The 72,089-nt window shown below is 36.9% G+C and overlaps 2 protein-coding genes and 2 long non-coding RNA genes across 4 annotated transcripts in view; 2 read left to right on the forward strand and 2 right to left on the reverse strand.

The window, feature by feature from the left end:
- Positions 1–18,620: 18,620 nt before the first annotated feature.
- Positions 18,621–21,920, forward strand: LOC124170122. Its single transcript, XM_046548810.1, has 2 exons — positions 18,621–20,072; positions 20,987–21,920. The coding sequence occupies exons 1-2, from the start codon at positions 18,750–18,752 to the stop codon at positions 20,990–20,992; spliced, it is 1,329 nt and encodes a 442-aa protein (XP_046404766.1). The 5' UTR covers positions 18,621–18,749; the 3' UTR covers positions 20,993–21,920.
- Positions 21,921–39,034: 17,114 nt separating this feature from the next.
- On the reverse strand, positions 39,035–44,374 carry LOC124170175 (gastrula zinc finger protein XlCGF57.1-like). The gene is made up of 2 exons (XM_046548874.1): positions 44,294–44,374; positions 39,035–40,967 (listed from the first exon to the last, which is right to left on the reverse strand). The coding sequence occupies exon 2, from the start codon at positions 40,945–40,947 to the stop codon at positions 39,325–39,327; it is 1,623 nt and encodes a 540-aa protein (XP_046404830.1). The 5' UTR covers positions 40,948–40,967; positions 44,294–44,374; the 3' UTR covers positions 39,035–39,324.
- A 2,581-nt stretch (positions 44,375–46,955) lies between these two features.
- LOC124170282 lies at positions 46,956–56,810 on the reverse strand. The gene is made up of 3 exons (XR_006867413.1): positions 56,724–56,810; positions 55,672–55,788; positions 46,956–46,994 (listed from the first exon to the last, which is right to left on the reverse strand). It is a non-coding gene; the product is annotated as an uncharacterized LOC124170282 (long non-coding RNA).
- Positions 56,811–67,922: 11,112 nt separating this feature from the next.
- The window catches only part of LOC124170311, a 5,026-nt gene continuing 859 nt past the window's right edge, over positions 67,923–72,089 (forward strand). The window contains exon 1 of the long non-coding RNA XR_006867429.1: positions 67,923–68,662. This is a non-coding gene — a long non-coding RNA (uncharacterized LOC124170311). The remainder of the gene's footprint in view (positions 68,663–72,089) is intronic.

The following is a 72,089-nucleotide window of genomic DNA, read 5'->3' on the forward strand; positions in this document are numbered from 1 at the left end:
CACGCTTCCGTCTAAAAAGGCGCAAAAAAATCGGCGAGTTCGACAATTGGAATGTAGAAGCATTTCTTTACTTTCTTCCTGAGAATGTTTTTTTCAGGCTGTGACCTTGACTGCGGTTATTAAAAACGCTACCAAAGATCGTTAGCGATCTGTACGATGATGACATTTTGTTTTTTGCCTCGTATATCAAAAGGTGCTTGGCTCAATGGAATAGACCCGAATGTGTAAGGTAGACTGAGGTACGTTTACACATGGGGGTAGATTTACGCGGTGCACTTTACCTAACCGAGTTAAAACTATAGCGCGCCATAAGCCATAACATATTAATGCTCTTCCTTAGGGCCTATTCACGAGATTGTTACGTCAATCAAGCATCGGTCTAGCGTTATGTAAGCTTGTCCCAAGAACGGGCAAGTTAAGTCTCCCAACGTATATAGAATAAATAAAAATCTCTTTCTAACAAGCCATTGTAATACTTATTCTTGCAGTTTTCTTGAGTGCACATTTTTTACTAATATTTTTATAATAATTCAAAAATTATTAGAATCAGTACAACCGTTCTTGATTTATAAATGGCGTTTTGAAACCGTTCATTGATTATCAGGTGGTACGAAGTTCACCGAGGGTGAGATAGTTTAGTATATATCTTATTCCTTAATTATTTTTTTTCAACACATTATTAAAACTGTTCCGCATTTTTTCAAATAACCGTGTTTCACCGCACTTTGTCGTCATCTACTGATAATGTCTAGTGAAAAAAAAGAAAAAAAAGGCTGCATAATGCTATAAACTATAATTGTAAGTGCTATAAAATTAAAATGAAAGTTCTATTTACACGTATCTCTAGTTATTAGAGATGCTTCTGGTTTATTTTGAGGTTGGGTCAATTTTTAAATATCTTTTCCGACTTTTCAACGCATATTTATCATCTTCATTGACTTCCCACGTCATAAGTATAAGCACCCGAGTTTGACGCAATATTGTGAAGTAATGGTTCGTCTAATTAAAAAAGTAATACTCATCTAATGTGGAGGACACTTGTATTTCAACAATTAAAGGCATAACTGCATAGATTGTTACGGAGTCACGACCCCTGTGATATCCCGTACCCCTAAATCTCACTAGAAAAAGTTGCAGAACCAAGAAAGGAAAAGAAATGGAAAAAATGTCTACTAGAATACCTAAAATAAAGAAGAAATGTACTCTACCGTTTCCATGCGGTTTTTCGCGGAAATGGGTGAAAAGTGTTATTTATGAGTGTTGTAAACGTTGAGATTAAACTTTAAGTTGATTATGAGTGAAATATACGGAATTTTATGGGCTGAGAGGAAGATCACTAATTTATTGCTATAATAATCAATGAAATAATTAATGAGATCTGTTTCTTCAGTAAAAAATAATACAGATAATGGAAGAATGAGTCGGAGTTCTTAAATCTCATTGTTCAATATGATGTTAATTTATTCTCTTCCTTTTGTTTTGGAAGTCTCCTCCACTACCACGACCGGTACCTCTTACACGATCACCACCTCATACCCTCACCAACACTGCAGATTTTTTGACACTTTGGGGGGTTATTATGAAAAAAATCAACCAGTGCTTCGTGTATAGAGTTGAAAGATGAACAAGTTTTCTAATAACTCTTAAAACCCTAACATGGAAAATGAGGGTACTTGAGTACCCTGAATCGAAACCCTTAAGGATCGTAGAGATTTTTATTTTTATATTTTAAGGACATTTAAATCTTATCACTTACACCGTTTACACTTTGCATTTATCACTTCAAATAAGAAAGATATTAACAGATTTATATTTTCCCCAAGACGAAGGAAATTTTCTGTCCCCTCTTAACTTAAAACCGATTTTTTGACACTTTGGGGGGTAATTATGAAAAAATCAACCGGTGCTTCGTGTATAGAGTTGAAAGATGAACAAGTTTTCTAATAACTTCTAAAACCCTAAAATGGAAAATAAGGGTACTTGAGTACCCTGAATCGAAACCCTTAAGGGTCGCAGAAATTTTGATTTTTATATTTTAAGGACATTTAAATCTTATCACTTACACCGTTTACACTTTGCATTTATCACTTCAAATAAGAAAGATATTAACAGATTTATATTTTCCCCAAGACGAAGGAAATTTTTTAAGTCCTCTCTTAACTTAAAACCGATTTTTTGACACTTTGGGGGGTAATTTTGAAAAAATCAACCGGTGCTTCGTGTATAGAGTTGAAAGATAAACAACTTTTTTAATAACTTCTAAAACCCTAAAATGGAAAATAAGGGTACTTGAGTACCCTGAATCGAAACCCTTAAGGGTCGCAGAAATTTTGATTTTTATATTTTAGGGACATTTAAATCTTATCACTTACACCGTTTACACTTTGCATTTATCACTTCAAATAAGAAAGATATTAACAGATTTATATTCCCCAAGAAGAGAGAAATTTTCCAAGTCCCCTCTTAACTTAAAACCGATTTTTTGACACTTTGTGGGGTAATTATGAAAAAATCAACCGGTGCTTCGTGTATAGAGTTGAAAGATGAACAACTTTTCTAATAACTTATAAAACCCTAATACGGAAAATAAGGGTACTTGATTACCCTGAATGAGAACCCGTAAGGGTCGCAGAAATTTTGATTTTTATATTTTAAGGACATTTAAATCTTATCACTTACACCGTTTACACTTTGCATTTATCACTTCAAATAAGAAAGATATTATCAGATATATATTTTCCCCAAGACGAAGGAAATTTTCTGTCCTCTCTTAACTTGAAACCGATTTTTGGACACTTTGGGGGGTAACTATGAAAAAATCAGCCGGTGCTTCGTGTATAGAGTTGAAAGATGAACAAGTTTTCTAATAACTTTTAAAACCCTAATACGGAAAATAAGGGTACTTGATTACCCTGAATGAGAACCCTTAAGGGTCATTTGATTGCTGCATCTTATGTGTATTGGAAAAAAAAAGAAACTTTGCATTTGAACTATCCCCAAATTCCTTCAAACAACTGAGTTAATAAAGACTCTCTTACAAAGCTACCTGCTGCTAACCTATATTCTCCTAATACCATCACTCGTAAATTGGCCCACCAAATCTAAACTACTTGCTTTGTCAAAATTTTTTCAAAGGTATTGTTTCTATACTAACCCCCCCGAATTTTTTAGGTGAAAATGACAGTACTAGGACCAGAATTTTCCCGTACCCTAAATACCCTTAATACCCTGAAAAGGGTTTTTACGAGAAAAATATTACGGATGAATGCTAGTTGTGTGAAAGTCACTCGTAAGGATTTTTGGGGCTCTCTGATCAGTATTATCGGATTTAATGACCTTTCATTTCTATGGACTTATTATAAATATTACCAAAATAATATGGAATCAGGCTGGCACTCACCAATTCACTGTCTGAGTTGGTCCTCCTGATTTCTGACGACTTCTTATATCGACGATAGCTATGCTGGTCCTGAGGAAGGTTCTCGAATTTTTTACCGTCTTATTTAAGTGAAGATTGCTATGCTGGCTCTAAGAGCGGTCCTCCTAATTTTACTGACTTCTTTAGGTGAAGACTGCTTGAAGGAAGAGAATGAGTCTGCTCCGATCGAGTCGCGTCTTTATATCCTCAGAGTGGTACAAGCATAACTGACTTGAACTGGATTGAACATGACTGGCTTATTTTGCGTCAGTGCATGAAGTACGAAATATAATGTGTAGTAAAGCATATATATAGCCTTTAACTTTTCTTCAATCATGAATGTTGAGGGACAGGCTAATTAAATCCTGCATCGGTGACTTTTAAATTGTTCTTGATAATGTTTGCGCCCTGAAAACCTAACAATGGAAGGCATTTTCAACCTGAGATAGAAGTACTTTTAATTTTAAAGGTCTTACGTGACTCTCCTCGATTGCAATGGATATTTAAAAAATATTTCTTTAGGCTGCAATACATCAATTTCGAAGTTTCATGCTTACAACTTATATATTGAATTTACTTTGAAAGTGGCATTTGCACGATACATTATTTCCCGCGAAATTATTAACGGCAGCTACTGTTGACCGTTCCGAAATCACTGTCTTGCTTACAGTGGCAGTACTGTTTTCCGTTCCGTTTTGCAGCAGCAGTAGCAGTACTGCCTATCCTTACTCTGAGGTACTGCCAGTGAATTTCGGAACGCGCCCAATAACGTAGGCTACGACTATACAATCAACCTCTGTATAGAACAGATGTTTTCTACTTGCCATTTTATCCGCCAGTAGCACACCTATAGAGCAGGCCAAACATCCGTGTTTTAAGAGTATTTTTTTTCCATTTCAAAAAATAAAGGACCATTTCATTTAAAATTCATCACATTTTAGATTAATTGTAGTGTAAAAATGTTTGGTTAAAGGTTATTCAACCACCTGGCCGGAAACAAAATTTAAGCCCAACTTCGGCGTCCGTTAGGTCAGATTACATCTACAGTCTTTAAATATGAGAAATAGTTAAAAATTCTGAAATGTAGAATTAAAAAAGGTTAAAAATATTTTTACTTTTCAAATAATGTAATAAACTAGCATATATATCACTTATTGTTGGAAATATTTCATTTTTCGATTTTAGGCCTTCTGCATACGCAGTCCTCTAGCGGTGCAATATGCAAATGAAGTCCGATATGTAAGCTAATCCTTGCTATCATGGTCAGTTAATAGCAAGGCGTCAATGAGCATGGAGTTTGTGGAAAATATTTGATGTCATTTCCGTTGAAATGCGATTATTTTTGAGGTCCTTGTCAATGTGAGCTTTATAAGCCCTTCTCCTGGATTATTCTCAAGTTTTTGCGTTATCGTAAGTCATAGAAATGATCGTAATGTATTAGAAATTTGTAAATCACTGAGTGCTGTGTGGATGGTTTGTTTGAGGAGTGAACTGGTTTTACAGATAAAATGAGTTATTGCTGTGAAAACATGAGTATTACCACTGGGAATTTGTCTGAGTCTTAAGAAAGGAATTCTGAGGGTACTCCGTGCAGACGTTGCATGAAGAAAAATTATTATTGTTACAACATATTCTTTTCAATTGCAGGAAGCCAGATAGCTGTAAAGGATGCCTTAGGCGATTTTGTTGACTTACAAGTAAGTGAGGGTTTACATTTTATTGATCTCCTCAGTTATTGTTTTATTCCGTTGTATAAGCATGTTTTCCACAGCAAGTCTGAAATCTCTTGCGCATATGTTTTCATTCATTTCGTAGGTTGCTGTTGGAGATGCAGGTCATCTGTGCTTGAAAAAGCTCATCGAATTCAATGATTTCATAAATATTTGTCATAAATCGGACGGAGAACTTTGAAAATTTTCGTGTAGAAATTACCTCAGGGTGAGTGCATCTTATTTTATTTCATTGGAAGCCTCGTATAACTTTCAAAATATGTGAAAGCATTCACGTAACTAGATATTAACTTGTTCGTGTTACCTTACCGTGTAGCCCGGCCTTAATAGTTCCAAGTTCATGTGGGCTAGGATAAAAGTTTTGCCAAATGTTTTTAGTTGTGGTTTCAACAGATTGTAGGAATAACTTGAAAATGTAATTAATCGTGTATTTGATGACTCACTTGCCATGACGGGCATAGTATTTGTTTATGCGGTACATTAACACGTGCGGGTTAATGTCTAAATGTACGAACGCCAAAATACACCGTGTAACCACATAAATTGTGTGATTAATGCATGAATAGAAAATAGAACCTGTTCTGATTATGGTCAACGCATGTGTACACATTCCATTCTGGTCTGCTAAAGTCGTTCATGCATTCAATCAATAACTTGTATATGTTTGTGTGTGGTGTAAACAGGTGTTAAAAATATGAGGTGATGATTTTGATTCTCATGATATATTTTTCTCTTTTTTATGGAAACGCTTATTATTTGTACATATAAGTTTTTTTTTGTGATCAGACTCATGGATTAAAGAATGGTCTGTACTTTATTTTATTGATCAGTTTTGTTTAATTAATTTTGAGTACATGGAAAATTGTTTGTTTTTAAATTGGTTACACTCAAAGTTTAGGTTATTTCTAGAATCATATTTGCGCCCATTTTTGAAGTTTATTTACTTGTGAGATGTGGTTTTTTTCCCTATCAATTTTGTTTATTTAATTTCGAGTACATGAAAAAAATAATTGCTGGTGTACAGATGGCAATGAACTACTTGAACGGGAAAGTCTTCTTTTCTAATATATTTTGCGATATTTTGGAGTTTTATTTTAATGACTGTCTTCGTGGGCAGTTCTGAGTATTGGTGATGAATGACATTGTTGAAGAAGCAATTTGTGATAGTTCATGTAGCAATCACTCAGTCCCAGAGATACTTCATGGCTTCCACTTGGTCACATTTCATCAATGGTCTTTAAATGTGAAAAAGAGTCAAAAATTTCATTAATGTGGAATGAAAAAAGTTCACGTTAAATATCCATGTTTAAAATAATGCAATGCACCTCAATAATGTATCACTCATCATTGGAAATACCTCATTTTTCGATTGTAAGCCTGTTGCATACGTAAACCTCTAGTGGTGCAATGCGCAAATGAAGTCTGGTATCTAAACTAAACAATTATCTATTATTACAAAAATGCCCTTTGATATCAGAATGCGAGTAAGCAGACTCGCTCTGTGGCAATAACAAAACAGTAACGAAGATATCAAACATCTACGACGATACTGATTCAGAACGTGAAGGGTGTGTGAAAGCATGTGAATTGTTCAAAAGTTTTTATGGTGTTTGTATTGAGCAATGGTTGACTCCGACTTCGTAAAGACGCATCCTGGGAACATTCTGAAGGTAGATTAGTTCATGGCAATTTATTTCTTCTCCAGTAATGAAGATTTCTTTGTGCAGAGTTGTGAAGCCTCAAAATTGAAATGTAACATAAATTAAATCAATAATCCCATTCGCTAATAATCTAAAGCTTGGTTTGTGTCTCATTTAACTACTGTCATTTACTCATTGATTTTAATGTGTACTTGGCGCAATATTGGACTATGTGATGTTAACGTTTTGGAGAAATACAACGGATCATATTTTACGCTGATTTACTTAGCATTCTTAAGGTCTGGAAGAGAGACATACCGTGTTTCAGCAGGTTGTTAGGATCAAGTGTTAATGAATTTGAACATTTGCACTGTTGAGGCTAAGGTGACACCAGAACATTAAGTGAGAACAATAAGCTTATACTGTGGAAATTGCAGTGGATGAGGAGGATAAGAAAGTAATAATCGCTATTTGTCAAGATGGTGCTGCATCTTCCAGTTTGCATACACTCTTTAAACCTGTCAATTATTCAGGATAAATATTTCACATGACTGATGATGGAATTGACGTATAAAAAATTAATTGTATTGAGAGATACATAGGTTTTTCTAAAACTTGGACAAATAGTCTACTGGCACCACTTAAACCTATTTTTTACTGGCCTCTGTTGACCCGCTCAGCCAACATGGCAATGGGTCGTTTTGAGTGCAAGATCGCAATGAATAATTTTCAAAGTGAAATTCTGCAAAAAAATATGCAGCTTAGAGAAGAACTGCTTTCACTTTAATTTACAGCACGAAGGATTTTTTTTATCGCATAATCATTCATTTTTAGTAGAATTCCCCATTCCGAGGGTACCCCTGTGCAGACCTAGTGTGAAGAAAGTGATAATTATTACAACATGTTCACTTCAAATGTGGCAGGCCAGATAACTGTAGAGTATGCCTTGTATGAATTTGTCTACTTCGGAGTAAGTGAGGGGTTACATTTTATTGATTTCCTTAGTTATTGTTTTATTCCATTCTATGGACATGCTTTCCATGACAAGTCTGAAATCTCTTGCATATGTTTTCATTCCTTTCGTAGGTTGCTTTTGGAGATGGCCTACCTGCCACTGTATGCCCACTGTGCTTGAAAATCTCATCAAATACAATGATTTTAGATATATTTGTCATATTTTGGACGCAGTATGTTGTCTGCAAAATTTTGCAAAATTTTCTGTGGAAATTTCTTCAGCGTGATTGATTCTTTTTTCATTGTAAGCCCTGTGAAATCAGTCACGCAAGCAGATATTAACTTGTTCGTGTTGATTTACCATGTAGCCCGGCCTTAATAGTTTCAAGTTCATATCATCGAGAATGAAAAATTTAGCAAAATGTTTGTATTTGTGGGCTCAACAGATTATAGCAATAGAAAAAGTAACTAAATCTTGTATTTGATGAATCACTTGCCACAAAGGGCAAAGTATAATGCTTAGTGACTCCAACAAAGTATTGCGTGCCAAATTTTCGAAAAAGCAATTCAGTTAGAGATCAAAATTTAATGGAGCATTAAAGTTTTTAATGAATAATATTAAATGTTATGAAAGGACCTTTACAATGATCGACAGAGCAGTGATAAATGTTCAGCATTCAACAAAATACATGAATTGATTAATTTTTGCAAGTATAACCCGTAAATTTGATGTTTGAATTGAATGAAACAAATATCTTGAATTCTATATTCTTTGAGTTATCACAGACAGTTCCATCTGGTTTTAGTTTTAGCTCATTATAACGTTAATAACCCGGCGTTTCCCGCACGAGATTCCCGATCGAGGTTACTCGAGTGGGGTGCTCCTGACACCACGTAGAACATTGGAAAAAATGGGTTGGACAATATTTTTATTGAAAAAATTACCAGGATTTATTTTATAAGTATAGCATCAATGAACCTATAATGGGTCATACCATAAAAGATAAACAATTAAATTATGGTTGTTATCAGTGCCCAAATACAATACAATAAAGGTGAGCAAATGGAATTAGATTTTATAGTGAAGGAATCTAATAGAAGGGAAAAAATTAACTTTAAGTTTACCATTTAATCATCTGAAAGTACTTATTATGATTTAAATCAATTTTTGCTTGCAGTTTTAATGTGTATGGAGAGTGTCACGGCAGAGGTGACTCACATTTTCCCAGAAAAATGATGCTCGATTATAGTGTTGACAAGTCTGAAACAATGGCCACTGTGCCTTGGTGTTCCATCTGAGAAATTTTTGTTCACACTTCCAATACGTGCCTGATAATACTTGGATTATCCTGAGATTATACTTGGGGGTGGTGTTCCCCCCAAAATTTATAGCCTAATCCTCATCTGTCTCCTACAAAATTTACTTACTTCCTCAGAATCTTCAGTATGCACTGTGAATAATGTTATCATGGCATTAGCACGGCAGTCCTTTTTCGCCACGTGCTGACTCATATTTCCGTAACTTATGAATTTTCGTAGTCTAGGTTCTCAATGAACATAAGCACATATTGATATTTTTACACTTTATGTTCCTCGTCAGTGATCCTTAGAAATTTTCTTACAGTCCTTGGAAATATAAATCATATAGCTCATGCACATCCAATTATTGCACGAGCAACAGAACAATTTTGTTTTAATGTCTTTATTCTGCGGACGTATGATACATCTACCACTTCTTCCTTCTCTTTGCTTCATAGCACTTTCACATGTTGATAAATGAGCAAAATAAGCTGTTTACTTTTCAGCTCATTTGAGATCATTTTATTTCCGATCTCCTCCTTATTAATGACTACCAACTCCCTCAAATTTTTTTGCAGGAATTTTGATCTATGCATCTTGCTTCCTGGATTTACGTTATTGTACAGACTGTCCCAATGGTGGTGCGTCATTTTTGACCTCTAATTTTAGCAACTTCCACTCCAGCAATATTCGTGAAAATTGGCATACTTATAGGGAAAGGTCCTAAGTTTTGTTGAATTCAAGCAAAATTTTAGAATTTTGACCTTTCAATGTGGGCCCAAACCAAAATTATGAATTTGCCTTATGGGGTTTCAATGTTAAAAAAAATCGAGATAGGAAAAAGTCAGAATTTCATTTATCAGAATATCAATTCTTAGGTTTTCGGATACGAAGAAACCGAAAATAACACTTTCATTCACGAAAATTCAACTGTTGACCCAGTAAGGTCACGGTCAAGAACATAAGGGTGCCTTAGTCATTTTTGCAGTTCATTTATCAGTATTGTTGATTTTTTGACCTCCGTAGGTCATAATGGGAGTCAAAGATCATGAAGGCATGCTTTTGATATATATCAACGAAACTAATGTCCCCAACCAAAAGGGTGACCAAGTGAGTGAATAGTGCCCATTTTGTTAAGTCGTTAACCTCCTGAGGTCATATGGTGGCCCACATTCACTGAGGTTTGCACAAAAATATCCAGGGAATTAACCCGCTAGCTGGAAGGTTTTCAAGGTTGTCCCAAGACATTAGAGCGGTAAACACCATGCTAAATTAAAGGTTTAAAATGTGTTCTGATGGGTGGTACCATTCCCATTTCAATGTTACTTAATTAGTGATTAAGTAAGGGATGTTCGGTTGAGTTGAGCCAATTTCAAACTTAATTGTATGTTATAATGAAAGTAAAATTTTGGTTTATATTAATGAGAAAGTCAAAGTCATATGTGTAAATAATAATAAAAAAAAATATAAAGCACCCATTATTCAATGTGCCCTCCCTCCCGTGCCAGGCATAATTTAATTCACTTGAAAAATGATCCAGTAAAAACGTCCTCGAGCATAATTGGGGTAATAAACTCTGCACATCTCATTATTTCTCTTTTTTGTTCTACAACATTATTAAATGTTTTTTTATACCCTCACTGTTTTAAAAATCCCCGTAAAAAGAAATCGCATGGAGTGAGGTTGGGGTTTCTTGGTGGCCACTCAACTTCTGTCTCCATGGACGATTTCCAAACTTCTCTTTCAGCACATTGAGGTCTGCCTTAGACCTGTGTGCAGGAGCTCCATCCTGCTGCAACCACACTTCCTCAGCATTTCCGAAGTTTTTAAAACCCAATATCCCGAAAAGGCTTTCCTCCAGCATAGCCTGATAGGTGTCTGTCCTCACGTTCTTTTTTTGAAAAAGTATGTCCCAAAAACATGGCCAGCTGTAATGGCCACTAACACCATTACACCATTTCAGTTTAACGACCACTCACTCTATGCCTTGGGATAACTTGTCACCCAGTATCGCGCGTGGGTTGAAAAAACAGCACCATTTTAAAAAAATATTGGTTCGTCCGTAAGCATAAGCTGAAGCATTAAGGCAGTGGATGAATTTCATTTTTAATTTAGATACATCATACAAGTTGATATAATATTATCAAAAGACATTATGAGCAAAGAAAAATAACATGAAACAACTGAATGTATAAGATACTAACCTGAAATGTGATCAAAGGGTTTTCATTAAGCTTGTCAATCATCCAGTTGCTGAAATGGTTTCAATAGCCATGATCTCCTTCATGAAGCTCCTGCACCATTCTCACTTTATAAGGCTTCAAGTTCAGAATTTTTAAAGCGAGTTGTAACACAGATCTGGAAATGTCCAATGAAAGTGCACGACGGTGGATGGATCTTGATGGCTAAAGAACTGAAGCCACAACTGCGTTTCTGTGCTTTGATAAGATTGTTGGGTGCCCTTTACAATTCCTCTTCTTAAGATGTTCCACATGAAAGTAATAGCACTCATCACTAGAATTTCTATTTCTAAAACTCTATTTTAATGAAATATTCATTTTTACATTAAAGGAGAAATAATCTTATCGCAACATTAGTGCGTAAAAATAGCTTGTGGGAGCTCTGTACCATCTTACTAAGAGGCCATCATTAGTCATTTCTCGTGAGCTGATCATTTTTTACTTTTATTTCAGAGGGGGTTTTCATTTATACAGGCCTTCGCAATTTTGGCATGCAATCTGAGGGATCACTGCATTTTTTAATTTCTAATACATTCAAAATTACTATTTTAAATGTAAATAATTATCGCTATGGTCTCATTTTGGAGTAATAAGGACATAAAAGTCTTAAAAATTAACTTTTTTTATTAAATATTTACTAGAGGACCTGGTAAACCTCACATAACCTTCATTTCTCAAGCTATTTATAGAAAAATCATTTCTTCGTTCATCTTGTAAAAATCTGCCGGCTAAAGTGACCTTCTCCCAACCATGGAACGGATTATATTATCATTATGTTATGAATAATTATATAAACAAATTGGCACCTACCTTTAATTTTTTGGATAGTGCTGTTCATGGGTTATCTCTGTTGAATGTGATTATTTAATATTACTTGCTTACGTTTGGATTTCAAATAGTTCTGATGAAGAAGCATTTGCAGTTCTTGAACATTAGTTTGCTTTACTGTTGGCTCGTGTGCACAACACCTACAAGCTTTCGTATCTGGATTCCCCGTGGGGGTAGAGGCTAGCCAGTGTGTTCAGCTTAGAATCCTTTACCTTCATCTTCATCTCGTGATCCTATGTCTCAGTAATCTCACCATAAATCACAACCAATCCGGAGGAAAAAAGTAAAAAGTTATATCTATCCTTCTTATCTATTACGTTCAGTTGAGAGTATCGCAATTATTTTTGCCAGAGCGATGTCTTGCATTATTGTTAATTGGTAATCCCTATGCTTCCATTTTTTATAAGGCACTATTGATTAGTTAAGCCCATTCTCTGTGCGTTAAAAGGCCTCTTTTTAAGCCACAGGATGAGCCTACATTGTGCAAATAGCATCTGACAAATTGATGCACCATTTTTTTCTTAAATTCCTGCTATTTGAGAAGTGTTATTGTATCATTTGCGATTGAGATTTCTGTGAGTTAAAAAAGGCATGAGAGAAAAGTTTGCTTTAAAAAAGTATAAAAATTTTCCCATGTCAGTAACAAACTTAATTTATTTTACGTTTCAGGAATGCCTTCTCTGTATTGGAAATAGGAGAGCCAAGGAAGGAGCATTTACAGATTTCAACCATTTTGCCTAATCTATTGGGTAAGTAGTTTCAAATACATTTATTCCATGCTTTTCTTTGAATTATCCATTACTGCATGATTGCCTTACTTTAATTGAGCATGCCTTTCAAGTGAAACATTTTATCTTATACAATCGACCAACAGAGATTTAACATCATATACGTTAAGGATGGAGAGCAAGTATTTCATTTGTTGTATCCTAAAAAGGTTTTTCACCACAGTGTACCTCTTACTTACTCCATAGTTGCAGAACATTGTTCCAAAAATTTATTTCAAATGTTTTCCACCAATTTCTATTCCACGAGACGTAGTGCTATCGCAAAAAGATATGTACGAAATAACTTTTTAACTGCCTCAATCAGAGGTTAGCATTAGTCAGTTCTTATGATCTGAATATTTTTAGCTTTTGGATAAAGTGCTGTTAAAATCTATCATATACACTCATCTTACTATCGAGAATATCTACCATATCATTTTTAAAACAATCGGTGTTACTTTAAATATTTTAGAAAGGCCATATGTTACTGTAAAAATGGAGAAAATATTGGGCCGGTGGCCTTGCTAATAATTTATACATAAAATGTGTTTAATTATTCTGCAAATATTACGAGAGAAAAACTGTTAGAAAAATGAAATAGAGATAAAGGACGTCCTGAAATGGCATAATTCCCAATTTTACTATTTCATTTCCTCAGAGAGGCAGAAAAACAAAATTTTCCTAGCAACCAAAAGGAAACAGTACCAACTGTAATAATTAAATTTTAAAAATTGATTAGCATCAATTTCAAAGTCTGGCTGAACATAGGAAAGTCTAGCAAGTGTGACACCTGAAGTTCTATTTCATTATATGCAATTATTACAATCCTAAATAACCCAGATAATTTTCGTGAACAAAATTACGCTCAGTTTGAAAGTTAAAGATACAATCTTCAGTGAGCTACTTTTCATGGTGAGGTGATAGAGAATAATTCTGAAAGGGGATAAGACTATTTAGACATCTCCGTTACCGTTGGGAATGGTTCAAAGAATGGTACACTGCGCTCCCGACGGAAGTACTCCAGAGCACTTGTCCACAGGCGATACTTTCAATACGAGAATTTCTTTTCTGAGCGGTCAAGAGCAAAGTCAAAATGGCGAAATGAACAAGGGCAGGCTAGCTGTATTATGAGATTGAGGAGATGGTTCGTTGAATATTAATGGTTATTGTGGAATATAATTCGAATAAACTTCATTTCAAATGTCGTGGTTCCACAAAGTAAAACAAGAAACTTTGGACTGCATTTCTCACACCCACCCCCGCATACCTCTTCTTAAATAAAGTCAGTATGTTAGTGAAGTAAAAAGTGGGTACTCTACGGTTTACACACTTGCAATATATTTACTAATTATGGCTAACAACTATTATAAAACATATATCCTTTTAAATTATTTTTCTATCCCGCTTTCCTTCAGATTTTAATTTGTGGCATGAGATGATGTGTCTAACAGGGTCCCCACTCAACCGTGAAAACCTTAAAACCGTGAATAAGCCCTGAATTACGTCTACCATGAAAAAACCTGGAATAGCCATGAAACCTTAGAAATCTCTCAAACTTGATTGTAGAACTAGGATTAGCGGATCGAAAGAAAAATCTCTCTTTCGATCATGTTTCAAAGCCGAGTCACATGCAGTTACTGTCCACACATTTTTCTGCACACGTGTATTCGAAGCACAATTATTAATTGGTCCATATGCCATGACAGCATATTGACCTTAAGCCTGCGATTGGAAGACATTTACCCTGGCAAAAAATCGGGCACTTCTTCTCTCCTTCCTGCCACCCTGCTCCCTCCATTTTCCCATGCACACCCTTTAGCCAAAGTTGAATTTTGCTAGCTGTAGTAGACGTCATAAGAGATAGCGCTTTCATTTCTGCGTTTGCATTGAAGGCATCTTTTGCATTTGTTACATTTTTAGTTAATGTTTGGCCGATAATTGGTACATGATCAACATTTCTGCTTAAAATGCCTGATCTAAAAATGGTGAATTTGATGACATTTAGACTGTGAAAACCTGGAAAAACCGTGAATTTTGTGATGAAGTTTGAGTGGAAACCCTGGTCTAAATATGTTTTTACAATCCTTTCTACAACTACATATCCCTTTAAATAATTATTGTGGCTTTCTGTGATTAAAGGATGCTTCCAGAGGTATTTGAGTTTATTTCGTAGGAGATAGGAGAATGTCTATGGAGAGATAGTGCTTGTTATATATTCATTTAAATCACAGTTAAATTAATATTCTACCTGTGAACGCCAGTGTCTTCTTATATTTGGGATTAAGAGCAACGTACAGAATTAGAGTACAAAATATTCTCTTTATTTCAATAGCAATGTTATTAATATGACATTTTATGATTGATACTCAAACCAAAACAAACGCAATGAAATCCATATTGTAAATCTTGTCTTTTTTTAAAGAATCAGGGGGAAACGTGCACCTGCACTCCTCCCCAAAATCTGGATATGCACTCTCGATGTCTGAGCATAGTGCAACTAAGGAAATTTTACTCTTTAAAAGGAAACAATTGTATTTTCTGTCCATTTTTCTAGTAAAAATATTCAATGTGTAATGAGTGAAAGATAGTAAATTTTTGCTCCAGTATAACTTACACAATATGAGGCAACCTCTAACATCTGTATAGACTTCCATTTTACTGAAACAACAGGACAAGATTGTGTGTGTTAATAGGGCCACGAGGGTGAAGAATTTAAATTGTAATTTATGCCATAAAAATCAGATAAGTGAAATATCCAATGGCGTTATCCATACGATTCTTTTTTGTTTCAATTCATGTACACCAAGACACTGGTGATGAGAAATTTCCAAGGAGATTAATAGGATATCAGGGGGAGATAAGAAGTGGAGTATGTAAGGAAGATAAGCAGGGGTGGTGTGGGGTAATTGGGGCCCTCGGCTGGGGCTCAAGATCTTATCTTCTTAGCCGGGGGGGCCCTGCCTGCTAATATTGTTTTAAATTCCATGTGCAGAAATGGATTTTGAAGCCATTCTGCATTTACAAATCTATATCAACACTTTGCGTGCCATGGACGTGATATTACGTCCTTTAGATCTTTCTGAAAATTGCCATGGACGTAATATTATGTCTTTCTATTTACAGCATACTCCCGATTATCCGGCTGCGGTTAATCCGGGTTGCGGATTATCCGTGCATGATTTTTTTTCACTCGCGCTCAATTTTTCCCGCGATCTTTATTTTAAAAAAAGTACAATCGGACGAAAAATCATCGGAATTACTGAATTAATAATAGGATAGACCGGGATTATTATTTCCGTTGGAATCCCTTTCGTAAAATGGAAGCGATCGCGCGCTAGCTGCATTCACGGGAGTACCGTGTTCCTGTTTTACAAGCCTCGCAGTGCGCGACCGCGCTCCGGTTAAAAGATCGCGAACTGGCGAAGAAACCTCTCATTTAGTCCGGGAAGCACTCAATAATAACATAATAACTGCATGAATAGTAATGCATAGTTTGTTTTAGTTAAATTATGAACATTGCAAGACATTTTAGAGAAAGTTTGGGTTATCCGTGTTTTCCGATTATTCGTGCCGTCTCTCCCCACCATTATCCCGGATAATCGGGAGTGTACTGTAATTGGCTTTGTACGCGTGAAGCCGCAATATTTCGCTCATTGTACTTTCCCACCATATTGCTTAGTGATTCTGTTATTTCAAAAATCAAATCCTCGATGGAATAAGAGTTCTTTTAATGTCTTGAGGACGAAAAGTCCTTTGCAGCTACTAGCATCCTTATCTTAGGCCACTTGGTGTGAAAATTATTTTGTGGAAAGAACCATTCGTTGAGGGTGCAGTGACCCTTTTTTTCATCCAGGATTTATAACGCTTTACTTGGAACAATGCTTTTTTATGATTTCCATGCTTTAAATAGTTCGAATTGATAGTAATTAAAAATTGTTATGCATGATATGGCGGTATATCATATGTTGCAATATTTTATATTTCAAAAACAGTAAAGTTGATGTGTAGTTTTCCACGGCATTGTCTAGATGATTTCTCCATGTTTCTGGGCTTCACAGCGTGGATTAAGAAAAATCCACGCGGTGAAGCCCAGAAACATGAAGACATCTTCAAAAACAGTAGGTTTTCATTGTTAAATTATATATTTATAAATTAGCAATAAATGTTATTCAACTCATTCATTAAGAAGAGAAGTGTCATTTTTACTGAAGTATACATAAATATAAATATATTTTTGATGCTAATGTTTTGAAAAATGTACAAATTTAGTGAAAATGGCTGGATTTTTCAGTAGGGCTTTAAATTTAGCAACCGGCACTCAAAGCTTAAAAATGGCAATCTTGTAAAAAAAGTACTGTCAAAAATGAGAATTGCACAGCTTATAAAATTCCATTATGTACGTGGGCTGTTTTTCTCAACCTCCAATGGGTCATGATCAGAAGACGAAGTGATTGCTTAAAAATTATTCCACTGCCAAACATTGAGCACACATGTGGTGTCCTTTCGACATAATCGCCTCGGCGATTGAGGAATTGGTGGTGCCTGTAGACGGGATTTGCTATACCTTCTTCATAGGATGCTTCCGCCAATTGCTTACATTAATTTTGGCTTTGTCCTGAAGCTCATCGCCCTTTTGAAAATACCTCCATTCTAGCCACATCTTCACTTCAGCGTAAAGATGGAATGATGGAGATAAGAGGATCACCAATTACATATGTACTTCAGTTGGAATCTTTAAAAAGAGGCTATTTTCCATTTTCAACATATTTCAAGGTTATTCAGTCGATTCAGTAGTCCCATGGTTAAGTAAAGTAACATAATTTAAGTGATGGTGTATAAGGGGAAGATTATTGAGAACTCAGGTAATTTGCATTTCTTAGAAGAGAAAAGGAAGTGAGGAGGAAAACCTGGTGCAAGCATGCTTTCAATGAATGGCACCATGGGGAATAAGACTGCGTTTCATTTGACAAAAGTAATATTATACTTGAATTGCCGTCCAGAAAGTAACCAAGCAAATATTGATAATTTTATGATGTATTTCCACCTATGCTGGCATTCGCCATTAAGAAGTTAATCAGGAACACTTTTTTCAATTTTAATACAAGAGGAAAGGCACACTTACGATTACTTATGATCTTACTTTAGGAAGGAATACACTTTTCCACAACATTTCAATGTGTATGATGCGTTTCGGCTCACAGTGTCATCATCTGGTACAAGAATTGTACATTAAATATTGAGGAAATGTGTTACCGTCTTCATTTTAAATATTTCAAACTTCCACCAAGTAGCACCTGCATCTGACAAATTTCTTCAGTTGTTCTAATTAATTTCTTTCTCTTCTCCTTTTTTCATCAGCCTATTTTCCCATATTATCATGTCACATCATAGATTTTCGTGCATATCGTCTCTATTTTCATTCTAACCTCACTTCCCTCATTATTAGAGGTTCCGTAATAAACGATCAGTACTCCTGCTTGGTAGAAAACTGTCCTGACATTTTTGGCGTAGCTATATCTATTTTGGTCTCCAGCAGAATTACTTCCTCATAAAAACGATGGTTGTAAGTAATTGAATTTCAAAAATGCCATTCCATATCATTTCCTTTTTAATCTGCATTGCATAGTAAGCGAGATATTTTTTCTTGGGTCACGCTAGTGCTAGTTGTTATGTTCCCACACTGCTATTGACAAATTTTAAGATAATAATTTGATGTTTTCTCTTTTTCTTTGCAGTACACATTTATTCTTTTCGAACCAACGCTGAGATCGTGTGTTGCTCCTTCGTGACCATTGCCACCACGCCTGCTTTATACAGCCAACTTCTTCTGAATCCACTTCTGCTCAAATTAATTATTTCTTTTTTCTCCAATCATGGTGAGCAACATTTCTAACAGCAATGCTGAGCAATTTGTTGAGGAGAGGCTTCTTGCTGGATTGGTGACTGGCTCATTCCTCCAGCATAAAGACCTACTGGACAAGTTGGAAGATGTGAATAGCAGAATGATAAAGGAGAAAACACTCTTGCATGTTGGAGTGGGACTTGGAAAAGCTGATTGGGTGCAGGAGCTATTGGCAAGAGGAGCTGACACAGACATTACAAATGAAAGTCAACAGAATGCATTGTCTTCAGCTGAGGAGATGGTGCGGCAGTTCCCTGATGATGCAGAACGCTCAAAAGTTCTGAATTTGGTTACGTTGGTTCACAGGAGGGACCAAGTTATTTTGCGTCGTCTGGAAGCATCTTTGAGTAGAAGCACTGATCATGTGACACCCGTGGCTAGCCCAGAAGGTGATATTGCATCTCTCAAGTCCTCTGTGGACTCATTAAGGCGAGAGATGAAATCTCTTGTGCGACAGCTGAGCTCATCGTTGGAGGAACTGAAAGCGCAAGTGTGTGGATGCGATGTACTGTTGCATTGTCTGGAAGGGGCCGTTACGTCAACAGCGGAGGACGTGACATCTATCAAGTGTGGTCTGGGAAAGGAGGTGTATTTAAGTCAACCTACATCCGATCCGGCCAGAGCAAGGCAGGAGTGCGTGGACGCCATGATGCGAAAGACACGGATAGTGTATGGAAACGGAGTTGATGAAATGCGTAGATTGTATGAGAGACTGTATGATGGAGATGGATGCACTGCTTGTGTTATTAAGTTTTTAAGTGGGGATGGTCGGGTGAGGGTGATGGTGGACAATGATTCTTATAGCATTGGAAGGATGAAGGAGAAGGTTGTGGATTTTGATGGGACTCAGGGGAATGGGAGTGCATTGATATCATTTTGTGATTTTGAGAGTGAGACGGTGTATTTTGGTGCAAAGGATTCTTCTGGTGTTTGGGAGAGTGTCCAATGTGCTAGGTTAGCTTGGGCCCTCTCACAATTATCCCTAAAATTAGTTTTTGATAATGAGGGGAGGCCATATAGCAAGGGAGATGTGGAACAAGAGCGTGAGTGGATGAGGGCTATAGAGGAGTTGGAGGAGAGGAGGAAGAGGGGAGGGGGATTAGATGGGTGTATCAAATTAGCATTGGATGGGAAGACACCAAAGGCAAAGTTATGTTGGCTTGCGGCAGCTGTCCCTCGTCTTATTGCTTATAATGGATGCACACAAGGAAGAGCTATTCTGCAGCAGCAAGCCCCTCTCCTCTTCTCTCTCTATTCTAACAATGTGATTGGAAAACTTCTAGCCAGGGCAAAGGTGGGTCCTACGTCTATTTCTTAGGGTTTTTTCTTTACATCATGGTCTTCATTTAACCATTGAAATCATTATTTGAAGCTGTTTTAGTATATAAATTGGTAGTTAATACATGTAAATGTATAAAAAGTTTTGAATAGTTGAAAGATTTGTTCGTAATTTAATTTTCCATGATTTCCCAAAAGTGGGCCTCTCATTGGTTAAGCATTTAGAGGTGAAATGAAACTTCTGGTACATTGGCTCCTCAATCCTTAGCTGTTCCTCCTATGTGTTCTATAAGTAGTTTGATTTAATGAGAGTGGGGTTTTGTAATATTAAAATATTTAAATTCAATTTATTTTAGTCAAACATTCTACTTCTTGATATTCCAAGATGCAGATTTCTTTTTAAAAGATAACATGTATTAAATATCGTATATGTCATAAGTTTAAGAAAGGACGTACATTTAGGAAAAGTCACAGCTTCAAATTCAATTTCAAGCATTTTTGACATGATTATAAACTTTCAAAACTACCAACCGGGTCCATTGGACCCAGTCCATCATTCTAGGGTTAAGAAAGTGACTTCAAAACTAACTAACTCTAATGGATAAATAATGAAGTTAAAGATAAATAATATAAGAAAATTGAAGTGTGTCTATATTCAAATCCATGATATATCAATCCAGTGATAAATCTGTAAATTCCAAACAATAGGGAAAGTCTTCCAATGTTTTTCACTCATAAAATAAATGAATCTTGTAGAGCATGGGCTTCTCGGAAGATATTTAATAATTATTACCTATAATTTCTGCCATTGAATTTTTGTGAATGGAGGTAATATTTTATCTCGCTATGAATATTGACCTAATTTAGACATTGCATTTTGTTTGTGATTGCACTACTTTTCATTCCATTAATTTATATTTTCTGTTTCAGAGATGAATTTGGCGCTGAAGAGGAACATCCCGTTTGCTATCATTTATTTTCTTTAAGCCTCTCAGTTATAATTGGGTTAACTTAATTACTCATGTGTTTAGTGTAATAATTACAAATATCGTATGATTATACTCAGACATTTATGTTGATTTCCTGTTTGCTAAATGGCACTTTTTCATTGGGTAGGACATTACATTTTGAGATGCATGCTATTTTAATCTTGTGGGCACACAATTTTAGTCAGTCTTTTCCTAGTCATGCCCCTGAGATATTTGTATTTTTGATTATATATCACTTTGCATCTCATTTACGCTATAAGTAAATGGAATGAATGTACCAATTTGGCTTACCAATGTAATCCTACAGTTTATCTGAAAGTCATCGTGCCCATATATCTATTTGCAACATATGCTGCTCTTTCCTATTTGTTAGAATTATGTTATGCTGGATGTTCTCATGTTTGTGTAGCCCTTTAGTGAACATTGGTTTGTTTTGCTTCATTTCTCTGGCCTTGTTTGACCCATTCACTTGACAGACATTTTCCTGTAGTTTGCAATTATAATGATGTAGGGATAATATTGTGAAGTGCAATATATTCGTTAAAGATTATTTATTTCAGATATATGGTGCATAATTTCAATGTGATGTAGAATTTAATTTTGCAATCTTCAGTCATACTTTAACAAAGGCTTAGATGGGATTTTTTTCAATTTGCAGTTGTAAATGTATGCATATTTTTGGTATAATTTTATTATATTCTTTCGTGGTATTATACTATATTCTGTATAAGGCACACTCAGAGAAATAACATTTCATTGAATGTGATGTGATTAAACTAAATTTTTTTAAATTTTTGCTGCAAACTGTTGTGAAGTTTTATCCAATATTGCATATCATGCTCCATAGAGATCAAATAAATTTAGTATGGCTTAAAGTTCCTGTGATTTATTTTCCTTTGAAATGAGTATATCCTATATGGTGCATCAGATTCAATCACGAAAAGTTTTCTAACAAGGTGCATGAGGACCACCTGATATACACTTCCTATTTGCCATGATGCTTTTTAGTGCTGTGCTCCATAACGCACCTTATCTTTAAAATTTTTTAATCTAATCGCTAATCAAAGGTATTATTATATTTTTTAATTTTGCTATGCATATGATATGAATCCATTTTAAGAGTAAAAATTATAATTATCCAGCTCAACCCGCAGTTATTGTAACTACATTGCATTTCCTACCAATTATGCGTTCGTAAACTAGAACCTCCTTTCCCCCCAAATTCTACTGTGGTAATTTTTACTTGCAATATTACGTATGTACAGACCTTTCATGTATTTAATACACTCCCCAATAACTCGAGGCAGTGGTATAGTATTTTTTTCTGCTGAAACGTTTCACTGTGCCCAATGGAAGCACAGAACATGTATTGCTGTCTATGGTGACGGCAGAGTTATCATTCCATCAAACAATACTGACTTACAGCTTCATTGAATGCTTGTTTTCCTGTTCCTCTCGGTTTTTTGCCGATGGTTTTGCTATATTCTTTCAGACACGCCCTTGTTCTCTTTTCACACAGAGTTCCGGAGTCATAAAATCCTTTTTCTTTCAAAACAATAGACAGTGTGCATGGTGTAAAAAGAAGTCATTGAAAAACATACGATTTTTAGAGGGTTCAGGGGTAACCTTGAAAATATGCAGAATAACACTTGCTTCCAGGTCTAACTTTCAATCGAAGTCGTTTCCCATCGCCTGGTTGAATCCTAAAGCCGTCTGAAGACCACAATCACCAAAGTTTAAAGCGAAATGAAAGGCTTGTTTTTAAACAATATTTTTGAACTGTGGCGACCAAATTCAGGTATCATTTGCTCAATAATTGACAAATGATGCGATGTATTCCAAATTGTAAAAAATTCTAACTCCAGTCGTCAAATTAGAGGCCCAAACGTACAAATCTGTCATTTTCGTCCCGACAGGAATTGTTTGAAAAGTGTATTTTTTATTAATCTAAATATGTTTCTGCTCAATGATTTCCTAACGAAGTCCAAGTCCAGTCGTGAACGTATCCAGTTTACAACTGTTTCGTTTAATACGCATGACTAATTTGTATAAAAGTTCATTGTGAGGTACAGTGTCGAAAGCTTTCTTAAAATCTTGAAATAGTGCGTCAACTTTCGATTCACCAGATTTTATAACGCCGTGAAGAAAGATCACGAGCCGTGTTTTGCATGATCTACCTTATTAATCTTAAAAATAGTGTGTGTCGACAATCCACCTCCCCCCAACCCTTCCCCCATTCAGTGTTAAAACATCCCGCTATATGTATTACCTTGGTACTATAGTAAATGTGATCATGAGAATAAAATAAAAGAAATAGACTGCAAAACATAGAGATTAAAAATGTCATTCTTCCCTCGTACTACTAAGGATAGCAACGTCTCAATTATTATTAGTATTAGTGGCGTCGCTTGCTAGGATCACTCATTGCATGTATTTTTCATAGTTCTAACCTTGTTAATGCTTACTAATTCCTAGAGCAAATCCAAGTTTTTTTTATGAATAAGCATGTTTATTTTACTAGTATGAGTACTATTTCTATGAACGTGTGGTGTGCATGTGGCGGTCCTCTTGCATGCTTCATGTTGGTGATTTGTCACCCCCTGCCAAACCCCCTAGAGGTGGCTCGCAGGGTATTATGTAGATTATTGTACGACATACTGTGAACCCAGCCACCCCCCTGCGCCCTCAGAAGAACCTTTAGGTTCTTAGGATGACCGCTAATCCGACCGGCTGCCTGCCTCCTCCGACGGCACCGCAACCATTCATGCATGCACTCCCTCCCGAAACAACACCCCCCAATTCCACCGGAAAGGAAGACCTCCGCCACGTGGATGTTGTAATGTTTCTGAGAAAAATTTTGTTGACCCCAAAAAACGCTGCATTTCCCACGTCTCCTCCCTTACCAACTCCCACCACAACTTTCTCTGGTTCATTCCCCATCATCATCTTACCCCGCTCTCTCTATTCCGTCCTCATTCCTCTTCAAGTGTCTCCATCTCCTCTCTCCCCTTACTTCCCCAACTCAAATAAAACAATTGTGTAAATTAAATTCACTACGCACCATTTGTACCGCGAACATTGAAACCAAGGTCGACATAAATTCTTTTATAATCGTGAAACATTGCAAGTGTTAATTTCAATATTTAAACTAAGTTCAACAGATTCAGGCTTCAATAGTGTGGTTTCCTATTATTTTTTATTGCCTTAATCGAAAGATCACTACTCCTGGAGTACTTATTTCACGATTTTAGATTATTTTAAATGACGATATCTATTTTTCGCCAATAAATGAAAAGTGAAAATTTTCAAGCGCGCGAAAACGCGACGGCTAAGTATGAACGCTGGGAAAAGTCCGTGTGACGTCGTTCTCGTTCCCGCTGCCGCAAGTGAGGTGACCTTGGGGCGAGGCTTTGAGCGCTGATACGACACTGGATGCTAGCAGGTAGCAGAGTACCCTGCCTGCTGATAGCACTTGGCTTAAATATGGATTGTTAATACCTAATCAAACAAAGGAATCTTTCCGACCTTAGGCAATTTTAATAGGTGATTATGAAGAGATGTTTTCGTGAGCTATGTGCCTCATGCATGCATTGGTAATCTCAGACGATGTAAAACTCCTACCCACTTGTATGGAAACTAGGTCCGTGTGACGTCACGTGGAGTGGCATCGCATGGGCGCCAATCTGGCCTTTTTCAAATGAGGATAAAATTGACCATTGCCATTCGTCTAAACTGGTATTTCTAAAACTAAATAATCTGTATATTATGAATATCACTAATGGTGGGTAACGAATCGCAATCAATGCCTTTCGTTTTCTTTGATGAAGGAAACTATCCTATTGGTGGAAGTTGCGCTCCCAATGTATGGATAAGCCTTTGCTGGTGATTAATAGTTTCTATAAGCCTTTGCTGGTGATTAATAGTTTCTTCTGTTGAGATGATACGAAAATATTTAAGTATCAACTTGCATCTGCTACGGGACAATTTTTTATTAGATTTGGATGCATTAAAAAATTTTACCATAGGAGTATAACGAAGTTTGGAAATTCAAAATATTTTTCCTTCACCCGCGGCGACGTTTCTTTTGCTGTTTTTATATATCAATAATCTCTAAGCGTATTGGCACACTGGAACACTTCGGTGTTGTCATTAGCCGTGGGATATCGTTTCTGAACTACTTTCATGGCACTCATCTTCGACTTGCAAACCCTACTTAAGACCGAATGGAAGTCTGACCGCAAGATGAAGTGCCAGATGCATGAATTGAACAGAATTATCTCAACCACAGAACCAATCAATTCGCCCCACATTTTTCGAACTTCGCGCGTAATTTATTTCTTTCATTTCCAATTGGATGGGTTATTAGGTGTCTTGCTGGTTCATCTCAAAATATTTTCAACCATAACTCCAATTCTTCGCCCACTTGCGATGGAGTGATATATTTTATCATTGCGCTACTTTCAATGAAAAAAATGTCAAAAATAGTGGAAAAACTCCATGATATTTGGGTAAAATATGTATTCCCCTTTAACACTTCGGGTACCGGCTGCTAAAGTTAAAGCCCTACTGAAAAACCCAGCCGTTTTTACTATATTCGTACATTTTTTAAAACATTAGCGTCAAAAATATGTTTATATCGATATTCATTTCAATAAAAATGGACTTTGTTCTTATTTACTAATGAGTTGAATAACATTTATTGTTAATTTTTAAATATATTATTTAGCAATGAAAACCTACTGTTTTTGAAAAATAAAAAAGTTGCAACGTATGATGTACCGCCATAACATGCGTAATTATTTTTTTATGCAATCCATTTGAACTATTTAAAGCATAGAAATCTTAAAAAAGCATTGTTCCAAGGAAATCAATATAAATCCTGAATGACAAAAAAGGGTCAATGCACCCTCAACGAACGATTCGATTGGCCCAAAGAATTTTTACACAAAGTGGCCAAAGATGAGGATGCCGGTGGCTATACAGGGCTTTTCGTCCTCAAGACATAAAAAGAACTCTTTTTCTATCGAGCAGTTGAATTTAAAAAAAAAACAGCACCACAAAGCGGTAAACTGGAAAAGCACCATGAGCGAAATATTACGGCTTCACGCATACAAAGCCAATTAAATGGAAAGAAGTAATATTACGTCCATGGCAATCCTCAGAAGGATTAGCAGGACGTAATATTACGTCCATGGCACGCAAAGTGTTAAATTGCACTATTAACCTTTTAATTTCACTTGAAATTTTCCATTATTTTCATATGGAAGCATATCGACTCCACACATTTTTCTATTCTTAACTTCAATAAAAAGTTAAAAAAAACCCACGAACAATATTACTTCTAGTATTATCTTTAAAAAAGTTTTGTGAATTGCGTGCCATTACCCATTAGCAGATGCCATTAACAATTCTAGTGGTAAAAAACTCTCATGTCTGTATAATGTATTCATATATTTTGTGCATTTTTGCAAGAGAAAAAGTACAGAGAAAGTACTTTATGCTACGATTTCTTCTCTCTTTGAAACCCAACTATACCGTTTCCTTAACTTACTGCTTCCGTGATACGTACCTTGAAAGTGCGGAATTTTCGCTCGTATTATCGAGTATTATTTATTTTCCCTCAATTCAGTTTTACCATGCTAGTTTTTATATTGTTATTGTGTTGTGTCCACTTCTTGTAATTGTAAAAAAAATTTGCCGTAAATTGCCGTCATGGCTGCATGTCAAAAGTCACTCAAGTAATAAATAAAAAGAACAAGATCACAAAGTGGATGTTTTCGGGGTTACTACCGCGTAGTTTAAACTTTGCGGACGAGAGTTCTTCCGGCATTGTAGCAGGCTTCTTCAGGTCAATGAAGTGGAGATTCGTGGTATCGCCCGTCTCTTATGCACCCCGTTGGAGGCCGGTGTCTTCTCATTGGTCCCCACCTCCCGGCTCTGTCCTGTCTCTCCGGGTTTAGTCTTGAGGACTCTTCTCATTTAGGGAGCTGGTATCCATTCTCCCTATTGAGGTTGTTCGATGTCTTCATTATCTGTATAGCTTCTCTAATGATCTGAGGGAAGTGTCTCTTTTCAATGGCAATGACTTTTGCATTGTCATAGTTGGGATTGTGATTCGGCCCACTCCACGTGTGCTCAGCTATGGCCGAGAGGCGCAGTTGTTGATTCCTTGTGGCTCTTTGGTATTCTCTGAGCCGCACCTTGATGGGGTCTGAAGGTTTGTTCGATATTGAATAGAATAGAAAACAAATTTTTTGTTTAAGGCAAAAGCCTATGGAACTTGCATCCAATACATAAAGAAAAAGAACAAGCTCTGTGGTATTACAGGAGATATATGCAAGTCACCTTGTTATAACAACAGGATCATTGAAACAAAAATAATATAAAATGAAATACAATGACAGAATTTACCAAAAATATGAAGCCAATTCAATAGAATAAATATAATCAAAATTTCAATTCAATTCAAAAAAATTAATAGAATAAACATAAAAATATGCAAAAAACCTCTAAAGAAATTAATGTAGATTCTTTGGAAGGAAGAAAAGAATCAATAAATGATTGAACGGTAGAGGTGCACGCTCATTCTCCATAAAATTCATTAATCAGGTACGCAAACATTTTTATTTTGAATTGATTTATAGTTTTAGATTTATATATGAAGTCAGGAATATCATTCCACACCCTTATACATGAGTTAATGGTGGAAAATAGGTATACAGTTGTTATACATTGAGGAACTTTGAATCGTTTTCTGACTCTAATAGATCTATTTAATACATTGGTCAATATATGCTCTGCCACAGGAGCAATTGACTCGCTACACCCCACAATCGTTTCCTGCGGGGACTTAACCTTTGGCTCTGCTCTCCATATGGTTGACCTGAAGAAGCTACCATGCCAGCATAACTGTCGTCCGTAGAGATGAAACTACGCGGTAGTGACCCCGAAAACCTCCACATTGTGATCTTGTCCTTTTTATTTATTTAAGAAACTTTTCACATACAGACACGATGCCAATTTATAGCAAATTTTTTTTAACAATAACATGAATAAGACACAACACAATAACAATATAAAATCTAACAAATCCATAACCAGTAGGGAAGGAAAACATTCAATTGGCGGACGGATGAGACGAAACTTGTGAGGTGAATTTTTTTGTATGGCAGGTAAAAAGGATCGATGTAAGGATGGAGGGAATTCAGATGGGAGGAGAGGTGATATTAAGTGGAGGGCTTGGTCTAGGATTGCATTCTGGGAGTGGGAAGGTATAGTAGGGAGAGCAATCGGTTGGAATTTGCCAGCATTCTAAAATTCAACGGTGTAAGGGTGTCGCTTGCCGTCTCGTGTCAGCTCGGTTTCGCTCTTGGGATAATGGAAGAATCGCAGAGTCGCGTTCGAGTGATGGGTCCAGTATCTGAACTCATAACACGTTGCAACCTCTCGCGTGGGATCCATCCTCGTGCATGACTCTGACACCGTACTCCGATTAACAACTTGCTCTCGCCTGGGAATTGGTCTCCGCGTATTCCTCCAACACTTTATGCCGTAACACGTTGCAGTATCTTGGCGTGGGAAGGTGTATGTAATGCATTATCATGCGGCCTTTTCCGGCCAATAGGAAGACGCCGAGAGGGTCACGGGACGGACGGGACACGGGAGGAAGTCTCTTGGAGGGAATAGACACGAGGAGTCTTACGCTGTAGCTCGGAGGGGGAGTTTGAATCTGTGCTAGTGACAATTAAACGTGTGGAACCAGACTTGTCATCTCATTCTACCTTCTACGAACCTATCCCTTCCTATAAGCTTAGTGCTTACAAAAGGTAAATATTTTATTTTATGAAATCTTCTGTATTCAAACAAATGAATCACTTGCGCATTTAGCTAAATGTAATGTAAATGCCGGGAATCAACTTTAAGTTATTATCTTTTGTGGAATCATACCTCAAGCGTTAGCTGCACAAAAAATGCATTCTTCCTATTTTTCATGAATGCTCTGAATGGTCACATTAAATGCTGCAACAGTCACAATACTACGGGAGATGCAAATTTATCCCTTTGGAACATGCCTCACCCAGTGAACGTTATGACTGAAAACCATACTCTGCTCCTTTTATGCTAATTTTACAATCACTAAACTTGAAAAAGGAATATTGGTAAAAGATAAAATATTTTTATCATGAAAACGAAAGTTTTTTTAAATAGTGTTTAACCATCTGCATTAATATCGTACCTGTTTCTGCGTTCACCAAGTCCTGTCTCCGGCAAGCGTCAATCCAAATTCTCTTTCTCTCCAAATCTTTGGGAAAGCGAAATAACTTCACTCTTCCTTAGAATTTGCGATAGCTATTGCTGCAGCCAGAAACCGAGCAAAAAGACATCGCAGTTCCTTGGGTGCAATATCCTATAAACAAAAATTGTTCACCAAAAGATCCAGTAGTCCTCCCAAGATGCACGTTGGAAATGAAATCCGGTTTACATCACGCGACCGTCTGCATGCGCAATGGCTTACCTATTTTATTCGTACAATACAGATTACGTACTCATGCGGAAGTAGGGGGAAAGTTAATTTGGTGGTCAAGAAAGCCCACATCGAGAGCCTAACACCGGTCTTACTTGGTTAGCGTGGATCATTCAGTGCTCATTTCTGAGTGAAATGCCTCCATTTTCGGATAATGTTTTCTTGAAAACCGTCATGTTAAAAAACTCAAAAATCCAATGCAACATGCGGAAAAATTCCTTTCGGGGTATCTAAAATTGTCTCAATACCGCGACATTGAAACAGATTTTCTAAGGAGGAATTCATTTTTTTGCGTAAATTAAATCCTGAAATACGTAACAAAAGATGGGCATAAACCATTGTCCGGGGACGGGGAATACAATACGTCGACCGGTTTGTTTTATGTATATAAATCGATGCAAAATACTACTTGTTTCGAAAATATAAAGAAAATTTGACAAAAATTTGCAAAAAGTACCGTAAAATTCAACATTTGAGTGCGAAATGTACTTCGAAAGCATTGATTTTTTACAATAATAAATTCCTTGAATTGAATACCTTAATTTATGCAACGAAGATTCTCGGTACGTAGTGAAGATAACCTTGTCGCATTTCAAAACTGCCCCAAAAATACGATTTAAGCTACAAGGAAAATAGAATAATTATTATTTAACCTCATTCGAGTGAATATTTAACAGTTCTGCTTCTATTAATTGACTTACTATTTCTTTAACCGCTTATACATTAATATTGCGTATATTATAGAATATTCGCTTTCTTGACCAAACGAATCAGACTGAACCTGTCCATGTTGTGTTGGCGCGAAGAAGGCAGTTGAAAAGCAAATAATGACGTCTATAAATCACATGGAGTCATTAAACAAGAGTTGCAAACATATGGAAAGCAGCTACACATGAATCTTTTCAGTACACAGCAGTTACAATACGAATGATGACGTCTGAAAATCCTGCCGAATCGTTCAAAAGGAGTTCCAAACGTGTAAAAACAGTGCCTTACGAATACTCTCCGCAAAAAGGAGTTAAAAAGGTGATTACAAATGAGTTAAAAAGTCTTCATATTGTCAATTTTTGGTATAAATAAGTCGAAAGTGAGTTCTACAGCATTTCCATGAGGGATTTTGGCGTTTAAAAAGGGTTCCAAGGCAGTTGGAAAGCAGAAATGTTTCCCTGAGAAACCATGGCTGGCAATATATTGTTTTCAAGAAGACGCATTTTATTGTCATTTGCACAAATAATTGCATTGTGATTGCGGTGCACGCATTCAAACTACAACACAATATTGAATCTTTGGTCCTTCCTTTAAACAACGAATAAAAGTTTATGAAACAGTATTTGCTGCTACAAATGTAAAAGAAAATGATACGCAAACAGATAAGTAATTTTATGCGTGAAAATTCAAACCCCTTTCCCGGATTTGATGACTTCTAACATCAAGCAATATTATGTTCTTTCGAAGTACATTATCTGTAATTTTATCATCAATTTCGTATAACAAATATTTTGCGACTGATTCAGAGCTTTTATGGGTTAGCTCGGACAATGAAACTCTTTGAAGGGTTTGTAATGTAAATCTATAAACATGTGAAAGTGAGTTTTAAAACGTGAGACGTTATTTCTGAGGACTATTTCGGAAATTTTAGGACAGCGAGAAATTACTCCTTTAAAAAGAATTCAACGCGATCATTTTCCTCTGTTTTCCACATTTTTCCTCAATGAAATATAGACATTCCCTTTGTGCAGCTACACACACACACACGTACCTCCTCAACACCTGATCCTTTTTTTCTGGAAACTTACCCTTCCCTGTCCCAACCTCGTAATAGAAACGGCGCACAGTGGTCCGGATTACGACAAAGTAGAACGAAAAATCAGATTTTTGAAGGATTGTTTTGAAAATTGCACCACAAATGTTTTTTTTGGCATTCTCACTCCATTTCTGCAGTTATTTTTACAATAACAACATTATTTTAGAAAATCTTGAGGAATTATAAGTCATTATTATAATCCTCCTTAGGATACCTGGAATTAGGGTGGTGACAGAGTTTCCAATGGAGTATATGCACCTCCTTTGTTTAGGGGTGATGAGGAAGATGATGGTGTCATGGACAAGTGCTGCTCATAGAGTGCGGCTTCCATCCAGAAGATTTTGGGAGTCCAAAAGTGTGTGCCCACTATTTTTCAAGGAAGCCTAGGGCCATAAGTAAGTGAGTTTTGATTGGAAAGAAGAATTTTATTTTCGGATTTTTTTATGAAGAACCTCTTTTAATCGAATTTTTGGATAATTCAAAGTCTTTAACTGGTCCCTTGATGTTCGATTTATCCAAGTTTCAGGGCTGGGTTTGGAAACAATGACATTTTAAATCCAAAGATTATATATGTATGCGAGGTGTGGCAAGGTTAATAAAACTATTGGCTTGAAACATTAGCCGAAAATAAAACTTCGTGTGGATTCGAAACTTCTCATCATAGGCAGATCTAGGGGGAGGCATGTGCAGTTACAGCAAACCCTCCATCGTAAGAATTATCAGCTAATCCTATAAAGAGATCCTATCCTATCCTGCTGCTCCCACTACTGCACTATCATCCGAATAGTTCCACACGTAATTTTAGTGCTCACATAAGGTAGGGTTTGAAAACAATAACAGTTGAACAGCCAATGCTATTGGACAAGACAAAGTCAGTGGTCAACAGTGGAAAAAAATAATCTTTTTTGAGGGTCCATCACCTTTATTTTCTAGGACACAACATTTCATCAGCATCTTTCTGTTGTAGATTTATTTGTCGAACTAAATATTTTTTCTATATTAGAATATGGTATTAATAAAAAATGACCTTCTTTGTATGGCAACATAACACTTGGACAATGTCTGGATGCAGGGGCGGATCCAGGATTTCTTTCTGGGAGGGGGCACAAGGATACCTCGTTATACAAAACGAACGAAGTGATAATTGGACGGTATTAAAAATCTAGCATATTTTAAGGGTCTTTGGGGGAGCATGAGCCCCCGTGCCCCCCCTGGATCCACCTATGTATGGATGGATTGCACATTACACCCAGGTACTATGTTTTTCACTAAAAATATGCCAATACTCTGAATATTCTCAGGAATTTCTTCATACACTGTCTTAAAATGATAAATCCAAGTTTTCGAATTGAGTCACTATCACAATCAGGCAGGGATGGGCAAAGCAACAGATTTATTTTCAACTTTGATAAGAGAAGTTGCAATAGCTCGAGAACCGCCATTTTTTTACTCATGTTTGCTCTTGTACTTCATTCAAGTTTTCCCCCTTTTCTATAGAAGTGGAGGTCTCATTTGTGCTGGAAAGAATGCGGTCCTCTTGCATCAATCGATTCGAATTATATATCTCCATCAGCCTCCTCGTTACCGTTTCCGGGGATAGCATGCTCCATTTGCACTTCCTCGGGCTACATTCTTCATTCTCCTTCAGGAGCTCGAGAATTTTCCTCTTCCTAATCACGGGGCGATCTGGAGAGAATGTGATCTCCTGATACGTGTATTCTATTACCATTATTCTCAAAGGGTCTTGCATCATTTTTCAACTCATGTACTGTCTGTTAAAAAGCAACATACCCGAGTTTGAGGAGCTCTAGCGTCTAAACGAAGCAATCAACTTCAATGCAACAAAAAGCATACGAAAGAGAATTCATTTCTGTGTCGTAACATGTACTTTAAAAAATCTTCGGCGTCATAGTATTTCCTGTTCTTAATATTTTTTCCCCAAAAGTACCCGTTTTACGCGCGTAAAATCAAGTTTCCCTAATTTGAGCGCTTGGCATTACCGTAGTTTTCGTTCCTATAATTACAATCTTGATATAAAGAAGCCACATCTATCACTAGTAGTTAGCCGAAAACAAGCTGTATATACCACTAAAATTAACGGATGTGTTGTTTACAACGCAAACCTCTGATAACTTCCAAACCAGGGGGTCAATTCAAAATTGGTATGTACAGTTTTCTTCCGTAGAATGTTAGTAATACATATACGTAGATCATACACGTTGTATGTCAGCGGTAAAACAAAAGTAATAAACAGGCAGCGAACCGAGAGCGCAGTCCCCCACCTGTTTACTGGCTGTGGTCCAACAAGTAAGGAGCGGAGAAAGCCGCTTCCGTAACAGGGAGAGAACAGTCCAAGTAATATTAGCCTCTTGGTGCAGCTTGGCTTCCGACTTGCCCTCAGCGCCGATTCTTCTTTGAACGATAGTTTCGCCAGCGTTGCTGCAGGCGTCTTCGGGTTTGAAATGTCGGATGCAGATGTTTCGCAGTCTTATATAAGGCTTGATTATGGTAAGATGCGGCAAGCTATGGCAATTGGCTGGTTTGGGGAAGAGTTTCTTCGAGGCGTTGGAGAGCGAGTAGCTGTCCTCCCTGTTGAAGCTTGGTGTTTTGGCTATTTCGATAGCATCTTTAATCAGCCGGGGAAATTATTGCTTCTGTTTGGTGGTGAGTTATCGAAGTACACGATGTGCATTGGCCTTCCCCGTACATGCTCGGTGATGGAAGATAAACGAAATTATCTATTCTTGGCAGCTCTTTGGTGTTCTTTCATTCTACATTTCAAGGCTCGTGATGTTTGGCACATGCACGAGTCTCCGAAAGAGCACTCGACTCGGTGTATTCGCCTTTGTATCTGAATGGCACTTAACCTATCATATGGGGTCGTCTGTCTCCTTGCCACAGGATTCTTGCAGAACACGACAAAGTCACAAAAGTGTCACTATGCCGTGTTTTGCCAGAACCCTTGCACCTTTTTCCGATGTCTCGGATGCATACATCCTTGAAATGCAGAATGGAAACGCGCCAAAGGCCCACCAAAATAGACAAATTCGTTTATTCGCCATCGCGAAGCACGCCCAAGATTGACTTCGAAAACGCTAAACCCTAGGAAATTTTGGAAGACGAGTGGATCCTGAACTGGCCGCTTTCAGACGCTGATGAGCTGTGCGTCAATTTTTCCGCCACTATACCTATCTTCAAAACTTTATCGCAGGTGACTATTAAAACCTCTCGGGCACTATCCTCCCGGACATCGGAATGGGGACTACTTTTACCTCCGGAATGTTTTACCCAAGGGAATTCCATCGTGAGTGATAATTTAACGTTGGAGAGACGGCGACTCCTCGGGATAATAATGTGGTTGTTTCCCCTTGCCTTCCTCATCGCAGTACTACAGCTGTTTACGTAAACGTTCTCACGCCTGCAGTGAAATGAGTGTCGCTGTACTGACCGCCGTGGCCCCTGCCTTTACTCATATGAAGATGACCCGCTGCCTTCTCCTCCAGATGATGCGAGGCATATTTAGAAGCCCCCCATCGCCAAATCGCGGCTTTGTGTATTATTTAGTTGGCCTATCTTGCCCAGGGATAGGCTCATATCTGCTCGAATTACTGCTGCCTTTTCTCCATGACTGCTTATTCGACGTATAAACTTGCTTATGTCGCAGCTTAACTTAATGATAAAATGTTGACACAACATCTTCATCTTCGGCGGACGCAGCCGGTAGCTTTAAACCTTAAACTGCGGGAGTGTCAACATTTTTCTGCCACTGTGTGCGGGACCTGAGCGGGAAAGATATTTATTCGTGGACCCCGGGCGTGTGTCTGGCAGGTGGTGAACCCACTTAATTCGGGACTGCCCACCCTACCCCCTGACGACAGACCGTATATGTAATATGTCCTTGGTAATTACGCGGGGACGAAAGACTCACCGCCGATAGTACAAGAAGGAGAGACCAATGCATTCAAATAAGTTTCTCTGGCTAATGTACAACAGCAACATAAATAAATCCCTAGGAAATGCTAGGAATCGTTGGAATTGTTTTCATCGTGAATGCGCCGCGGAAAGTAGGGAGCTCTTTCCCTCTCGGAGAAGGGAAAATCCGGGCAGCGCTCCCCGTGATGAGGGTATCCAGTCCCCGAAAGACACCTTTGTGCTCTCTGCCACTATACCCTCTTTCCGAACTGATGGCGGCTGGGTGGGAAATAGACCATCAGAAGCGCTGCCCCTTCCACTTCTCCTCCATCCCCTTCCCTTTTACCCTCCATCTGGTCGACCGGCGTTGCCAGCCTTGGGAATAACGGTACTTTCGGGAGCAGCGGAAGGTAGGACGAACGCTGTGCGGTTCCAACGGTTAGATTTGGCAACACTGCGAGCTGGAGAGGGATCAGCACTGCACGGAGCTCGGAGAGAGACTGCGGGCTCCTCCACACTTTCTTCTGTCATTGGCTAGAAGAGTGGGTGGGTTTCGAGCAAGCTCACGGTCAGCCGCCGTCAGTTCAGAAAAAAGGGTATAGGTTTGGCCGAGTTCAAGCGACCGCGGAAAGGACGACGTTGAAATCTTAAGATATGGCTGCCAGTGGCGAGAAAATTGGTCAAATGTTGACACACGTTCTCCCCGCTATCACAATGCAGACCATTTAAAAACGTTTCCGCAGCTTAAGGTATAACTCATTAGTGCATAGCGTCCGATTCGTCGAACCTCCGTATATAATTTCTTTCTGGGCTCCAATTGACATGCGATACTATATTAAGTTGACATGGATGTCTGTCTTTACTGCGCTGGTAATATTTCAGCTGACTACTTGAATGTATCGAATTAAGAAGGATTTATGTAAGATATGGCATTCAAAGAACTTTCAGTCGTCCCACAGGGTAATTAAATAATTTTTTATTGAATATTTTCTCAATATGTTAATAACTTTTATCTTATCCGATATATCAGACGCCATGCACGGGGGTCAGTTCTCGTTGCATATCTAAAGATGACTGATCTAATATTTTAGCCACAAACTTTTATGCAAGTACAGTACATTTAATTTTAAAGTTACGTTAATTTTATTTTACAGTAGCATGTAAGCATAATGTAAGTAACTATCCATAAAAAGATTGTTGGCATTGGCAATAAATAAATATAAACACCCAATGGCATCTGTGGAGGTGACAAATTATGCAAGGTCACCCTCTAATGTAACATCATGTAATCTTTGTGAGTGGAGAAAGGGGAAACCTCTAGTTAACCTAAAATGCATATCTACATTCTGAAAAGGTATTGAAATTTGAAAGTGGACTGGACGTTTCTTTATTTTCCTGAGATAAATTGTTTAACCACATTTGTGTACAAAGTAGCATAAATTCTAATTATAATAATGTGGACCTAGCTTCTGAGAAGGAGGAACGTGTGGCATTCCTCGGCGATGTGATAATGCCAGGATGCTCTTCATCTTTTTTGCACGTAAAAGAGGATGTCTGTTTGCTACCTGCTATGCGTTTCCATACGGCTGAACGGATTGCGGCCAAAGTTTGTACATTGGTGAATCCCTTGCTCGCTCACTCCGTAGTACTACTTTTGGCTGCGTCCGACGTGTCATCTGAATCATTTTCTCATTACCAAACCCTGCAAGTGCGCTCAGCGCCACCTAGCATCCACCTTCTGACCTCTGCTTACTCTCCCACCCTCCGATAACATCCCCATTTACTCTGCCAATGTTTGTACATCTTCCACCTCCATTTCTGCCTTTTCTCGCAACTTCACCGTTCTAAGGTTAATGGCCCACGATTATCCTTGCTGTCCTATTGACGGTGCATTCCGACAAATCGTGACGAATCGCTCAGCCGCGAGTGAAAACAGAGAAATAGGAATAAAATTGCATATATTTTAACAATGAAAATAAATGACACTATGAATTCATTAAATTAACAAACTCGGCCATAAGCCTTTTATTGTGCACTAATATCACATTATTTACAAAAGGTGGACAAGAATAATTATTTTAACAAAGAATATTCAAAGAACACATGATTAATTCTAAGAAAATTCGGAACCAATTAGAAGATGACTATTAATACTGGACTTAAAGTCAGAAACATTGGCGTGAATACTGTGGACGTGTTTAATCAAAAATGTATAGTGTAGGCTGCTTCATCCTAATCTGATAGCCTGGGTGTGCCCTTTTCTGCAACTACTCTCTTTCAATATTCATAACGAAAATCCGAAAATACATTACTTGGTACGCATTTCATAGAAACACGTACATGGCCCATCATCCCTATTGACACAATACCATCATTCATTTCTCGTTGTGCAGGCAAGAGTTAACTATCAGACTCCTCAGTGCAGCTTTGTATGAGGTGTAATTGGAATATTTGTAAGATTTACATGAATTATCCTGTCCGCTAGAAAATATTGCACGCGCAAAGGTGACTTTTCTGAGGGAAAGCACACAACATGGATAGAGTATCTCACTTTTGAGCGCATGTGGAAGTTGAGATTAGAAATAACAGTGAAAGACTAAGTGCAAAATACGCAATAATAATACAATACAATTGTACGTTTACACATGTGGTGGTCAGGGCCGCTCCTTGTAGTGATGGACTTGATGCGGACTATGCTCACATGTGTAAGCATGTATGAATTGTCAAGGTAACCGCAAAACACTTTCAACAAAGGTTTCATTGATAACGTTTATCTGCTGTGTGTATACGAATGGGTTACTAGGTCGCATCATGGCGCGACAGACTTGCTGCAGACGTTGCAGAAATAAAGCAACTCGCTTTTTTGCACCAATGTACTAAGAGGCTCTTCTGTAAAAAGAATTTTCGCACATTCTGCACGACAAAGGCTTCTCTCTCGAGTGTATACGAAAATGTGTCACTAAGTGGTTCTTTTTCGAGAAAGACTTTTCACACTCGTGTCATGATTTAAGGCCTCTCTGTCGTATGCAAAAGCATGTGACTGTCGAGAGAACATCTTTTTGTGAAATTTGTAAACAAGCTGCCATGTTGTTTATTTAAATGAATTAAAATTAACAATAGTAGTGAGGAAGCAATAATGGGAGGCAATAATGGTAGTGAGGGACGCAAAAGAAAAAGGGAGTCGTGTATGGAGAGAAGGAAGAGATAGACGTGTTGTAGAAGATTGGGAGATAAATTAAAGTACTGGTGTATTGAGAGACCGGAGGAAGAAATACGGAAGAATTCGGGATAGGCAGAAAGAAGAAGAGGACGCAGACCAAAAGCAGGCGCCTACGAGAGAGAAAGAGACCGGAGAAAAAGGGATACGGCAGAACTCAAGATCCCCACTGGTGCAGTCCTTGGCAGCGGTTCAGTGAGTGGCAGTACGGGTAGTACAAATGGGATTATAATAGTCATGGCGGCTTGTTGATGTTGTTTATTATCACGAGTTTTAAATTGTAAAGTTTCTTAATAAAGTGTTATATGAAATCATTTGTTAAGTAAGAGAAGTGGAAATTAAACAAAACGTTACATTTTGGCGCCGCAACGTGTGGGGCCCGACTTCTCGAGAGGATCGAGACCACGGAACGCCTGAGGAACGAATCGCGTCGTAGAGAGCGGGAATTCAAAATGGCGGGAACGAAAAAATTTTACGAACTGAAAAAGGTGGATTTACAAAATTTGTTGAGGGATCGGGGATTGACGATTCAAGGGGCGAAATTTGAGCAGCAGGAGCGTTTAAAACCGCTTTTGATAAAAGAAGGGATAGATATAGAGACCCATGAGTTTGAGCGTGTTGTTTCGCATGTGACTCTTAGTGAAAGATTATTTTTGTAGATTCTGCGTGAAGAAGGTGCGTGCGTTTGCATGTTTCCCACCACATAGCTTCTTCTGTAAAAGGAATTATCGCGCATTCTGCACGACTAAGGCTTCCCTCTCGAGTGTATACGAAAATGTGTCACTAAGTGGTTCTTTTTCGAGAAGACTTTTCACACTCGTGTCATGATTTAAGGCCTCTCTCTGTCATATGCAAACGCATGTGAGTGTCGAGATAACGCCTCTTTGTGAAATGCTTGCAGCAAATGCTACAAGAATAAGGTTTCTCTCCCGCGTGTGCTCGAATGTGTGAGGTGAGGTGACTTTTCCTAGCGAAGGACTTGCTGCACAGGTGGCATATAAAAGCTTTCTCTCCGGTATGTGTTCGCAAGTGACTGTCGAGAGTACTCTTCTGAGTGAAACACTTGCGGCAAATGCTACAAGAATACGGTTTCTCTCCCGTATGCGTACGAATATGTCTAACTAAGTTACTCTTATCCGAGAAAGACTTTTCACACTCGCTGCATGAAAAAGGCTTCTCTCCCGTATGTGTTCGAATGTGACATTTGAGATGACATTTCTGAGTGAAAGATTTCTCGCAGATTCTGCACGAAAAAGTTTTCTCTCCCGTATGCGTACGTACATGTCTAACTAAGTGGATATTACTCGAGAAAGACTTTTCACACACTTTGCATGAATAAGGCCTCTCTCCTGTGTGTCTACGTACGTGTGCGTAGAGAACGTCTTTCCTAGGGAAGGACTCGCTGCAGACCTTAAATGTAAAAGGCTTCTCTACTGCGTGTGTTCGCGAGTGAATGTCGAGATGACCTCTACGAGCGAAAGACTTTCTGCAAGTCCTACAAGAATACGTTTTCCCTCCTGTGTGTGTAAGTTTGTGTACGGTGAGGTCCCTTTTCTGAGTGAAGGACTCAGTGCACTCGCTGCATGAATAGGGTTTATCTTCCTTTCTCGGAACCACGTGATTGCGTAGATTTCTAATGCAAGATGACTTTGAAAATAAACTCTGTGAAGTTGATTTCTCTACTAGAGTGAAACTTCTCGTCATTAGTCTTGTATTTGTCTCATCCCCTTTTCCTCCACTGGTTTCCTTGTTGAGCACATTGTCTTTTGGCATAGGCTTTAGTCTTTTCCTCTCCTGCCCTCTTAAAGCCTTTGAGATGGTAGGCTCGCAAGAACTGCTGTGTCCGCTTGATGGAAGTGCTTCCGGAGACACATCTGCGATTGATTCCGCTGCAGCATCAAAATTACAAGCAACAAAATGAATTTTCATGTGTTTCATTAGCTCCTTTTTGTTGTTGAACACATCTCTGCAGTTGAAGCATTTATACGAATCTTCGTTCGAACTATAACTGTTCCCTGGATTTTCGATCAAGTAATTAAGTACCTCGTTGTTGCCTCCCATGATAGTCTCACAACCACTTCTGTCGTTTCCACTTATTTTGATAAACCTAAGGCTCTGCGAGGTATTTGGTGCATCAAAACCACTTTTCTCCCCTACAACAGCCATTGCGGCTCCACCTCTGCTGCTTTTAAGTGATTCAATGTCTTCGTTATTACATTGTCTGTCATCAAGAATTGAGCAACTTGATACCTCATAAGTTTCAGAAGCACCACATTTTTCCAAGTCTCTATCTATCAGATTTTTATCTATCTCTTCATGGGATTTTCCAGCCTTGGAAATAACTTGTGTCGCCAAAGGTGTGGTACCAATGCATTCATCAATAGAATGAGTCCTAAGATTTCCTTCTGCAAGCAGATATGAAGTTGATGTTGTTTGCTCGGGCATTTCTTCGGCAGCCGGGACCCCTAGAAGAAATTTTCAAATAGCAACTAACACCGTCAAACATGAAATTTAAGACTACAACATTTTCTACTTAAAATTCATTTTAAGGATGGAAAAATGCACTTAAGTCAGGTGGAACAATAGCTGCCCAACTTAGACTTGAACCTAGGGACTCGATATAAATGAATGGAGGGGAAAAGAACTATTATCATAAAAATGACGAGGGCAACAAGGGTGTATTAGAACAAAAAAGACGAAATCATGGGTTAAAATGATACGTATACAAATAATTAAGCACACATACGTATCACACATGGCTTCCAATTGCAGAAAAAGAATAAAAATAGACCCCTTACAGAATTGGTCCTATAAAAAGGGAAAAATATTTTTCTCTTAAATCGAATATTTAATGATCGGTGAATATTTTCTAAATTAAAAAGGTTCCTAACAATGGCAATCACAATAAATGTTGAGGTACTACAGATGAGTATCTAGAAAAATTATTTTGAAATTTTCCTGGATTAGTTCTTATAGAGGTAATTAAACATTTAAAGATAAAAGCAATGAACAAACAGCCAAAAGAAACTCCCTTGAGTGAAATATACCCAACTGTCATGAGATAAGCAATGGTTCGGAGGGGCACCAGGGGCAGATATTCCAAGTATGGCACGCAAGCCTGAGCTCTTATTTGTGTTGGGACAATAGCATTTCCACTCTTTTTCATTATACGTAGTTTAATCATTTCCCAAGCTATCTTCTGCAGAAAACCACTCCTAATAACTAGAGAAGATATTTAATGAACCTTTAAAATGCCAAGGGCAATGAAAGCAGAAAAAATCAATAATTAGTAAATAAAATGACCAAAGGCTGCCATTTTGTATTACGTCCTGCAGTATAGTTTTTGCACAGAATTGGACGTCCACTACATCAACGTGAATTTTAGTTGTTGTAGGATGTAAGCGTATCAGATTTATTTTGGCTTTCCCTTTCAGCATCAATGGCATAATCATAAACCATTTTATAAAGAATAAGGACTAATTCATTATTTTGGGTCAGTATGACACTATCGTCAATTCTTCTGGGAACTAAAGAGAGATGAATTCCCTGCTCTGCTTTTTCAAGGGAAATTTTCTCTCAGAATTCACCTCTTATTTCTTTTTTTTGCACCAGCATATAAAGACCTTTCTCTTTCAGCAATTATTTTGGCTATGGGAAAAATAGATTTTTCCTCCCTGCTGTTCATTATATTCATTGATGAACTCTGCTCCCGCATTAGCAGTATAACACGTTTACTTGCTGACGACCCTGTCATCTATCGCGAAATTAGTGATCACTCTATGAAATTCTATCATTGGACTGAAACAACGTTCATTTGTCGAGCCAAGAGAGGGGACTTGAACTTAATCTGAGCAAATGCATAACGGTACATTTCTTGCTGAACTCGTACATCTATAACCATGTTTATGCAGTGGATTCTATAAACATAAAGGCAACATACAAAGTGAAGTACGTGGGAGAAACAATAACTTTGAACCTATTGTGGGGAACACCCATAAGAAATATTTGTGGCATAGCCCTGAAGAAATTATGATTTGTCAAGCGTATTGTGGGAAGATTTTCAGATGAGAAAGTAAAAGAAAGGTGCTATTTTGCATTCATCCGACCGCAACTTGATAATTCAACGAGCGTATGGGATCCGGCGAAGAAAGACTTAATCAGCAAACTGAAAAAAAATACCAAGGAAGGCTGTGTGGTTCGTCAAAAACTGCTATCTTTGTACAGAAAGCATTACCCAGATGTTATGTGAATTGGACTGAGCCGCTGGAGACTCGAAGGCTGCGTGCTAGGCTTAAATTTCTTGAACAGTTGAATTTGGATTTCTTTAAAAGCGACACAGAGGACAAACTATTAGAGCCCCACTGTATTTCCAGGTCTGATAGAAGCGATAAATTAAAAGAGTTGTTTTGCGGAACGGGTAGATACGGGAATTCGTTTTTCCCCCGAGCCGTAAGGGATTTTAATAAACGCTAGTCCTAATTCCCATAGAGCATATCCTTTTTATGTAAGAACAGTGGAAGTCCTAACACCCCCTACCACACGCCTTTCAGGTTATCATGCAGATTGAATGTAGAATTATTTGATTGATATCAAGAATTCGCCTGTTTCTTAGCCATACTGATTTCATTTCTAGAGCATACCTCTAAATTTAATGTTGTGTCAACCATATTTTTTCCTCCAAGGAAGCTTCATGCCTAGTTGTCAGTAAAACCTATCAAAGCACCATTGCTAATCCCAAGGACAAAAGGGTGAATAGGAATGCACTCATTTAAAAGATTTTCGCTAATTTTCCCACAAATTTAAAATGGTCCAAAAGCAAAGTTAATTTTTGCCCTCATTTGACCAAGTTCCATGTTTACATTTTCAATCGACCCTGAAATTTACATTTCTACACTCAATTCTCAAACAAAATGCTCCATTCTGGCTTTTTGGGTACATAATTTTGAGGATTCGCACCACTTTTCACCGGCATTTCTGGAAAAAAGGTGTGTGGCTACTACGAGTAAATTTTTTTCTTTCATTAAACTAGTCTCTAAGCTTGGTTGAAGCAAGGCAGCATTCTTTTTATTCATTTAATATGACTCTTTAACAGTCAAAAATGCCAAATAGAGAAAATAAAGAAAAAATTCTTAGCCATTGCACATTTACATACCCAAAAATTTCAGTGAAACAAAAATATTTTGTTAGGGAAGACCATTAAAAACGATTCAAATTACTACAAAAAAGTAAGTAAACATAAAACTTCTCCCCTATCCAATTACCACTTAAAATAAAGACAACAGGAAATATGGATGGATGACTAATTCAGGTTCTTCATCCTTCAGAATCAGTCAAAATAAGGCCGATTTCAGAAGAGACCACTTTCCACATTCCTACATTCTCCGCATGGCAAAAGGAAATCCAGAGTTTTCTCATCTGAAAGCAGTCTGAGTTTCATCACCAGTTGACGCTGTTGATGCTGCAGTGCCTGGCCGGTTAGAAATGGGTGCTGTGGAGAACACCGCATGATTTGACTGGTATGAAGGCATCGGTAGGGACATTAGATTATATTAAAGCACAGCACCGTGCCATCTGAAAGTGACCTAAGCCTTACTTTTATGCAACTATTTGAGGCCCTTAAAAGCACTCATCCATGGCTTCCATTGTGGACTTATGGGACACTGTCAAATTTTCAATAATTGCTCTAGTCACAGTAGAAGTTGGCTAAATAAAAGCATTTACTTGTATATCCTCCACATTAACATCAATCCCTCCAAGTATAGAGTTATTTGCAACCCGTAAGAGTACTCACCAATTGCAGACTCATGGGCAGTAGCTGAACTCTCAAATGGGTCCCCATCCTCACTTAACGTATGCTGGAAGTAATCATCAAGATATTAATCATGCACGAAAAGAGATTCAGGACTTTTTTTGAAAGGATGATTTAAATTTTTTTATGCACCACATTATATCAAAATTTGGAATTCCACATCAATTTTTTCCTTTCAAAATAAAAATATTTTCAAAACTACAGGAAATGAAATATTATTCCATTTTTTTCAACATGTAAACGGACTTTGATTTATGTTCCGCCTGCATTGTAATATTATCTTCATTAGATAGCTCTGCAATGGATGCAATTTAGTTCATGTGATACCATGTAATAATTAAGGTTTCTTTGGCAATGAATAAACTGAGATTGCATAATGGAAACTAGGCATCTGAGTGAAAAAATGGGATAAAATCTGACACTGCATTGCAGAAAAAGATTTCCACTTAGAAAACTACGAGGGGCGTTTTTAAAGTAACTACCATTTTGACATAAAAAACAAGAAGTAATTTTTTTTTCAAAAATAATTTATTCACTTGAAAGGCCATACTTTACTTTTCTATATAATTCTCAATGCTATTGAGGCATTTATCGTATCTTAGGACCAGCTTTTGAATGCCATTGTTAAACACGCTTGCCGCCTGATTAGACAATTACTGCTTCACGGTCGTTTTCACTTCATCATCATCGGAATGGTGCTGATCCGCCAGATGCTTCTTCAAGTACATAAACAAATGTTTGCTCAGCACTAGAACGGGACTGTATGGAGGGAGGTTTAATTCTTCCCAGCCAAAAGAAGTGATAAGGTCTTCAGTGTGATTTGCTGTGTATGGACGGGCATTATTATGGAGCAAAACGACACATGCACTCAGCATGCCACGCCTTTTGTTTTGAATAGTGCAGTGCATTTTTTGTACAGTCGCACAGTATGCTGCTGCATTGATTGCATCGCTGCAAGTCAAAAAATCGACTAGCAACACACCCTTAATGGCAGGACTGCGCCATTCCGATGAATACAAAGTGAAAACGACCATGAAGCAGTGGTTGTCTAATCAGGTGGCAAGCTTATTTGACGATGGCTTACAAAAGCTGGTCCCAAGATACGATAAATGCCTCAATAATAATGGGAATTATGTAGAAATGTAGAGTAAAGTATGGCCTTTCAAGTGAATAAATTAATTTTGAAAAAAAAAATTACTTGCTTTATATGTCAAAATGGTACTTATTTTAAAAACACCCCTCTTAAAATTTTCAGTGAAAATCACGGAGATAATGATGAACAGCTGACATTTGTAAAATATAAAGTAGAAACAAATTTTGAAAAGTGCTACATGTAAACATCAAACCTAGGATATAAACACCGGGCTACCGCTCCTACTTAAAGGGAGACCATTTCTATAGGAATATATTAGGTATATAAATGTTGAACTGCATTCCACTTTTAAAACCATTGGTTATATAACCTAATATGGGAGGAGATTTGTGGACAGCTCCCAATGAACTACAACACTACAGAGTTTGATTGAAATGTGAGACCTGATTTTCTAAATGAGCAATGAATTATCAGTCCTGGGATTTCATGTTGTAAAATAAACATTTTCATGAGGCATGATTTATTGGTCACAGGATAGTCTATAGTAAAATAAATATCATATTGATATTTGCTTCATCGGTACCAAGATTTAACATAGAAAAAATATGATGCAATGAAACTACAACAATTAAATACAAAATAAAGAGGAAAATATGACTTACTTTCAGATAAGAATATGTACTTGTTCCAGTTATAAGTAACTTTGAATCAAATAGGTTACACTGTCTGTAAATACTTGTGCCTCAGCCTAAATAAGATGAAAGGAATTTGAAGAAGGGTCACTATACTTCCAATAAACAGTACCACTGGGTATCCACACACTTGCGTTGCAGGAGTACGGCTCTTTGTTACTCACCACAGGGAAAAAAGTTGAGCTTGGTCACTTGTAAAGCTAGAGCTTTAGATCATTTGCACCTCACCCCCTTGCAATGAAGGCAAGCAAGTAGGCCACTTGTTGAGGTACCAATAAAAGTAGCATAAACATGCCAAACACTGTTAGCTCGTGGCCAATACATGCCAACTTCCTTATGTGTGTTATTAAATGCCAACCATGTGCAGGTTAATAACAAGCATCTATGTGAGGCATTTGACACCAAAATAATGGGTAGCTTCTGACAATCACAGATAATTTATGTCATCATGTGAAAAAGAGCAAACACATGAAACACTATGGGCCACCAAGGAGCCCCATGTCCCCACTGGAGGGCTAATAATGTTTAGTTTATCCGTCCCAGGATTTTATAAGGCAAGAAAACTACAACACAAATGTACAACATGAAAAGAAAAAAACACTTTTTTTAAGATAAGAAAACTTCTTCGAGTAATTAGCAACTTTCTATCAAATGGGTTACCTTTAAAGCTGTGTAAAAATCTAAATGTCCTAGCGTTTTCCTTGATTAACATTTCTGCCCACAATCTCCCATAACAATTCATCAAATTCCATATCAATAATTCTATACATACATGGTCATTCTCCTCAGGAGATGGTTCCTCCTTTGCCCCGACCAGCGTCCAGTCCAGGTCTGCCACCATGGCTCCCCTGCCCTGAGCTTCCACCTTTTCGCCTTGGGAAGCAGTTAAGGTATTGGGCTGCAACATAAACCCCAATAATAATCATTAATGATTGAGATACAGAAATATTAAAACAAAACTTTTGAGAATTCATCACACGAATAAAATTAAAGTGAGTTTCAAATGGCTATAGTCTTCATACTACCCTGCAAGCTGCCTCAAGGTAATTAATGATAGGAATTTATAATATGTATTTACAATTATTTTGTTAAAACTACCACTTTACTATATTCCTGTTACTTCTTATTTTCATCGCAAAATCCCTGCAAAAGCCACCTAATGATCCACAGGCCAATCGTTTCTGGAGATGCAGAACTCCAGATAAAATCTTATTCATAACTGTAACTTATTTTAAGAAAGAACCTTGCATGAGAATCCATAGCTCATAGGTAATAACGTACTATCATTTGCAAAAGTCTTGCAACAAATCGAGCGGCGCCACTTTCGCTCCACAAAGATTGTGCCCGGAAATTGTATGGTTTTCGGGTGTATGCAACAATCCAATACTAGTCTTCATGGTTCAATGCATGGAGAACGGGTCATTGGGTGGTTGAGGTATTTTGTCATCCTTTTCAGTCTGGGGATATTGACCGCTTCCATTTAAGTGAAATCAATGTTCATGATATTCCCCCAAACACATTGTAGCAATGAATGCAGAAGGAAAGATCGAAGGTAATTCCTCGGAGAGATTTTAAAAAGTTGATAGCTTGGCTCTTTTTGAGTGATCTCAGCTCTTTTCAGAGAGCTGGAAATCACGAGTCGTTCACTGTGAACATCGTAGACTTTTGTTTACATCTATCGACTCGGGTTGATATTTTAATACAAATATCTACGACATATGATACGAGGCAGCTTTGAAATTCCCAGTGTTTCATCATATAAATATCTGAGCAAACACGTAAAATGTGAATTAGTTAAGCTGATCGGCATTAATCGTTGCGTAAGTAATAACAGAGTTCTCCGACGTCCGTCAATCGGTAAAGATGTATTCCTTTCCACTTATTCAAAGTATGACGAGGAAAACTTAATTCCAGCTAAAAGTCCCATTTTTAATGATTGTCGGATTTCAACAGGTATTGTTTGATAATATGTTCTATTGCTGAATTGGTGTGAATGCGAATAATAACTCTAAGCTGCTATATCGTTGATGATTAAGTTATCTTATTTAGATGCAATCATTTACATATACACTGATGAATTCGGGATAATGTAGGATACTTACTTAGCATTATTAATTGAATTATCTACTTGCATTAAGTAGGTTACATTGTATTAGGAAATGTGGTTGTTGGCCATACGTTTTATGTTCAAGGAATCAGTGGAACTGCAGCTCATTTCATAAAACCTTTCAAGTCGAGTAAGAAGGACGTAAGCAAATCCTAACAGAATTTCTGTTTGTAATGAATGTATACGCTTGCTTCATTAGAAATACAAGTACCGAGTTTGAAACATAATAACAAATAATAATAACTTAAAAAGACGACACCATACCAACCATACCGAAGTCGCAGGCGACAACATCATTATTTTCCTATTGTATATACTAACCAGCCGAAACATAGAGTATGCGAAAGCCTCCGTGCTCAAGTTATAATCATATAAACGAATAAAAGACTAATATACCGAGAAAGTGATTATTTTGATCAAATTCGTTCAATGAGTAGCCGTAGGAGAAGCACATGAAGGAGCTCAGTATTACAATAAAAACAAATACTTAAAATTACGACACTTGCCCTTGAACTAGTTATAGCTCGGTGGTTAAGCAGTTTGGCTGATGATAGGAGGAGCCCGCGTTCAAGTCCATCCCATGGACGAATTTTTTTATCCTCCGCAAAGCCGTATTTTATTTTAAAGTTTTTTTTATTTTTGAAATTTATTTTAAGAGGGTACCAGCTGTTGAATTTGAGCATTTTTTGCAACAATTTCTAATTTAATTGACCGTGCGACGGGAATCATGCGTAGTTAGCGCGGTAGAGCGAATCAATTGCGTTTTCTTGAAGGAACTCCAATCAAAATCACTGGAGAATGTAATTCCTAGTACTATATGGTTTCCTTTACAGGTCCGTAACTGCTCAACATTATTAACCTTTGGAATGAGAACTATCGTAATAATCTAAGGTTCCATATACGTAATTTCTTAAATAGACCAATTTTATCTGATTAAAAGAAAATTATGAATGATATTTTGCAGCGATTATGCTGCCCGCCTATGTTGTATGCTGCCTATTTGTCATCAACTTGTCGCCATTTCCTACCAAGTTAATTTCTCCAGTAAAGTTTTTCAGAACAATTTTACCCTTTTTCGTTTCGTAAATGAGCAGTGACGGAAACTTTTCTTAGAGATAGAAAAAGATATAAATTAAGTGAAGAATTTTACTTTTAAACTTTAGGCTTCAGTATTCTACAATCAGTGTTTTTTAATACAGTAATTTTGTTGGAGAGGGACAGAATGTGAGACCAGCTGATCTACTAAGTACAATCCTAGGAATAACCTATGCAATGGTAATCCTTAATCGTGCACGCACCACGGCCCTTATTTTTAAATATAGGAACGGCTTATCTTGAGGTGTTTATCAACTATTTTTCTAGTGTATATTTTCTTCAAGCAAATTGTGGCATCAACATGTATATATGATAGGGCTACAAATTGGCCCTATTTTCACTATTTTGGAAGTACGTAAGAATAACTTACGGCCTGCAAGTTTTACTCCAGGTAACCTACCTCCTAATCCCTGGCTGATAAAGTTGGGATAAAGATGTAGGGCAAGACGAGGTGCAGGACCTATTAGCTGACGTAAAGAACTATTTAATGCCAATCAATTAAATATGGTGGAGACGACAGATTCGTGTTTTTTTTCGGAAAATTGCCAGTTCATTTTTTTCATTTATTAATTCTTCTATATCGAACAAATATTTCAACAACTTAATATAAAGTCTCCTGAACGACGTTGAATCCCTAAAAAAAGGGTTACGAGTGAGTTGATTTCCGAGTTCCTAATGGCGAAATTGTGCCCCCAGCCGGCCTTTTGGGGTTTACCATTGGAAGCCAGGCGTCATAGGTAACTCTCACCACTCTTTTAACAGGTAAATATTTTCAATTATCTACTCCAGTCAACTACGGGTACAAAAATAATCTCAAACGCCGCGACGACTTAATAACATCTACGCTCGTTTACTCAACTGAACATCGTAATGATTTCCTACGTCTCACTCCCGTGTCACGATGACCCGTTCGTGAGTCGTTCCCGAGCTACCATGAAGATTCATACCTAGATAGTGATCATTCAATCATAATGGTGGCCAGAAATCGACAATGGAGCGAAAGTGGCGCCGCTCGATTTGTTGCAAGACTTTTGCAAATGATAGTACATTCATGGTTAATTAATAGGGTCAATAATGGAGGATAAATTTGGTGTACATTTTGGTTTGTAATTCGGTTTAGAGACATCAAACCTTTTGACTAATAAATTAAACTTACTCAGACAAGATATAACAGAAGGCCATTCTGAGTTAACAAAAAGAGAAATCTGTAGATAAACTCCTTATAGAACAAAGCTTGCATAGCTTCAATGGGAAAATATAAAGGGTCATTTACCCTGCATGGACAACTGATAAGTAGGGATGGGAAAATTTCGCCATCATGAATTTTGCGGATTTAGACACAAAGTGTCCTGGTAGAGGTAAGACATTACAAATTACCTCAAAGTAACTGAGGATAAGACTTTTGAACTCACGAAATGTCACAAATTGTGTCCCAAAATACGAATTTTTATTTTTTTGGAGAAAATTTTGAAACTATAATTTCAAACATAGGAACAAGCATTACATTACATAGAATGATTTCAATTCTATTAAAATTAACACAAGCGCGAGTATTCCTTAGGTATGTGGACGAGTGCAGTTCCTAAGAGCATAACTAATGTTACGATACAATCCCGGGAGGATGGCATCGCGTGTTTTCGATTTGCTGCAATACGAGGCAGTGGCAAAATATATGGCAATCTCCTATCCTTACTCTAGAGGGAATAACCATATATTTGCTCTCTGAGTTGAACAAGAAAAGAGCAATTTATGCAATTTTTTCTTATCAACATCACCAATGGAATATTATATTAGTAGAGGAATCTGAAGCATGCCCATAGAACTGTTGTCACTCCGTGAGCATTAAAATCAGATTTCAGTGGTAAATCCTGATTAGAACTGTCCGCTAGCCCGGCGCTAGCCTGATGAATGCACCCATGGACTGCACATGCCTGAATACCTGTTGTTTGGATCTCTACCTTTTAGCTATATCTGTCAAATAATTGTTTTTCCAGTGTACATTGTTAAGTATTGCTGCTGGTGTGTCAGACATTCAAGTTATTTTGACGAGTTATTGTAGTGCCGAATGAAAAATTATGAAAAGGGACAGGGCTTTTCCATATCAAATAGATGGATTTTATTGTATCGATAAAAGTATGGTTATGTTCAAATTCTGCAATTGTCAGGTAGCTTGGGAAAGGAAAGACTCGATTGAAAAACATTGGAAATCTTCAAAGCATCTAACTGCTGCAAAATTTGGTAAGTATGGATATTCTTTAAAGTTAAAAACATCAATCTCTATCTGCATCAACTGCTGCCATGAAAAAAACCAAATTGATCATCATTTTGGAAAGTGGGTAGTATGAAACTTTCTCAAAGCTGACATTCTTCTCTACAAATTGGAAAATGAGCACATGAAGTCATTTTTGAATGACAGGAAAAGAAGGATCAACAACTTTCTTATATCCACATGGTGATTTATTGAGACCGACCATGGTTTCGTTGCAGCGTAAAATTATCAAGGTCGCTGTAACAAAATCATGGTCTATCTCTAATAATCACCATGTGGAAATAGGAAAGTTGTTGACCCTTTTATTCCTGCGATGATGGATTTCCACAAAGTTACACCCGCTACTGTTAATTATTTTTGAATGAATTCGTTGATGGCAAGTATAACATTACAGCAGCTTTTTGTAAATTAAGTCAAGGCATTCTAATCCTTTCCATAGTAATAGGAAAACTAACATTTTATTTACCACTTTGAATAATTTTACCTTGCTACAGGTGCTGGAGAAATTTCCTGCATTCGTCAACTAAGGGATAAATATATTCCTGATCTAAAATACAATGATAGGTCAACATGATGACTTAACTGAAGGACAAGTAGGTGATAGTTTTTTGCAATAAAATAATGGACAAGAGAGAAGAAAATGTTTTTGTGATCTAGCTAAAAATTGTTGAACTTCTTGATACTCCATTGGACATTGTAGTTGGTGACGTGTGTACTTTGGTGTTTGTGTACTTTGTGTACTATTCTAGATGGGCAGCTAAGGGGAATTCAGCAAGCACTTGAAATCATTGTATGAGGGAGTTGAGGGAGCAATGTTATTAAACTGCTAGAGGATTGTGGAAGGACAATGTTCAGTAGGGGCAAAGTGAGTGCAGTCCTGTCCAGTGCAGCTTCCCATGCTGTAACCAAGCTACTGGAGTTTCAGGCTATCGATACCACTTTACAGTTTTTTAAGTACATCAATGTATTTGACCCAGCTGATATAGTACAGCTGATATAGTACAGCTGATATAGTACAATGATTATCACTGAAGAACTTGAGCAGAAAATTAACAGAATAAGTTTGTGTCCCAAACTGGATGATATAGATGTAATGCCATGCAACAAAGAACTGAAATCTTTTGTGGAGAATCCTGTACGTGGAAAGCTAAAGGTAGATGTTAAAGCAGTATTGCTAGGGATGTCACTAACATTTCCAACATTTAGTGAGGCTGTGTTGAAATCGATTTGGATTTCTTGTGTAAATGTCGACTGTGAACAGATCTTTTCTATGCACACAAGAGTGTTGGGTGATAAGCATCATCATTTAGCTCAAGAGAATCTAGAACTGTTTCTTGAAGCATACTTTGAAGGTTAAAACAAACAAAATCTAGTAGATCATATAGTGTAAGTATGCAAAACATTGAGTGGCATTGACTCTCAGCTATCCTGGTGCCTTGATTTGACTCTACAGTGTTACCTATGTTATTCTAGATCCAGTGGAATTTGTAAAAGAAGTAATTTAGATTAAAATTTACATATTAGAAAGAATTAAAGCTTACTAACCACACTAAACAGCATGCAATTTTTATACATGTCACATTCCCCATTTCACTACAGACAGGTATTACAGCTTACTTTTCAACTTCAACAGCTGACTTTCCCGGTTCCGCCACTGAGGTGATTGTCTGCAGTAATAACACAGCCACAAGGGAAGTGTCACGTAACCGAGATATATTTGGTTAAACTATGGTACTGACCCTTTTCTAGGTTTTGAAATAAAAACGAATTTAAATATATATTTAAACTTGCAGTTTTTGAGAAAACACCGAAATGTCTATTTGAAATAACCGGATTTCCAATTCCAAAGTACTGCTTTTCTCCCTCTCAAACCACCAAAAAATTCCTATCCCTACTCATAAGTGGTGTTTTCTTGTGGTATTTTTACATCCAGGGGCTAAATAAAAATTTGCAATGCAAGTAGAACATCATTAGCTTTCCAGGAAATAACTGAACCATATACAACTTATTTGCTCAAAAAGTGCTTGCAAACATGTGAAGTTGTTTCAGGTGAAAAAGGAATAGATCCATGATAAAATATATAAAAAACAAATGATAACGTCACCACTTTAAAGTATAAATCAAGTACTTAACATGGCTTCAATAATATTTGATTATCATGTTTCACAACCTTACAAACAAACTGATATGCTAAGCTACACACAGCAGAGTAACCAGTTCATTGATAAGCCACAGAAAGCCTAGCCACCAGTGATGGATGAAGCAAGAAAGAAATAGACATTGGAATAGTAAAGGCACAGGGAGCATTCTACAAAAAAGAATGATCAACTCACAGCTGAGAATACAAATACAGATGTAAGGAACCAATGCATTAGATACTAAGTATGGACCATATTTATAAATGGTGGCATCAAAATTTACAGCTGCAGAACAGTAAAGAGATAAACGTGAGTTTAAACTTCCATGCAAAATTGCTTTCATGGTCTCCATTTTCAAAGCAATTGACCTGTTTCAATTTCTCTTCTAGGTTAATGGTTTTTCTTGATAACTTCTTGATTTTTCTACCTGCATTCCTATTTTTGGACATTTTTCTCTTGGTTTTCCCTCTGTACGGCTCTATCAAAGTCACCTACTGCAGCACTGTATTCCTGTGACACAGAGGGGCTACGACTGCTGGGAGGGAATTATGCCATTGTGTTTGAGACTAAAGCAGGCCCTTTATGTATTTATAATATTCATACGCAACTCGGCCAACACTCCATTTCTCCCGCATGAATACCGATGACATCGAAGGCTTTAGCATAGATCCTCTACCTGGAAGTCAATTGCCTGATAACCTATGACGGCAAAAATTATGTCTCATACCGTATTGCTTAAAAAAAACTCATTTCCACTAGCTCCATGCATAGCTATTGATCTAAATTAACTATTGTCACTCTGTTAAGGAGAGAAAATAAAATACTTCGGTAGGCCGACTATGTAGACCAAATGTCAAGTAATGCTTTTGGACATTGCACAGCAATGGTCGTCGATTAATAAATAAACAAAGATGATTTGAGGAAAGCAGAAGTATTAACAGAATTGAAATTTTTCACTTTCAGTATACTAAGCGCAAGCTCACATTTTATCATTAGAGTGACAAAGTTTTTTGATTAAGTTACACTGCGTTACGATGTTTCCCCGTGGAACAAATCTGCGCTATATAGAAATTGTGCTATGCAAGGCATGAGTGTATGACCATCTAAACCAAAAATTTCCTATGGCAGTGGCAAAATACCAATGGCATTACTAGTAGAACACTACAAATTCATTTTCCTTGTATATTTTTGGGCACATCGCACACAAAAAATTGAAAGAAAATGGTGGCATGGGGAAAAAGCAGACCTTATCCAACCTGCATCACGTGTCTATCCCACTGTGCAGTTAACGGGAAGGAAAAAAAATGGAAGCTGCACAGGGTGATTTTGAGTTTTACATGGTCAGCGTTGAAAGTGTTAACATCACTAATCTTTTGGCAATCGACTTGCATCACCGATGCCCAACTCTCAATTCAAAAATGATAAAGAAGGTCTAACATATCCCTCATCCCCACAGTAAATTCCTCTTCATTTTCATCACAAAATCCAAATATTCAACAATTAGATTCCTGTGAACATCAATCTCTCATAAGGAATGCAAGTTATGTAGTTGAATCTGGCTAGCAGCTACACCATGATGTCACAGTCAATATGTTTCAGTGCACCTAATTATATAGTACTCAGTTTAACTCTCAATTCCTAACATCCCCCCTTCCGCTCCATGGTAAACGGAAATGAAACTGTATTTGTATGATCACATAACAAATGACTGCTTAGTGCCGAGATGACAGAGAGCTTACTTGCTCAGTGAGCAAAGTTGAGCGGTCAGTTAGGCAAAATACACCAAATCTGTTTATTACATTTAATTTAAATGATTCAAACATGAAAGCTCTTCCGTAGTTGTTCATGATTGAACAGGCAGGCAAAATGATGTATGTTTCTGCTGAGAGGTATAAATAAATAATACATAAAGGAATGACATTGTGCCGTAGAAAAATAAAACTATACAAGGCAAAAGTACACTCACCAGGTCATCAGTGGCCAATGGGTCTGAGGCATCACTTTTTATTGCTGCTGGATCTGTGGTGTACAGCACGGGATAGTACTCATTGAGTTGACCTTCATTCTCATGTTTTACATGAATCTAGAAGAGGATAACGGGCATCCCTCAAAAAAACCAAAACAATAATAACCTCGTTTGATAATGATAACTACTCTTTTTAGTGAGACCACTCCAGCTGGCAAAAATAATCATGACATTCTTTCAATTCAAAGATCAAACTCTAGAATATTAATGTCCAAATAAGGAGGGGGAGCTGCATCACCAACATCACATGGTTAGAATGAGAATATAGGCCACTTACAGTAAGGGCACCACAGTGGGAACGATACATCGAGGTTCCACTGAACAAGGATTTGTCTTCATCATTTTTCACCTTGGCTTATAAAAAGGAACCACAATAGTTTATGCTGGTTCCTAAGTTGAAACAATGGAGGATGATGGCTTGAACAAATAGAGGGAAATCATGAGACACTGCCTTGTAATAGCCACTACTAATGACTTGAACAGAGATTTGACCAGTTTGATTTGAACTCCTCATCATCTGCCCCTCCTTCAAAACTCTGCGTACAAAGTAACAGGGATAAACATTTATCTCTTTAAAACACACATATATGGAATACTCTAAGCGTTACGAAGAAGAATGTAACACATATTGCCTCTGCTATCATATAAAAATGGCATGGCCTCTGCATGCCTGTCAATCAAATACTGAACAGAGATTTGACCAGGGTATCCAAAATTATACTCCACAGGATAAGAGACATTTCTGTCAACAGATTATCAATGCTATACAACTGCTATTGACTTGCATGAAAAAACATTTGTGTGGTTCCACTTCCTGCATCATGTGTCACTACTAGAAAGAGCAACATCTGAAGGTTGCATTATGCCAGTGACTTCCCACAAAAATACTAAAATTTATAACAGACAAACCCCCATTCCTCATACAACCGAGGAATTTGTAAAACTGAATGTGATTGGACTCAGTTTTCTCTGTGAATAAGATTATAACTTACCAACTTATCGTCCCTGGGCAATAAGCAGTCTGGCACAGGAATGTATACTTCAGTCATTTGGGCTGAGCATGTGAACTCTGAAGTGTTTTCAATGACATCTTGAATGCAGTCCTTTGTCTCCACACAAGGCTCCGACTCCTCATCATCTGCCCCTCCTTCAAAACTCTGCGTACAAAGTAACAGGGATAAACATTTATCTCTTTAAAACACACATATATGGAATACTCTAAGCGTTATGAAGAAGAATGTAACACATATTGCCTCTGCTATCATATAAAAATGGCATTGCCTCTGCATGCCTGTCAATCAAATACTGAAAAGGTACAGTGCAAACTGAAAAAAAATTAACAGGAAGATCCCTGATATTCCAGGTTCACACAGTGTCTTTTTTAAATATCTGAAGTTGCCCCTTCACAGCAAAATACACGACAGAGAATGGAGATTATTCAGATGTATCATTTTTCCGTTTTTTTTTCAAATCATGAGAAATCAAAAGAGAGACTGAAGATTCAATTTTTTGCAGTTAAGAAAATGAATTGATCAAGTTTTTTATTCTTGCACTCAAATTGCTTCTGCAACCATCATTTTTGTAGTAGTAGCTGTTAAAAGGCCAAAATCACTATTTATTCTTTTCTCAACAGTAGAGTCATGGAAAAAACAGGTGGAGCATGTTTTCAATGTACCTATTATGCTCTTTTACCTCTTGTTAATGCTCAAATATAAACTCTAGAAGAGAATACAGGGTGTAATATCTATGCAGAAAGAAAAAAGACATCAAAATCACCTTCTCTTCCATAACTATTTCATGAAATGGATTTTTAAATTACCCTGTTATTATTATCCTTAAAATATACTAAACCAATCACACAGCAATTATGTATTATTCTCGAAACAAAGTTCCTACTGTCTGTCAATATATGGCTATAGACCTGATTGTTGGTCAATTTTGAACTACCAGAATAATCATGACTCAAGCTTAGCCATTAGGTAAACAAACTGCTCAACAACCATGATGAATATGTCACAGCATTAGATACTTAGTGTTGAGAGAAGAGCACCATAAAGTTAACCGAGATACGGCTATAAGAGAAACACTGTTATACGATTGGTATCATTGCTTCAAAGACAATCATTTCAATGATGACCACTGTCTAGGTGTAGAAAGGCCAAAAACCTCCAGAGAAAATAATTGGGGGCATTGCTCAATGAAGATCAATGCCATACTCAAGAAGAGACTGCTTTGTATTTGTAGTTGCCCACCAAGCCATTTCCAAGGGATTGCATGCAATGAGAATTTAGTGTCAAGCGAGGAAATTGTGCTTCCAATGATTCAACAATAATTCCACAGCATGAAATGCTCAACCTCACATTACAACGCCTAGAACATTAAAACCTAACTAGAAACACTCAAATGCAAAGGCTAAATGCACCCACCAAATTCCCCAGATATTGAATAATCTGATTATTATTTGTTGCATTCAATATTACATGGTCTGACAGATCAGCAGCTGTACTCATATGAATGCATTGAAAATGGCTTCATTCATGCATAACCTCAAAAGATGAACACTTAAACCATTCCCGTGTTCAAGCTCTGCCACAATGATGGGGAAAAACTGCAGATAGAAATGGACAACATCCTTCCTTTTCCACCTCACACACAAGATATTCTAATAGCTACATTTCTATCACATGGTGGACAGAGCCTCATTAATCAACCACAATTATAAGTTATTAATCACATCAACCATTAAAATACAAAATAAATATGCATCACGAACTAAATCTTTAACTCTACAGTTAGGTGAAAAAGTTTCTCACCACAGTAACCTGCATAAATACAAAGGTATTAAAAAATCAGCAAAAAGCATTAATTATTCCTTATGCACTAAGAAAATATTTCTGTCAACACACTCCAAACTCATTGAGCAAAATTGATCCACAAACTAAAACAGCATCCCATTCCAAATATCATGCAATTAGTACACAAAAGATTATCAAAACAAATAAAAAAAGGTTTAAAGAGAATAGACCTCAAAATAGATTGTAAGAATTAATCTACTCTTAGCATGAATTTAGAGCCCCTATTTATGCCAATAGCCCCCAAAAAATTAAGAACGCAATAACCTTGCCAGGCATGCATGCCATAAAAAGAATTATCACAGGTTTTCCCTGCATATAAAATCGTCAAAGGTTACATGGGAATTCCACTGGGTTAGGTTCTCCAACTCTATCTTACAATCAGCCGAAGTTTTGATGTATGAGCTGTCCATCGTCATTAGTGCACCAGGACAACTCGTCGAAATAGAAACGTCGGCCATGATGGAGTAGGAGAGTCTGGCCTGGCATAACTTCTGACTAAGCTTCTGCATGCCATATCCTTTGCAAAGATTTTGAAGACCGTTATGAAGGATAAACATCTCAGTACCTAAAAAATATATTTCCTAACACAGGTAACCTTTGAACATATTTATGCTAAGGTCATATTAAAACTTGCTAACCACAAAATTTAAAGAAAACTTTCAAATTTTATAATGTACTTTTAGAAAAAAATAGTTTCTCTAAATGATTGTGTAAAAAACTGTTTTTAAAAGTAAAACGCAAATAATTTTAAAAAGGGCACTAACAGAAATGGTTCTAGCCAAATATGCTGTGATTGAAATAATCAAAGATTATGCAAATATAAAAATTATATTCCAATATTGGAAAATAGTAAACTAAATAAAAATAAACTTAACAAATGCAGAAAACATATACCAATTCAAAATTCCTAATTTTCTTACTAATTTTACATTTTTGATGAAAATGTTTTCTGTGTTAATTTTTCCGCACTTAAATTAATTCCTAATACTTAGCCAGTCTTGCCTTCATTGTAACCACCATCTAATCATACAAGATGACTTGAAAATAAACAATCAATTTCCGAAATTTCACAAAGATATTTTTAGTTACAAATAACCATAGCCTCATGATATCATAGTTAAAGGTAAGAAAGGGGCCCCGAGCTAATGGAAGGTAATATATTATAAATGAAAGGTAATATATTTACGTGCAACTGTGACTTTATTTGACAACGCATAGACAAACCAATTTCTGGGTCTCTGACACTTCAATCTTTAGCAGCAAATCGTCAGGGATTTTTTTGTTCCCTTTAACAATCTCCGATTACCTAATCAAATACTTAAAAAGGTAGCGTGGTATAGCGCAGTTGGTAGATTGCCTTTTTGAGTTGATAAATGGTGAGTTTGAATGCCATTCTTTCGTGAATATCGTAGTTTAGAACACACTTAATTTCACTAGATGACAAATGTCTTCAATCGTCGCCATTGTAACACCAACAGCAACATTAATAGGACCTTGCCAACGATTGACGGATAGGGAAAAACCAAATTTACGGGATTTTGGACTTGTTACACTTTTCCGTAAAACGTTTCGCAAAATATATCATTCTTGATTCCTACTTTTGTATACATAAACCAAAGAGTTTCACCTTCAACTCTGCAATACTTATACTACACCAGTCTTCAAATAAGAATTTGCCATAAGTACTCACCCTGAAGCAACTTTTTCTAAGAATTGCGTCTGATTCTAAACAAATCTTTTTGAAAACACTGAATTCGTTAAGTTTCTTCAAACACAGTGGACACATGGTAGTGGGCAGGCCATCTCCCACAGTAATCTGAGATTTTAAGAAACATGTTACACATCAATAGAGTTTGGAATCAAAACATGAAATTAAGTAAGCACCATTTTAGATAAAATCGATAACATTTAATGTGCCACCTACTTGTAAGCCAACTAAATCATGTAGGGCATCCTTCACAGTTATATTGTACGCTACATTTGAAGTGAATATGCTGTAAAAACAATCATGCTTCTCCCTGCAAAGTCTGCAAAGGTCTATTTCTGGATTCCTATCTGAAGATTCCGTGAAAATCCCGATGGTGCGACTCATGTTTTCGATTCAAAATCTTATTTACCTTTTAAATCAGGTTTATCGTCAAAGAAATCATCTACTCAGCATTGACAAAGATCACAAATTCCAACAAGGAAACTACATTGACTAAGATGAGTGAGAATATAATACTTTAGAACGCTAAACGAAAGGAACACAAAATCCAACAATTGATGAATCGACGGAAAGATATATCACGACTCAATAGCTTGGATTGAGAAATTTTTCAACAATTTATGACACGACAGTAAATTCTTCCGACAAACATCCACGCCAGGATTAATCCACAACGTTCACTTGTTATTATATGACTATACAATCAACCTCTGTATAGAACCGATGTTTTCTAGTTGCCATTTTATCCGCCAGTAGCACACCTATAGAGCAGGCCAAACATCCGTGTTTGAAGAGTATTTTATTTCCATTTCAAAAAATAAAGGACCATTTCATTTAAAATACATCACATTTTCGATTAATTGTAGTGTAAAAATGTTTGGTTAAAGGTTATTCAACCACCTGGCCGGAAACAAAATTTAAGCCCAACTTCGTCGTCCACCAGGTCAGGTTACATCTACAGTCTTTAAATATGAGAAAGAGTTCAAAATTCTTAAATGTAGAATTTAAAAAGTTTTAAAATATTTTTTTTTCAAATAATGTAATAAACTAGCATAATATATCACTTATTGTTGGAAATATTTCATTTTTCGACTTTAGGCCTTCTGCATACGCAGTTCTCTAGCGGTGTTATACGCAAATGACGTCCGGTATGTAAGCTAATCCTTGCTATCATGGTCAGTTAATAGCAAGGCGTCAATGAGCATTGAGTTCGTGGAAAATATTTGATGTCTTTTCTGTTGAAATGCGATTTATTTTTGAGGTCCTTGTCAACGTGAGCTTTATAAGCCCTTATCCTGGATTATTCTCAAGTTTTTGCGTTATTGTAAGTCATAGAAATGAACATAATGTATTAGAAATTTGTAAATCACTGAGTGCTGTGTGGATGGTTTGTTTGAGGAGTGAACTGGTTTTACAGATAAAATGAGTTATTGCTGAGAAAACATGAGTATTACCACTGGGAATTTATCCGAGTCTTCAGAATGGAATTCTGAGGGTACTCAGGAGAAGTACTAGGGAAGGAGAACTTTGAAAATTTTCGTGTAGAAATTACCTCAGGGTGAGTGCATCTTTTTTTATTTCATTGGAAGCCTCGTATAACTTTCAAATAATGTGAAATCATTCACGTAACCAGATATTAACTTGTTCGTGTTACTTTACCGTGTAGCCCGGCCTTAATAGTTCAAAGTTCATGTGGGCTAGAATAAAAGTTTTGCCAAATTTTTGTATTTGTGGTTTCAACAGATTATAGCAATAACTTGAAAATGTAATTAATCGTGTATTTGATGTCTCACTTGCCATGACGGGCATAGTATTTGTTTATACGGTATATTAACACGTACGGGTTAATGTCTAAATGTACGAACGCCAAAATACACCGTGTAACCACATAACTTGCGTGAATGCATGAATAGAAAATAGAACCTGTTCTGATATGGTCAACGCATATGTACACATTCCATTCTGGTCTGCTAAAGTCGTTCATGCATTCAATCAATAACTAGTATATGTTTATGTGTGGTGTAAACAGGTGTTAAAAATATGAGGTGATGATTTTGATTCTCATGATATATTTTTTGTCTTCTTTATGGAAACGCTTATTATCTGTACATATAAGTTTTTTTGTAATCAGACTCATGGATTAGAGAATGGGCTGTACTTTATTTTATTGATCAGTTTTGTTTAATTAATTTTGAGTACATGGAAAATTGTTTGTTTTTCAATTTGTTACACTCAAAGTTTAGGTTATTTCTGGAATCATATTTGCGCCCATTTTTGAAGTTTATTTACTTATGAGATGTGGTTTTTTTACATATTAATTTTGTTTATTTAATTTGGAGTACATGAAAAAAAAATTGTTGGTGTACAGATTGCAACGAACTTCTTGAACGGGAAAGTCTTTTTTTCTAGTATATTTTGCAGTTTTATTTTAATGACTGTCTTTGTGGGCAGTTCTAAGTATTGGTGGTGAATTACATTGTTGAAGGTGCAATTTGTGATAGTTCATGTAGCAATCACTGGGTCCCAGAGGTACTTTCATGGCTTCCCCTTGGTCACATTTCATCTATGGTCTTTAAATTTGAAAAAGAGTCAAAAATTTCATTAATGTGGAATGAAAAAAGTTCATGTTAAATATCCATGTTTAAAATAATGCAATGCACCTCAATAATATATCACTCATCGTTGGAAATACCTCATTTTTCGATTATAAGCCTGATATAGATTTGAAGATTATAAGTTGCATACGTAAACCTCTGGTGGTGCAATGCACAAATGAAGTCTGGTATCTAAACTAAACCTTGCTAGCCTGGTCAGTTATGAGCTAGGGCGTCAATGACCATGGAGTTCGTGTAAAATATTTGCTGTCTTTTTCGTTGAAATTCGATTTATTTTTGAGGTCATATGTTAATGTGAACTCTTTATGCCCATTCACTTAGTTATTCTCAAGTTTTTGCATTGGCCGACGTCATAAAAATGAACGTAATGTATTAGAAATTTGTAAATCACTGAGTGCTTTGAGATTTGTTTGTGGAGTGAACTGGTTTACAGGTTGAATGAGTTATAGCAGTGAAAAACAAACTTGTATTGCCATTGGGAATTTCCCGTAGTATTTACAAAGGAATGGGGTGCTCTCCTAAAATTAAAAAAGCTATTTTTTTCAAGTTTAGATTAAGTTAGTTAAAGTTATTACTGCATGCAAATAATATTTTTGCATATAAAATATATATATGCAATATAAATAATTCATGATTCTCAGTATTCTTGTTGCTGGAGAGCTTCAAAGTTTGCAACAATTACCAAATTATTTCGTGCTACAAAAATGCCCTTTGAGATCAGAATGCGAGTAAACAGACTCACTCTGTGGCAATAACAAAACAGTAACGACGGTAACAAACATCTACGATGATACTGATTCAGAACGTGAAGGGTGTGTGAAAACATGTGAATTGTTCAAAAGTTTTTACGGTGTTTGTATTGAGCAATGGTTGACTCCGACTTCGTAAAGATGCATCCTGGGAACATTCTGAAGGTAGATTAATTCATGGCAACTTATTTCTTCTCCAGTAATGAAGATTTCTTTGTGCAGAGTTGTGAAGCCGCAAAATTGAAATGTAACTTAAATTAAATCAATAATCTCATTCGCTAATAATCTAAAGCTTGGTTTGTGTCTCATTTAACTACTGTCATTTACTCATTGCTTTTAATATGTACGTGGTGCAATATTGGAATATGTGATGTTAACGTTTTGGAGAAATACAACGGATCATATTTTAAGCTGATTTACAGAGCATTCCTAAGGTCTGGAAGAGAGACATACCGTGTTTCAGCAGGTTGTTAGGTTCAAGTGTTAATAAATTTGAACGTTTGCACTGTTGAGGCTAAGGTGACACCAGAACATTAAGTGAGAACAATAAGCTTATACTGTGGAAATTGCCGTGGATGAGGAGGATGAGAAAGTAATAAGCGCTATTTGTCAAGATGGTGCTGCATCTTCCAGTTTGCGTACATTCTTTAAACCTGTCAATAATTCAGGATAAATATTTCACATGACTGATGATGGAATTGACGTATAAAAAATTAATTGTATAGAGAGATACATAGGTTTTTCTAAAACTTGGACAAATAGTCTACTGGCACCACATAAATCTATTGTTTACTGGCCTCTGATGTCACGCTCAGCCAACATGGCAATGGGTCGTTTTGAGCGCAAGATTAATGTAAAATTTTCAAAGTGAAATTCTACAAAAAAATATGCAGCTTAGAGAAGAACTGCTTTCACTTTAATTTACAGCACGAAGGATTTTTTTATCGCATAATCATTCATTTTCAGTAGAATTCCCCATTCCGAGGGTACCCCTGTGCCGACTATGTGTGAAGAAAAATGATTATTGTTACAACATTTTCTTTTCAATTGCAGCAAGCCAGATAACTGTAGAGGATGCCTTGTATGATTTTGTCGACTTAGAAGTGAGGGGTTACATTTTATTGATTTCCTTAGTTATTGTTTTATTCCATTCTATGGGCATGCTTTCCACGACAAGTCTGAAATGTCTTCCATATGTTTTCATTCCTTTCGTAGGTTGCCTTTGGAAGTGGCCAACCTGCCACTTTATGCCCACTGTGCTTGAAAAAGCTCATCAAATTCAATGATTTCAGATATATTTGTCATATTTTGGATGCAGAATGTTGTCTGGAAAATTTTGCAAAATTTTCTGTGGAAATTTCTTCAGCGTGATTGATTCTTCTTTCATTGTAAGCCCTGTGAAATCATTCAGGCAAGCAGATAGTAACTTGTTCATGTCAATGTACCATGTAGCCCGGCCTTAATAGTTTCAAGTTCATATCATCGAGAATGAAAAATTTAGCAAAATGTTTGTATTTGTGGGCTCAACAGATTATAGCAATAGAAAAAGTAACTAAATCTTGTATTTGATGAATCACTTGCCACGAAGGACAAAGTATAATGCTTAGTGACCCCAACAAAGTATTACATGCCAAACTTATGAAAAAGCAATTCAGTTAGAGATCAAAATTTAATGGAACATTAAAGTTTTTAATGAGTAATAATATTAAATGTTTGAAAGGACCTTTACAATGATCGACAGAGCAGTGAAAAATGTTCAGCGTTCAACGAAACACATGAATTGATTAATTTTTACAAATATAACCCTTAAATTTGATATTTGAATTGAGTGAAATAAATGTCTTGAATTCTCTTTTCTTTGAGTAATCACAGACAGTTTGGTCTGATTTTAGTTTTAGCTCATTATAACGTTAATAACCCAGCGTTACTCATGCAATTTTTCTGATCAAGGTTACTCGAGTATGATGCTCCTGACACCACATAGAACATAGGAAAAAATGGGTTAGACAACATTTAATTTGAAAAAATGACTAGGATTAATGTACTATTTAGTATAGCATCAATGAATCTACAATGGGTCATCCCATAAAAGAGTAAACAATTTAATAATGGTTATCATCAGTGCCCAAATGCAATACAATAAAGATGAACAAATGGAATTAGATTTTATAGTGAAGGAATCTAATAAAATGATTTAAATCAATTTTTACTTGCAGTTTAAATTTGAAGGTAGAGTGTCATCCTCACGGCAGACGTGACTCACATTTCCCCAGAAAAACGATGCTGGATTATAGTGTTGACATGTCTGAAACAATGATCACTGTGACCCGGTGTTCCATCTGAGATACTTGGATTATCCTGAGATTATACTTGGGGGTGGTGTTCCCCCCTATAACCTAATCCTCATTTGTCTCCTGCAAAAATTACTTCCTCAGAATCTTCAATATGCACTGTGAATAATGTTATCATGGTATAAGCACGGTAGTCCTTTTTTGCCACGTGCTGACTCATATTTCCATAACTTGTCAAAGTTTCATAGTCTAGGTTCCGAATGATGATAAACACACATTGATATTTTTACGCCATATTTTCCTCGTCAGTGATCCTTAGAATTTTTCTTACATCCCTTGGAAATATAAATCATATTACTCAAACACATCCAATTATTTTGCGAGCAACAGAACAATTTTGTTTTAATGTCTTTATTCTGCGGACATACGATACATCTACTACTTCTTTCTTTTCTTTGCTTCATAGCCCTTTCACATGTTGGTAAATCCTTGAAATAAGCTGTCTTTCTTTTCAGCTCATTTGAGATCATTTTATTTCAGGTCTTCTCCTTATAAATGACTACCAACTCCCTCAAAATGTTTTGCAGGAATTTTGATCTATACATCTATTCTTGCTTCCTAGATTTATGTTATTGTACAGACTGTCCCTAGGGTCGTGTGTCATTTTTGATCTCTAATTTTAGTAACCTTCACTCCAGCAATATTCGTGAAAATATGCATATGTATGGGGAAAGGTCCTAAGTTTTGTTGAGTGCAAGCAAAATTTTAGAATTTTGATCTTTTGACCTTATAATGTGAGCACAAACAAAAATTTTCAGTGTTAAAAAAATCGGGATAGAAAAAAGTCTGAATTTCATTGATCAGGATATCAATTCTAAGGTTTTTGGACACGAGGAAACCGAAAACAACACTTTTGTTCATGGAAATTCAACTATTAATCCAGTAAGGTTACAGTCAAGGACATAAGGGTGGCAAAAGAATAGCATACCATCAAAGGTGTCTATCAATGGGTTTTAAAGGGTGCACAAGTCATTGGTATTGTCCAAATGCTTGTCTTATCCAGTATTTGACCTGGAAGGCTAACACTGAGGTCTAAGGTCATAGGGGTAAATGTCGGGCCATCGAGTTAACCACTTGTCGAACCTCAGGTTTTAAAGGGTGCTAAGTCATTTTTGCAGTTCATTTATCAGTATTGTTGATTTTTTGACCTTAGGAGGTCACAATGGGGGTCAAGGATCTTAGAGGTAAATGTCGGGCCATCGTGGCAACCAACGTGTCGAACGATGGGTTTTTAAGGGTGCTTACGACAGTTTTGCAGTTCATTTATCAGTATTGTTGATTTTTTGACCTCCATAGGTCATAATGGGGGTCAAAGGTCAGAAAGGCATGATTTGATATATCAAGGAAACTAATGTCTCCAACCAAAGGGTTGTGTGTTGCGTGGTACGCATAGTACCCATTTTGTTAAGTTGTTAACCTCCTGACGTCATAAGGTGGTCGACATTCACGGAGGTATGCTCAAAAATATCCAGGAAATTAACCGGCTAGCCAGAAGGTTTTCAAGGATGCCCAAGGCAATAGAGCGGTAAACACCATGGATAATTAAAGATTTAAAATGTGTTCGAAAGGGTGGTGTCATTCCTATTTCAATGTTACTAAATTAGTGATTAAGAAGGGGATGGTGGGTTGATTTGAGCCAATTTCAAACTCAAGTACAAATTTGGTTTATATTAATGAGAAAGTCAGTCATATTTATAAATAATAATATAAATAAATTTAGAGTACCCATTATTCAATTTGCCTTCCCTCCCATGCATGGCATAATTGAATTCACTTGACAATCGATCTAGTAAAAATGTCCTCAAGCATAATCGGGGTAATTTTACTGAATAATAATAAACATTTTACGCATGTTCATGGTGTTCATTTTACATTCAATGGCTTCATACGTGTTTTCACATTGAGGATTTTGCCACTGATGTGCTTGTTGCTTTGGAAATAATGCAGAGGTCGCTAACATTTTTATTTCTCTCTGGTTGTCTGTTTGAACTTAAGAGTAGCTAATTATGCCAATCGGGAGATGAGAGACAGAGGTCCTCCTGATTTTCGACCAATTACATTGTTGGTGTGTATTTTTATGAGGTGTGGAAGGAGGAGTTTTTGGCTGATCTTCACCCTGCCTATTGTGGCCACACTTGCCTTTTCATAATCAATCGCTAGTGTTCCACATGTGATTGATTTGGATTCTCCATGGATAGACCCAAGATTTACCGGCACATAATGGTGGGAGACAGCCATTTTTTGTGGTTGGTGTCTCTTCTGGGGTACCACCTTGAGAGAGGCAGGAGAACTTTTTCTATTATCAACGAATCCTAATGCAACTTGTTTTCTATACTAAATGCTTCATTTGCTCATAGGTTGTCCTGCTGCCATTGGACTTAGCATATCGGGCCAGAGCACAACAAAATTGTGGAAAGTTTTGCTGGATGTTGGATGCTTTTATTCTCCAATTATATTATCAATAGGATCCAATGACTTGGGGAGGGACGTAAGAATTCACCAGCTGATGAGTAATTTCCATTGGATACTTCTCAGGACTCATTGCTTGACATTGAGGGTGGTTGTATTAAGCACGATCCCCACTCCAGCTCAATGGGGAAGCATAATACATGGGCATCATTTGGTAGCCATCAACTGATGGACGCAAGGGAGAGTAAGACAATGTTTTCACTCACTTGATTCATAATTATGTCAATTATTCATTTGTGTAACAGTTGCCATTGCATTCATGCATTAACATGAAACTCATTCTGGTGATTTCATTTCCTTTTCTATTGATTTCCCATTCTGGTGATTTCAAATCTCTTTGGTGGATTTCAGGTGATTGACTTCATCACACCTTTTCTTTGGGATTGTAGGGTGAGGGAGGAGTATTTTGAATTGTAAGCTCACAAATGTCGTACTAATATATTTATATACATGCTATATCTTCACCTATTGGGCATATGTTCTTACATACATAACCTCCGTAATTTATAGCTGGATGGGATGCAGAGACTGCAGGGGGCCAGACAGTATCCACTTTAACCAGGAAGGTATGGGCTTTCTCATAAATATTTTACGGAGGAGTGAAAACACATGGTTTTTAAGTTTCATAGTAATCATGTAAAAGGGGGTTTCTTTTCCGTTGGTGTAATTCCCTGGATAAGATCAGGAAGCATTTGCCTGGTAACCTCGATAGGTAATGTGGAATAACCAGGGAATAGGTGGTAACATATCCTGTTGGTAGTCGAGGGAAGTGAATCTACATTTTTTTAAACTATATATGTTATTACACAGGGTTTTGTTAACATGAAGTACCATAAACACATGCAAAGGCAGTGTTCACAATATTTTCGAAACTTCTTTCCCATTAAATGAACTGCTGATTTCCTTTGAAGCTAGAGGAAATATGTTGGCATCAATGTGTTCGTTGTATTTGGAATCAAAAGCATTTAGACTAATTTCATTTTGATACATTGATAAGGAAAGGAATACAATATATTCCTTTATTCAGCCATGTAAGGGTGCTTCAATAAATTGTGTCACTAAGCGACCTGTACACCATAACTATTATTTTCATACCAATTGTGAAAGCTTACATTTTAATGATTTAATTGCCCTCCCTTAACACATCGTTAATTAAGCATTACATTTCCTTATGTGGTCATTGCCAATTGCCAGTTATTGTGGTTATGACCAATCAATTAAGCATTTACATTTCCTTATGTGGTTATTTGAACTCAGTATGTGATGGATATTACTGTACATTACGATTCTTAAAAACATTTTCCTTATCCACGGTGTTTCGTTTTTGGTCAATGTCACCATAGCTGTTTCCTTATCAAAGACAATGAAAACATTTAGGCTTTACTGAGTAAGTGGCATTGAAAATATTGTAGAAGTTGCTATTATAATTTAACTTGCACTCTGACAGCAGTTTAATTAAACCCATTGTAGCATATGAAGCTGCTCTCGATTTTAATAGCCGGTGCATGAGAGGAAGAAGTATTTAATTCATGAATAAACATATTGTAATACTGTTCTTTAGCAGTTCGTGTTGATTAGCTGAGCTTCCCTTCGGGTATTGTTGTTGCACTTTCATTTTCCATGTCAAAGACTAATGTAACTGTAACTGTTTGTCCTACAATCTTCTTGAGAGGCTATTTTCAATTCCTTACTGCAGATTTCACTATATTTTATTATTTGCTGATAATCAATTGTCGACTGCCGAGTTCTACGTCCATATTGACAACTCACCATGTCATCTCCACAGCCGGTCCCATCCGTTACAAGTTAATTCTTCTGTCAACTGAAAAGCTTGGTTGTTTTTGCATTTAAAGTCATGTGTGTGTACAAAACGCGAGTGTTACATGATCATGTGTTTATTGGTATAGGTGCTATAGTGGGAACGGATATTTAACAAACTGATCATCATTACAAAATAGACTTATTTTAGTTAAATAGCGGCAATTCATTTGCCTTCATGAGAGGCACCTTGCATGATATATTGATGCATGAGTTCCAAAAAGGAAGTTCTTTGGAGTATGCTATTGTACAATTCATTCACATCATATCAACGTACCCTGATCCCTTTTATGAGTTTTTTGATATCATTTTGGCATTAGTTGAAATTCGTGGCAGTTCTGCATGGCTGGTGGTGAATGTTTTGTTCAGAACTATGAATTACTAGTTCTGCATGGCTGATGGTGAATGTTTTGTTCAGGACTATGAATCACTAGTACTTAATGCATGTAATAAAAAAATTAAAAACCATAACAGCGAGAAACATTTTTTTTATTTTAGCAAAGCAAATATATCATTACATGGCATTCTGCCAGTGAGTGCTGTAACAAAAAGCATATTGCATCATGTATCAATGCATGGGCTCTTGATGGAGGTTTGTTTGAGTACACTAGTATAGCCTATCTACCCAGTCCATCAATTTTTTACATGGCAATGTGGAGCTCTGTTGTCACATGGAGGGGTGGAAGATTCTCCTTCAATCTTTGATTTCTGGTTTCTGTGTTATCGCGAATGTTAACGGGAAAAGTATTTTTTTTAGGGGAATGGGGCCTTTTTAGAAGGGGTCTTGAGTTATGTTCACATTAGGGCATCCATGATTGGGGATCCTGCCAGTTGGTGAAACTGAAGGGATCTGCAGGCATGTACCCAGTTCAATTGGATTTTTAAATATAATGCACTCTTGTTCAAAAGCCTCAAGTGGTAAATCCACCTCCTTATTTTCAACATTAATATGTTTACGTGTTGTGTGTGTAAGCTACTAAAAATTTTTATCAAATGTATAAAATTTTTGTTGAATCTTATGGATTTGTTTGTTCATGACTGGTTGATAATTCATAGTATTGTTTCTCACTTAAGTGGGGATAGTCTCTTTTAATATTTCTCTGTTTTAACTCATCTATAATGTATGCTTGGTAATACAGTACTACATAAAAATTGAATCTCTATGTCGGCACTTTTCATTCTCCATCCTGCAGCTACCGTAATTCCACCAACCATCTTGTAGATGCAATGATTTTCTCATCAATGGCTTCATATTCTAAGGCGGTATTTTTTTGCAAGTCACCATTTTAATCTGCAAATTTGATGCATATCCTTCAGCACAACATGGTGCTTTAGAGATTTACTTTGGTTTATAGCTTTTTGGCAGCTGCATTGGTGTACCAGGACTTTGGTCATATGTAGTTAGTTCTCGTTTGCTGAAATGCTCTACAGATGTACTCGTGTTAGTTCATATATGGTATAAACTGAAGTGGTATTGTTGCATTGGAATTTGACCTATGTAACCTCTGGTATAATCTCTACCCTCAGTAGGCCTGAACAGTCTCTTGTTCATCCTCTTCCCTTCCTACTGCTCCCATTAATAAGAGGCTGCAAAATGCTGTAACATCTCTAGGCAATGGCTAGAAGTGGTTAGTGGTTATGTAGTCTTATCAGTGCCAGCTGTGGAATTGCCTCTAGGGTCTTAACTATTTAGAACTGTGGTATACCCACATTATAAGAATATTAAATTTCCTAAAATGCCTAATAGGTATTATTATCTTAATCATTATTTCCAATACATATAACTTTAGGAG

This window comes from Ischnura elegans, chromosome 13 (assembly GCF_921293095.1).
Source record: "Ischnura elegans chromosome 13, ioIscEleg1.1, whole genome shotgun sequence".
NCBI classification, from domain to species: domain Eukaryota; kingdom Metazoa; phylum Arthropoda; class Insecta; order Odonata; family Coenagrionidae; genus Ischnura; species Ischnura elegans.

Bases quoted from the DNA above. Each gene is read 5' to 3' on its own strand.
- LOC124170175 (XM_046548874.1), bottom strand. From the start codon at position 40,947: ATGCCCGAGCAAACAACATCAACTTCATATCTGCTTGCAGAAGGAAAT.
- LOC124170122 (XM_046548810.1), top strand. From the start codon at position 18,750: ATGGTGAGCAACATTTCTAACAGCAATGCTGAGCAATTTGTTGAGGAG.